The 72089-nt window shown below is 41.0% G+C and overlaps 1 protein-coding gene across 2 annotated transcripts; it reads left to right on the plus strand.

Annotated features, from left to right (window-relative positions):
* The first annotated feature begins 6389 nt into the window (after positions 1-6389).
* On the plus strand, positions 6390-60074 carry LOC148014305 (FAD synthetase 1, chloroplastic-like). 2 transcript variants are annotated; one of them, XM_087666174.1, is made up of 5 exons: positions 6390-6533; positions 6686-6825; positions 7372-7507; positions 34655-34830; positions 59351-60065. In XM_087666174.1, exons 1-5 carry the CDS (start codon positions 6433-6435, stop codon positions 59887-59889), a joined length of 1092 nt encoding a protein of 363 aa, XP_087522300.1. In that variant the 5' UTR covers positions 6390-6432; the 3' UTR covers positions 59890-60065. The 2 variants fall into 2 exon arrangements, with proteins under 2 accessions (XP_087522300.1, XP_087522301.1); XM_087666175.1 differs by lacking the exon at positions 6390-6533 and having other exon boundaries at positions 6689-6825; positions 7353-7507; positions 59351-60074.
* Positions 60075-72089: the final 12015 nt, after the last annotated feature.

The following is a 72089-nucleotide window of genomic DNA, read 5'->3' on the forward strand; positions in this document are numbered from 1 at the left end:
TTTTTGCCACACACCAAAGAATGAGCTTCTCATTCACTTTTCAACTTTATATACAAAGCCCTAAATCCTTCTTCGGAGGTTATCCCCTTTTCCCTCTTTTACATGGCCGGCCGTAGCGTAGGCCCTTTTTCCCATTTCCCACCATTCTAATTTATCATATTCCCGGCTAATACGTACACTTTGCACAAGAGCGAGCCTGGCACTCTTTTACAAAGATTCGGGGGCGCTTCCGCATTTTAATTCTTTTGTTGCCTCGGGCCGACATCGAAGCTTTCTGAGGGTGGTGCCCGAACATTTGAATTTTTCAGGGACTGGCTACCGGTCAAGGCGCCTTTTTCTGCTTTTATCCTGCGCCTTTTTTGCTATTTCCATTTTTTCCATTTTCCTCTCCTCTGTGCTGCGGGAACACGGTAACAATCAACAAAAGTCATGAAGCATAGGTAGTTACCAAAAGACGCTGTTCACATTAGACTACAAACATTAATACATAGAAGTTGTAGTTTGCAATTAGCTCTTACTGAACCATCTATTGGAAAGGAAGTGTGCTACACTTTATCCAATATGTAGCCCTCACGAATGTGCTTAGCAAATACCTCAAGAGTAGGTAATGAAGATATCATATTAGATTTCTCTAAGCATGGCAAAGTAGTTAAATGACCAAAACTTGCATGCCTAAGTTTTACATTTGAGATGACTTGCAAATATGTAATTGTACATGCCACATCTTCCACATATTTCCCATAGTTATTGAGCTTGTATAGTCCAAAAATTATTGAACTGGATGCAATGATTATATGACCACATGAGAGATCATGAATAGTAAGTACATCTATCATCCAAAAAATTGACTATCAAGCTAATCTTAGCAAGTGCAAAAACTAATGACATGTTCTTTTTTATATTTGCATACAAAGCATCTGAAAGTGTGAAAATATTGCCATTAGCAATAGCCAAGGTAAATTTGCCAACTCCTTTAATACGATGAGAGGAGTTATTGACACTTGTGGTAGTAGTGCTCTTAGGATGGACTCAAGAGAAATGAACAAACTACATTGCAAAGTGCTATATGTAGTGCCATCATTGTCAAAGTACACACACATCTGAATCAATAACAAGTGTGCAAGAGTCATGTAGAAAAGGGCCATAACTATATTGGGTAATTTATAATGTCTACTTTGTATCTTGCACAAAATTTGCTAATTTTGAGCTAGAATGAGAAACATTTGCAACATCCATACTAATATATTTCTTCTTAGTCTTTTTCATATCCAATTTTGGGACAACCCTTAATGACATGATATTTTGCCTTATAATATATGCAATTACATTTACTACCATTTTAATTCTCATTCTTTTTAGCCATTTATGTTAATACAATATTTGTAGATTTCTACTTTCTCTTAGAAAAGATAGTCTTTCCACCAACCATAAAAGACAACTCGTATAAATTACTTGTTTTGTCGAGATTGTTCTTCTCCTAACAAAATAGAAACCAATGCATCAAATTAAAAAGCATTGGGATTTCTTTTCATTAGTCCCTTTATCTACCACATTGCCACTTTCCTCCGCATTTGGTAGTGTTGAAAGTAAATGCATCTATAATTTTGCTTTGAAAATAGAACTTGCCAAAAGATTTGTACAATGGCACGAGGCTCATGTGCAAGGGTTTTAGTAAATTTCGAGGTAGAGATAAAAATAGGTATTGATATTGGTACTAGATTGTTCATTCCAAGATCACATTCATTCCTAGTATATTACACTTATCCTTTTCTATGAGACAAAGTCAACTGCATATGAGAATAGCGTTTGTAATTACCATCATTAAGAAGGCACAAGGTTAAACCTTATCTTATTCAACTCTATATCTTAAAAGCCTAGTCATTACACATCGCCAATTGCATGTTTCTTTTTCACCGATGAAGTCATGAGATGGTCTAAAGTATTTGTTGTAGGATAAAGAAAGTCATACAAGTTGTATTACAATTATCATGTACATAGAGATATCATAAAAAATGTAATTAACTTCCCATTTTCTTCCATTATTTATTCTCCCAAATTGAGTTTTTCATGTTTATCATCCATGCTTTACTATTCTCTCTCTCTCTCTCTCTCTCTCTCTCTCTCTCTCTCTCTCTCTCTCTCTCTCTCTCTCTCTCTCTCTCTCTCTCTCTCTCTCTCTCTCTCTCTCTCTCTCTCTCTCTCTCTCTCTCTCGTGCATTGATGTTCTTTTGGTAGGTGGCTACTCCAAAGTTTGGTTACTATCATGCATCCAAGAAAGAGATTATAAGAAAAGTTTATGCCTTTGTCTTGTAAGCTCATATTGCGTGGGTCCCTTGCGTGCATTGCTAATCGACTTGAAATTGCACTATTTATTTGATTGTTCAAATGTGCATTAGTTTAAATTGTATACATGAGTGATATATATGATGTAATGTGGTCCCCCTAGTTTATGAGTATGTGGTGTCACATTCACATAGAAGGAAGATTCCTCCTCACTCATAGCAATGGAAGTGTCATGACCTATGCTGCTTGTGTTGTAATGGCTAAATATGGGCATGCTGTGAGAAAACATGGAACTTGAGCTATGGAGGTTGGAAAGTGGCGACTAGAATCATTGCAACATGGAAAAATGACACTAATTGTTACTTGAGTGAATTAGGTTCCAAGATTGAATGCTTGGACTCATAAACACAATCTCAAGTAGGACGTGACAATGACAGAGTGTAGTACAAAGTACGATAGCATTTTATTGAAAGGTGAACCAAGTACATGCTTTTATAGCTTTTCCAGCTTCTTCATTCTCCTCACTGTGCTTATGGGATTCATGGCATCTCTCCCTAGAGCTTCTAGAGCATACATATTTTCCCATATCTTCCATACAAAGCCTCTTATGGATAGCCTCTTTTAGGCATACATCTAGCCTCTACGGGCATACATACAAGCATCATTTGCTATTCTCAACACCCCCCTCAAATGATGAGTCTCTACCCTTGTCGGCTTTTGCCCCCCCTACATGATGACATGGCTCGGCGCTCTTTGGCAGCCTAGTCAAGTTAAGGCTTGAAACTTTACATTTTTGGTAGTTTTTTTACAACATCCACTATGGGAAACAAGATCCTCTAAGCGAGATCCACTATGGGAAAGATACAATGAAAAATTATTTAGAATAATCTCTTAAAGTTTTTAATGGTGGCGGAAGCATCATCTTCTTCTTCTCCTTCATTTGGCTTCTTTTGGTGATGTCCTTGATCTTCTTGGTCTTTGTTTTATGCTCTCCATATTATTTTTTTCATCATTATCTCGTACTCTAGTCTTCTTTGTGAGGTCCTTTTGATCTTCTTTCTCAGAGAGTTTGAGATGGATGCAAACAGGTACATTGATGTAGCTTGACATGACATAAACCTTGGGATACATAGATTTGGAGGTACATTGATGTAGCTTGACATGACATAAACCTTGGGATACATAGATTTGGAGCTTTGGATCAGTGGTGGCTATATATGATGATGTTCACTGAAATGGCTTGGCATTACACTGGCATTGGATTTTCTTGACATTTGTGCATAAAACATCTCCCTTTTAAAGGTACGGGAAGCTCTTACCATTGAGCAAATGCTCAAGGCAGTGTCTAGTCCCTTACAACGAGGGTTGCAAGGGGTTTTATCAATTTGACATTTCCACATTAAAATATTATAGAGAATGAACTTTAAATAGCTGAGATAATACCAAAAAGTGAGTTGCTCTTGAGTGTCCCAAGAACATAAGAAGCAGTGCCAAATAACACTATTGGAGTGCAATAGACACTTTCTTGAAGAGCCTGATGTTGATGCCTGATCTTCTTGTGCTAAGTTGGAGTATTCCAAATCTTCTTCTTGAGATTTGACTTGCTGGAAACTTTAGATCTGAGTGGCAATAGCCTTGTTCAGTGTGGCAAGAGTGAGAGAATGATGTGGAAAAATTAGCTTGAAGTGAATGGCTATGGATGGTTGGTCTCGTCTTAGATCTTTTTCTTGCTGACTTGAAGGGAAAATCTTGCTGGGAACTAAGTGCTTGGTCAGATCAAAGTAACAACCACTTGGTCTAAGTGGCAAGAGTGAGGACTTGAAGAAAAGATGAGCTTGATGTTGAAATGGCTATGGATTCTTGCACTAGGGTTTCCATAGGCGCCTGATAATTCTATTGTAGCAGCTCAATGTGTGGACCATTCAATGAGATATTTGATGAGAAGGTGGCCCATATAGTGAGCTTGAATTGCCCTAAACTTGCAGGCAAAATGGCGGATTGTGTAGGCGATGACATCACTACGACCAATATTGACATATGCATAGACAACGACTTGAAATTTTCCCAATGCTTGTTGACACTGTACCCAATGTGAAAAATTCTTGCTATGGGAAGTTGCGCCCAAACGTTAGAGAGATATCTCTAGGAGGAACCCTAAAGAGATACTGCTTAGGATGAGAGATTTGGAGGCTCCAATGCTGATGGGTGCAGGCTGGCTATGGCTACCAAACATGGAACTTGTGATTTGAGTGGAATATGAATTCATGTGCTTTAGATAGAGGTTATGAGAGACTAAGAGGGCAGTGAAAGGAGTTAGACCATGCCCACCATGGCTCTGATACCATGTGAGAAAGCATGGATCTTGAGCATGGCTGCAGCTATGGAGGTTGGAAAGTGGTGACTAGAATAATTGCGACATGGACAAATGACACTAACTATTACTTGAGTGAATTAGGTTCCAAGATTGAATGCTTGGACTCATAAACACAATCTCAAGTAGGATGTGACAATGACACAGAGTGTAGTACAAAGTACGATAGCATCTTATTGAAAGGTAAACCAAGTACATGCTTTTATAGCTTTTCTAGCTTCTCCACTCTCCTCATAGTGCTTATGGGATTCAAGGCATCTCTCCCTAGAGCTTCTAGAGCATACATCTTTTCTCATATCTTCCATACGAAGCCTCTTATGGGTAGCCTCTTTTAGGCATACATCTAGCCTCTATAGGCATACATACAAGCATCATTTGCTATTCTCAACACATGCATCCCATTATTCTTCGACACACCATTCCTCTTGTCCAAATAGTTATTTATGTTAATCGCACTACTTTTGTTCTTTGATTTATATTTTGAATTTCTTACATTTAAGAAAACATATGTCTATATAAAGTTTTGTTGTGGTGCTACATCACATAGAATACATGAGTGCTTTACTTTACAATATAGGTGTTTGATTGTTGTGATACATGTGACATATGCAAAGCATAGTAAGACCTCTATATAAGGGTGCAAAGTCTAATATTGCTACCTCGATTGTGCTTATGTTGCCAATGCACAAGGTGCTAAGGACACATGCCACTTTAAGAACGATGCTTGAAGGTTGAACAACAACTTACATGTATTGATTATTGATTGTAAATTCATTCAACCAAGTATGGTCTTTGACTTCTTCTTAGTACTAATTTCAACGTTCCACTAATCTCAAATGTACTTACTTTTATTCATATATTGTTCCTAAATACATGTCTACTCTTTATTGCACAAAAGTAAATGGCATTACTAACAAAATTGTAAGTGTCCATAGTTCCTATGATTATGTGAACTTATAATATACAATGGCTCTTAATATGCACTGTAACACTTGATTTGATGCAAATTCCTAGTTTTTTAAATGCATATGCTTTTGAGGGTACTAAAGATGTTCCATATGGAGAGGGCATATAAGCACAAGTGGGACTTGATGCTCCAATCGTAAGGGGTTGTCCAAGAGAGAAGAAAGATTTGCTTCACTTCTTTTGCTAAGGTTCCATCTTACATCTATTTGGATGAGCTCCCATGGTGGTAGAACCACTACCTTTTTGATTCCTATACAGCTTTAGGACCACTTTATTAGCTCCTTGTTCCAAAGTTATGGTTCCTTTGAAATAATTAGTTTGTACATTTGCTTCAAACAGCCAAGGTCCACCTAAGAGCGGTGGGTAAGAGGTACCATGCGAATTGGATTGGACTCCCAAGTAAGAGGTACCATGTGAATTGGATTTGACTCCTAGGTAAGAGGTACCATGTGAATTAGATTTGACTCCCAAGCGAGTGAGTAATCCTTTCTAGCCAAGGTGGTTATCATATAAGGGATAATACCCAAGTGTTTTAGTGTGCTCTCATCAACCCAACTGATAAGCCATTGTGTTGATTGCGTAAGTCGCAGGCTTGAAACCATGTACCTTCACTTATACACATAGTTGATAGCAAGCCTTGGACACGCTTGGTAGGCCCTTGCAATGACATGCCATGTTTACATGACATTATTTGAGAGCTCTTGGTTACATGAGAAACATGTATATATATACGCGCACCCACATATTTATTCTTTTTGATGCCCATCGATCTGTGGAAGTGGCAGGACAAATGTTGGGAATAGTAAAGAGGAATGGCTGTATTTTCCATCAAGACTGCTGTGCCTTGCACCCCAGTCCTCCTGCCCCAGTCCTACTCGTTGAACTACCTGCAAGTCATGGAGCTGGCACGAGGGTAAGCGATCACCCTCGGTCTCGTTTATTCTTTTCTGCCATCATGGCTGGCCACTGCTTCTCGCCGTACGGCCACGAATCAAATGCGGACGTCTGTACACGCATCGCCTTCAAATGTACATGGAAGGTTATCTGAACAGGCTTCTCTTGCAGGATGGTAGGGACATTATGCAGAGCAGACAAATGTCTTCATTTTCGAGCAACTCATGTGAGTAGTGGCAAACACAATACCAGCAATGAAGCCATGGGCGGGGACGACAAGCTGCGCATCGCACACGGATATGATGTTGCAGGTAGTGTCAAAATTTAAGAGAACCCTTCTTTGTCCAGTATATGACTGGACCTACAACATCCAGAGGACTTCTGTTGGATCTCTGATTTCTGTTCATCTAGACTCTTGTCTCAAATAGTGTTCATGAACTTTTTGTGGTAACAGATACAAAATCCTCTAACCCAAATTTTTGGAAGGATGTTTGAATCAAATTACGTGCATTTGCCATTTCCCTAGCTAGAAACTCTGTAAATTTCATGTTTTGTAAACCTATTCGGTTTGGGGAATTCGCAATTCATTTATTGGTAACAGATACAAAAACCTCGAACCTAAATTTTTGGAGGAATGCTTGAATCAAATTACATCTATTTACCTTTCACTAGCTAGAATTTTGTGAACTTCGTGTTTCTAAACCTATTTCTCAAATTTTGAACATTTGTTTTGGGAAATTTGCAATTAATTTTACTTTGAACCTCCTGAACACTGGACTTGACTGACCGCTTGCAAATATTTGTTGCATCTCATAACATTTTGATTGGGCCTTAACAGGATCCTGGCAACTTGGCAGGGGGTGTTGTTGCACTTGGAAAGTTTGATGCCTTACATGTTGGGCACCGTGCCCTTGCTGTTCAGGCATCCAAGATGGGTTCTCCATTCCTTCTTTCCTTTACAGGAATGGCTGAAGTGCTGCAATGGGAAAAGAGGTATTTCCACCTTTAGTGTTAGATCAGTTCTTTGCAAGTAAATCACATACCGCAGATTATTTCTGGAAAGTTAGCTAATTTGAAGCACAATAACTTGCTTGCACATAGCGGTTACATTGATAGGCACAGCTAGCTATCAGTCAAGGCTGTGAAACTGCAGAAATTAAATGTCATTTGAATGACTAAGATTTGAAAAGCAATAGCTCCCATGGTTTTGAAACTTTATTTTGCACCTAGCTCCTCAAAGTGTTCAATTATTCTCTCCTTTGTATGTAAACGACTTTGTGGAATTTTGGTGGAGAGATGTTACCCATGCATATGGCACACCTATAATGATGTATTTGACAAAGCCACTTCAAGGAAAATTATTTATCTCTAGAGAAGTACATAGACTACCGGCATGTGATTTGAAGAACAAATCAAACAATTTAATTATGTTTTATACTACACGAAGGTGGCTTCCGTTATTTACCTACCCATTATAAGATAGTGTATATCCATGCTATAGTTAAAGAATTGACCTGTTTATACTCTACCCTCAAGTTTGACTAATCAAGTGGAGTACCAACTAGAAGTACAAAAGCACTATTTGTTGAAGTAAATTTCAATAGCAGCTATAAGTTCCCATGATCCATTAGTCTTAGCACCAATGTGTATGTCTATGTAGCTAGTTCTTGACGTACCATGTGTCATACGAAGAAGTTTGTATGACACATGATGTTGACTCACTTGTATCATATTTGAAGTTTGAGTGGCAGCACATGTTTGTAAAGTGAGGTGGTATATGGTGTGTTACAACATATTAGTAGTTGAAGAACTAATGCATGTGTATGGCAAGTGTGCTCATGTGTGAGCTATTATAGTATGGGTGTATGAAGAGTTGGCCATGCTAATTATGTGATGAAGAGCTGACCAAAAGCATGGGATAACACTGACACGAGGACGTGAGATTTTTCAGATGCTTTAATCTTGCTAGTAACATTTGATTAATTTAATAATCAAATGTGTAAGATTGTAAGGCATGTGTGATGCGCATGGCTGTTATTTCATGGTTGATGGCCAAGGACCCTTGAGGAGTGAGTGGAAGTAAAAGGCAAAAGTTGTGACTAGTTATGCCAGCTGGGCTTTGGTTATTAGTGGGTGCCAGTTTTGACCTTAGGATAGTCATTTGATCATTAGGTGTTAATGGTGACACTAGGGACTAGGCATTAATTATTTAATTAATGCCAATGTAAGGGTCAACTATGGTTGGGGACTAGTCTAGCTTACAAATGGCCTAGCCAATTTAATTGCGGATGGGCAAATTTAATTTTGAGCAGGGTCAAAAGGTTGGAATTATTTTTTAGAATTAATTAATTTTGAAAATTGACAAAAATACCCATGTAATTAAGAAAAACGTTTTTGGAGTTGGTGGAGAGCCATTTAGTGCATTCAACTTGTGAATGAGAGGAAGGAGCAGTTGTTGGTGTGATTTGCAGCCATTGGAGGACCTTTGGGGGTAGCCAATAGCAGGAGGAGATAAATTTGGAGCAGGCGACAACAGTTCCAACCCTTCCAGAAGCATGCGATAGCAGCCAAGGGCTGATGACAACATTCAATGCCCTCCTTGGTAGCAGGCGATAACATCTAGGGCTGTTCCAATTAGACAATAGGTAGCATCTAGATTTCCACGAGTTGCGCTCTTAGGAGTACCTACATTCTCATCATCCTTTTTCCTCCTCTCCCACAATCACACTCATGTTTTGAGTCTTGGTGGCAAGTCAAGCATAACCTGAAAATGAAACTATTGGCGCATCCCAACCCATTATTTCATGAATGCTCTTGCTTGCACCAATGAATTCGGCGCTAGATATCTTAACCCTTTCAAGTGTGTGCATTGCATGAGTCTATATCTCTGCTTCATTACCAGCCATACCACTTCCAAGAGCTTTTTCAATTTGCAACCCAAAAGTGGCAACTTCCACTACTACATATACATTCATGGTAGCCATATCCTCAAGTAATTTCTACATCCCACCTTTCTTTATTGTATTTTTCCGTGTTGAAAATCAGGGAATTCTCTCTTGAGCATTCTCTTACCTTCTCTTAGAAGATCTCTGCATTTCTTAGCCATTTGGAGGAGATCCCAACTAGATTTTGTGGATAACAAGGTGAAATTTTGCTGTATCTCCTAAATTTTTGTAGAAATTATGGTTTAGCAGCTACCTTGGGACATGTGACATAAGTTAAGGGCATCATACACTAAAATCAACACTTGAAATTAGGGAAAATTCTGCTCTAAATCCTAAATTTTTGCAAAAATTATGGTTTAATAGCCACCTTGGGACTTGTGATATTAGTCAAAGGCATCGTACATTGAAATTAGCACTTGAAATTAGGGGAAAATTTTGTTGTAAACCCTAAATGCTAAAATTATAGTTTAGTAGTTACCTTGGGATCCGTGACATCAATCAAGGGTATCGTATAGTGAAATCAGCATTTGAAATTCAAGGAATTGTCAGGGATTTTAGATGCTAGCTAATCCATTGTAAATTGGGTCAATATTTGGCTAGCTAGTAGTTTAATTAGAGTAAGTCCTACATGAAAATCAAGGGGCCATTGGCCCAAATTACTTCTTGTAAAGAAATACAGAAAGAGGCGTCACTTTTGGGGCGATGTTCAAGATTGTTAAGGCAAAGTGTGCATGAAACCAGCCTTCCTTCTCGGATAGGTTGGTTTAACCTGATTAAGCACTTAATTACAGAGTTTACTGCTGTACACTGAAATCAGCACCGGAAATTCCACAAATCAGCACCAAATTCACAATAGATAGACCGGAAGTGCCACCCTGAAATTCTGTAATTATAGACTGGCATTGTACACTGAAATCAGCACCGGAAATTCGTGGAATTATGAGGATTTCAGATGCCAGTCTATCTATTGTGAATTTGGGGTAGCATTTCACTAGTTGGGGTTCCATTAGAGCAAGTCCTGGGTGAAAATCAAGGGGCAATTTGCTCGAATGCTTTGGTGATTATTGGAACATCAAGGGGCTTTTGAATCAACCAAGGAGATTGTGAAATCTTGGCTTGTAATTTATCCATCAGCAATTGAAATTAAAGAAATACCGAAAGGGGCGCCAGTTTTGGGGCCAACAGGGTGTCCACTGTCCAAGTTTATGAAGGTAAAGTGAGCATTTTAGTTTATGTTCATTTGCTAACTCTGCTACCAATGACTGAGAATTAATGAGAATGCTTGAGGATAGCCTGGAGGAGATGAGAGAATGCTGTAGAGAGAGAGAAAATCAGCTGAAATGTATCTTTTGATTCGTAGCTCTGATGACAAATCTGATGGCACCAACAGCTTCAAAGGGGGGGTAAAACACTAGCTCGGTTGGCGAGCCCTCCTCTCCTACCGCCGCCTCTCTTGAGGCAGAAGAGAGAACTTGCTGCCCCCTGTCCTGTCGCGGCGCGCAATCACTCGTTGTTGCCTCTCAGAGCCAAATCTGATCATCTCCTCTCCCTCCACCAAGCTCCGAATGGCTGCAATTCCACTTCCACCACCCTCCAACAGCCTTCTCCCTAGTTGTATGGGAAAGTTTTGCCAAGTGGCAGTCTTCCTAATGCATTTTCAGCCATTAAATTAATTTTTCAGAATTAATTAATTCTGAAAATTAATTTCAGTCCTTTTGACCCTGTCTAAAATTAAACATGCCCATCTGTAATGAAATTGGCTAGGCCATTTGCAACTTGGAGTGGTTCCCAACCTCTGTTGACCCTTAGAAATTAATTAATGCTAGTCCCTAGTGTCACCACTGACACTTAATGGCCAAACAATTATCCTAGGGTCCAACCTGGCACCAACTGACCACCAAAATCTAGTTGGCATAACTTAACACAACTTTTTCCTTTAACACCCATTGCATCCTCGGGGTCCTTGGCTCGTTTCCATGAAATAACTGCCATGTGCATCACATGTGCTAAACAACCTTGCACATTTGAATTTTGATTAATAACTTAATCAAATGTTACTAGCAAGATTAAAGCATCTCAAAATTTCACGTCCCCGTGATAGACCTCCCCCTTGAAGACCTTGCAATCGTCCTTGATTGCATTGCATTGGGCCAAAGCAAAAGTATATTGCACTGGAATTTCAATTTGGCATGACAGTCACCACAACATTGGCCACTATTGTCGAACCGTTGCATATGCGCAAAACTTATTGAAAATTTCCAGTCAGCAAGACATAATAGAAAACTGAAAAACAGTCCAAAACTGTTGCTAGAAACCATTGGATGCATCCATAACTCATGTTTCTCAACCGTTCTGACTTCAAAACCACAATAAAGCATATTCTTAGCATAAACCATGGCTGAAACTTTCAATGACATTCGTTTACATGCAACTGTCCATGGAATTAGCTGTAAACCATTAAAAACAGAGCATGACCTGATCATAAACTGATCATGAAGTGAGTGATGCGTTGCGGAGATGCAATGTCCGGCGATGAAATGTCAGGTATAGAGCAAAACACGTGAGCAACAGCACCGAGTGAGAGCGAGAGATGCAAGATGTTCTTGGGTACAATTGGAGTGTGTACCACTTTTGGTTTTTAGATAGATATATATATGAAAGTACAAGTGTGCTAAGGGTGTGTTCACACCTGTGCACATATAAAAGGCACGATGGCCCTTTATTCCCAACAACCTCCCACCTAAAGGCAATGTGCCTTAAGAGGAGAAAAGAATCAGCTAAGTCTAAGTATGTACAAAGCTGAAATACATATATCTATCCAACTCCCATCATCTGTCGGCAATGAGCAAACCGCTCTGCTGGAAGACCCTTCGTGAGAAGATCTGCAGGATTATCATCTGTATGCACTTTGACAAGCTCAATGCTCTTGCTGTCAAGTACATCTCTGATGAAGTGATACTTCACCTGTATGTGCTTCGTCTTTGCATGAAAGACGGGATTCCGTGCTAGCATGATAGCACTCTGACTATCACAATGAAGAACGGGTAACTCTGTAATGCCAAGATCTCCCACCAGACGTGAAAGCCATAAAGCCTCCTTGCATGCCTCAGTAGTAGCCACATACTCTGCCTCTGTAGTAGACAATGCAACACACTTCTGTAGCCTGGAGATCCAAGAGACTGCTCCTCCTGTGAAGGTAAACACATACCCAGAAGTGGACTTTCTACAGTCCGCATGACCAGCATAGTCTGCATCCGTAAAGCCAACGACAGATGCCTTCTGCTTTCCAAAGCAGATGCACAAATCACTTGTGCCTTTGAGGTATCTCATAATACCTTTCACTGCTTTCCAATGCTTTTTGCCAGGGTTTGTCATATATCTGCTAACCACTCCCACTGCAAAGGCAATGTCAGGACGTGTAGCAACCATAGCATACATCAAGCTGCCAATAGCTGAAGCATATGGAATCTTGGCCATTTCAGCCTTCTCATCATCAGATGTAGGGCTGTCCTCTGCACTGAGTTTCACATATGGAGGCAATGGAACACCAATTGGTTTCCCCCCCTCCATATTGAAACGCTGCAAAACCTTAGAGACATACTCTTGTTGAGATAGAAAGAGTAATCCTTTGGGCCTATCTCTGAGTATTCGCATGCCAAGAATGTGATTTGCATCACCAAGATCCTTCATGTCAAAGCTGCCATGAAGACTTTGCTTCAACGAATCCAAGGCATGAGTATCCCTGCCAGCAATCAGCATGTCATCAACATACAGAACCAAGATAATTAGGCTGCCATCTGCGGCCTTCTTGGTGTACAAGCAGTGATCCACTTGACTTCTTTGAAAACCTTGAGACTGCATAAATGTATCAAACTTATGATACCATTCTCTTGGTGCTTGCTTCAGCCCATACAAACTCCGTTTGAGCTTACATACCATCTTCTCTTTGCCTTTAGCCACAAACCCTTCAGGCTGCTGCATATATATGTCTTCATGCAGATCACCATGTAAAAATGCAGTCTTTACATCCATCTGTATGAGCTCCATATCTTCAGCTGCAACCAAGCCCAAAATGGTTCTCAATGTAGTCATTTTGACTACAGGAGAGAAGATCTCATCAAAATCAACTCCATGTTCCTGCTTGTACCCCTTAGCAACCAATCTGGCTTTGTACTTTGGCGAGGAACCAGAAGTGACCTTCATCTTATAAACCCATTTGCATGGAAGCGTTTTCTGCCCTTTAGGCAACTGCACCAAGTCCCAAGTGCCGTTTTTCTCAAGAGATTCCATCTCTGACAGCATGGCTTTATACCATTTCTTGCTGTCCTGTCTGTCCATTGCTTCCTTGAAGCATGACGGCTCACCACAGTCAGTGATCATGACATAATCAGCCACATTATTTGCACCAGCAACGAATCTGTCGGGCTGTCTAGTAGCCCTAGACGATCTCCTAACCCAATAATCATTGTTTGCTGGCTGTTCAGCCTGCATATTATCATTTACAGCTTGCTGTCCTGGCATTTCAGCCTGCAAATCAACATTAACAGCTTGCTGTCCTGGCTGTTCCTGCACATTTAGTGGCTCATCATTATGGGCAATGGCTGGCTGATCATTTCCAGCATCATTTTCTGCATTCGCAGGTTCATTTACAGCAGGTATTTGCTGCTGTACAGCGGGCACATTTTGCTGTCCAAAAGGTACTTCTTCCCGGAATACAACCCTACGAACCTCCTCAGTCTTTTCGGGCTGTTTATGCATGCGACCTTCCCGGAAGATAACATCATTGCTGCGCACTGTTTTCCTTTTCACGGGATCCCACAATCTATACCCCATTTCACCCTCGTCACCATATCCTAGGAATATGCATTTACAGGACTTTGGCTCAAGTTTGTTGCGGTCTTCCTTACGAATGTGCACAAAAGCCTCGCAGCCAAACACTCGTAAATGAGCATAAGAAGGTGGCTTGCCCGACCACGCTTCCTGAGGGACTCCCCCCCCCCCCCCCCCCAAAGACCTGTTTGGTGACCGATTGATCAAGTGAACGGCTGTCATAACAGCCTCTGCCCAAAAACCATGGGGTAATGCAGCATGAGACAGCATAGTACGGACTTTATCCTGTATAGTCCTGTTCATACGCTCTGCAACTCCATTCTGGGGTGGATTATGAGGGGCAGTGAGCTCCCTTTTTATCCCTTTGCTGTTACAAAATGCTTGAAAGGCCTTGGACACATATTCCCCACCATTGTCAGAGCGAAGACACTTAAGTGTCTTATCAGTCTGATTTTCAACCAATGCCAAGAAATTTTTAAACTTGTCAAGTACTTCATCCTTGCTACGAATGGGGTAAACCCATACCTTCCGTGTAGCATCATCGACAAAGGTGACAAAGTACTTCTTCCCCCCCAAAGACAATCCTGGCATTTGACATACATCTGAATGTATTAACTCTAGAGGTGAAGATTTCAAAGAAAGAGATTTCTTATGAGATGTCTGCGCATGCTTACCATAGACACAATGATCACAATGCTCAAAATCAGCATAACGGAGACAAGGCAAGTAACCCAAACGAGAAAGAACTTTCATTCCTGTTTGACTCATGTGTCCTAACCGGCCATGCCACAAAGAAACACTTGGCTGCTCGGTTACTGCGACAACATGGTCATGCACACTAGATACATGAAGAGGATACAGAGTATCACTCTTTGAACCCCTGGCAATGACTCTAGATCCTGTACTGATCTTCCATTTTCCATCGCCAAATGTGGTATGATAACCATCATCATCTAGCTGCCTAGTACTGATTAAGCTCTTCTTGAGCTCAGGTACATGACAAACATTCTGAAGAGTAAAGACAGAACCATACTGAAACTGAAGCTGCACACTGCCAATGCCTGCAATATCACATGCTGAGTTGTCCCCGAGATGGACAACACCATGTCGACCGCCTGTATAATCGGAAAACCAATCTCTGTAAGGGGTGACATGAAAGGAGGCACCCGAATCTAAAATCCAGGTATGCATGTCATCAGCCGAATCGGCAACCAATGCATGGGCATCAAAACATGAAGACACGAAGAGTACATCGTTCCCACTATCACTGTCCTGAGTGACTACATTCACCTCTTCGATCTTGACGCTGCTCTTCTTGGGCTGGCTCTCTTTCTTCTCTTCCTTGCTATCCTCTGTCTTCTTGCCTTTCCCTTTCTCTTTCTTCCACTTGTAACAGTCACGTTTGAAGTGACCCTTCTTGCCACAGTGGTGGCATTCCACATTCTTGCCGCGAGACATGCTGCGACCCTTGCCATCAGATTTTCCCTTCTGCTGTGATCTGCCCCTGGTATGCAAGGCACTAGACGACTTACTTGATGCATTATTTTGCCTATTCATCTCTTCCATAAGCAAAGAGCTTTCCACGTCAGAATACATAAGCATAGCATTCGAGTTACTCAAGGCAGTCCTGAATGTATCCCAACTCTCTGGTAGAGTGCAAAGCAGAAAGGTAGCTTTAAACTCGTCATCAATGACAAACTTCAAAGCAACCAGTTGGCTGAAAATTGAGTTGAATTCACTCAGATGATTTGACATAGTAGTTCCTTCTTTCATCCGCAAATCCATAAGCTTTTTTAGCCAATACACCTTACTAGCTGCACTCTTCTGAGCATACAATTCCTCCAGTCTAGTCCAAATGGCATAGGCAGTGTCCAAACCCTCTATGTTAAACAGCAGAGCATCAGAGACAGATAGCTCAATGGTCGAGCGTGCAAGCTCGTTCAACTCATCCCAGTCATCTTGTTCCACATCTGCGGGCTTTACCCCTTTGGTCTTGATCGGCTTAGCCTGCTTCTTCTGCAACAGGATATTGTAGCATTGCTTTTGCCACATTGCAAAATTATGTGCACCCTCAAGTTTCTTGATGTGCATAAGATGGCTGCTATCGCTGCTGCCAGCCATGATTTTCAGTCCAAAATATGACCACAAATTCAGGAAATGCAGGCCCAAACTGTCAAACAAGTGACCAAGGTACAAACAAGTACCAACCAGCAATAAGTACCAGTTAAAAGCAGAAATTTCAGATCTGCAAATCAATTTTTAGAAGCACCAAATGTTGTGCTACAGCACTCCACAACTGATGACAGCTGTTCCAAGGACAAATACATCACATTACATGAGAAGTCCCAAATTTTAGCTGCAATTTCTGCTGTACATGCACCCACGGGCATAAAATTTGACCCGCACGGTCAAAAGCCCCAAAGTTTTGTGCTCAAAATATCAACCATACATCTGCACTGTCTCTGACATGCATAGAGTAGACCAATTTTGCCAAAATAAAGCAATTTCAGCAAAACCCCCAAATTTTTCAAGTGTCGGGCGTCCAAATTGCATGAAATTAAACCCGCATGTACATAAAATGACCAATTTGCGCACAAATTTTGCTCAAACAGCAAAAGCCCCAAATTGCACGGGGTCCAATGTGCATCAATGTCAAGAAATTGGGTCAATTTTAGCCCAATTTTAACATGTACATGAAAAGCCCCAAATTTCGGAGGCAAAATGTCACAAATTCCTGCAATTTCTGAGACAGAATCTCACTGTGTGTCTTGCTCACGTCAAATCCGGACAAATCCCCAAATTTGTGGCTCAAATCTGCCCAAAACACAGAACTGTGCTTACACGCGCGAACTCCCGTCAGTGGGCAAAGGGGGCAGCTTGCAGTAAACCTTTGAAAATTAAAAAATTTTGCAAGAGAAATTTGACGAAAACTGTCCCGTAACGTGAGTCCAAGAACAGTGACGAGCTGACCAGAAAATGACTGACTGACCTGCGCGCAACCTGGGAAATGTCGCCTGGCTGAAAAACGTGACCTGTGGACTGCGAGAAGCACGAACACCTTAACCGAAGCTCTGCACGGACTGCGAGAAGCGCGAACACCTTAGCCGAAGCTCTGATACCAGTTTGAAGTGAGTGATGCGCTGCGGAGATGCAATGTCCGGCGATGAAATGTCAGGTAAAGAGCAAAACACGTGAGCAACAGCAGCGAGTGAGAGCGAGAGATGCAAGATGTTCTTGGGTACAATTGGAGTGTGTACCACTTTTGGTTTTTAGATAGATATATATATGAAAGTACAAGTGTGCTAAGGGTGCGTTCACACCCGTGCACATATAAAAGGCACGATGGCCCTTTATTCCCAACAGATCATGGACTGATATGAGAACTGATCACAAATGGCTGCAAAAGTGACTCCAAACTAACCACAAGTTGATGGTAAAAAAAAACTGATCAAAAACTGATGTAAAAGCTGATGCAAAATTGATCCCAAAGTGATCATAAACGGTTCTCAAACTGATAAAAAACTGAGCTGACACTAATCAGAAATTGATCTCAAAACTGAGGCAAAAACTCATGCCAAACTCGTCCAAAAACTCATGCCAAACTGATCCAAAAACTCATGCATAAGTATAGTCTCAGAGCCGTGGTGACAACCATACTCATATACATGTATATCATAGTGACTAGTACACCGAGTAGTGACCTCATGGCAGACATACTGACAGCACAGTACCTTGGATGCATGCTGAATACATTTGAGATCCACTACATACGAGAGTTGTCCAAAACCGGTGGAGTGGAAGTGCTACCTCCCCCTTGAGCATCAGGGAATGCTCCGGACGTCCGCTTTGCTGAACCTGAGTAAGCCCGATCCAAAGTCGGCTCTAATTGAAAGGCATCGAGATAAAGTTGCAACAATTGAGGATGGTTTGCCAAGTCATCCTCTTCCATCCATTTTGCATCCATTGGTGAATAATTTTGAAACTTTACCAAATATCTTCTGGAAACTTTACCTCCGACCTTCCTTTTCTTATGTGCCAAAATCTTCTCGGGTACCAAAATCTCATCTAGTTCCTTAACCTCTGGCTGAATTTCAGCAAATACATCTTCTGGCACATCACCACGAAAAGACTGTTGGTCATCCAAATGCTTCATTTGGGCTTGGTCATGATGTAAATACAGCAAATGCACTCTTTTTGCAGCAGCCAGTGTATGACAACTTGACTTTCAAAGGGGAAGCAAAAGACTATGATGAGGGTGGAAAAGCAGTGAAGTTTGAGTCCTTCAGTGGTGCACAAGATAGGCTGAAAGCTTTGACCTTCATTCAACAGTTTGATGCAGCCTATTCAGGGGAAAACTTCACCGAATCCTCTAAGATTCGAAAGGCAGCCACTTTCTTGAAGGGGAATGCATTGCAGTGGTGGTTCGCGCTCTTGATGCAAGGTAGAGCACCGTCAACATGGGTACAATTCAAGCAAATGTTTGCATCGAATTGGTTGACTAGTACCTTTGAGGTGGACATCATGATAGCTTGGAACAAGCTTGATGCAAAGGAATGCAAGAATTAAGAGCAATACAATAAGAAGTTTTGGGATGCATTGCTGCCCGTCACTTCTTATCGTGCCGTACCCCTTCATGAGCAAGTGGAAAAATATGTATGTGGGCTAGCCAAAGGAATCAGGGATTTTTGCATAAAATCCACCGTGTCTAGCATGTCTCAGCTCATAGAGACTGCTGCTATAGCTGATACTTTGCTGCGTGGAAAGGATTCGGGCTTCCAAGAGAGCGGGGAGAAGTCGAATAAAAAGTTGTTTAAGGCTGAGAAAAGGGACATATCTGAAAACCAACCTGAAAAGAGGCCAAAACAGCAAAGAAAGGGCTCGAAAACATTGGCACAACGTAGGGAATTGATGGCTGCAAATAAATGCTTTATTTGTGAACAGGAGGGTCATATTGCAAAGAACTGAACTGTCCCAATAGGCAGTAAGCTGCAAAATCAGAAAATCAGGGAGATCCTAAGGGTAAAAGGCCCAAAACATCAGTGGGATTGGTGCCCGATGTTGTTAGTGATCAGCCCAATGATGATGCTACTGAGTTGTGCAGAGCATGGGGCAAAATTAGGGATCAGCATGCATTGATCTTCTTTGATAATGGTGCACGAGTCAACTTCATCTCTACTGACATGGCAGCCCGTCTAGACATCAAAGAGGATGAGATGGGAGCCATGGGGGAAGTTGGAATGGCATGTAAGGGTTATGCAGAACCTGTCACACCACTCATTGGAAAGCTTCGGTTTCACATACAGGGATATGTGGATAGCGAAGAGTTTTACATTGCTCCACTTGAGGGTTGTGATGTGTTGCTTGGTATGCCATGGTGCCACCGTATGCATGCAGTGATTGATTCATATGCAAAAGAGATCACTATTCAACATAAGGGAAAGACACTCACACTTGATGTAAAGTTGAAAGGGGAATCTGTCTCTGCTGTATCTGCAGCTGCTATTTCTAAAGTAATGAAAAATCATCTTTCAGCGTATTTAATTTTTGCTAAGGATAAGGATAATAGTGAGAATGTTGGGAATATGTCTAAATTAGAGAAGGATTGTATTTCATTTCTGAAAATGTATGCTGATTGCTTCTCTTAGTCACTTTCAGAGCAACTACCACCTGAAAGACCCGAAGATCATGGCATAGACCTTATCCCTGGAAGTAGCCCTCCTAATAAGCCACCCTATAGAGTCAGTGCAGCCCAACAGGAGGAGATTGAGTCAGGTAAATGAGCTATTAGAAAAAGGGCTGATTCAGTCTAGCTCATCTCCTTTTTGTTCTCGAGTGCTTTTGGTGCAGAAAAAGGATGGTTTATGGCGTATGTGCATTGACTATCGTGCTTTGAACAAGATCACGATAAAGAACTGCTTTCCGATCCCTCGGATTGATGATGTTATGGATAGATTGCAGGGGGCAGCAATATTGAGCCGTATAGATTTGAAAAGTAGGTATCATCAGATACGCATTAGATTGGGGGATGTGCCTAAGATAGCTTTTGGGACATCTTTTGGGTTATATGAATTTCTTGTCATGCCTTTTGGACTTATGAATGCTCCTGCCACTTTTAATTGGATGATGGATCGTATCTTTCAGCCACATAGAGCATTTGTGGGTACTTTCTTTGATGACATGATTGCCTATTCAAAGAATGAGACGGAGCATAGAAAGCACTTGGACATTGTTTTCAATGAGCTACGTAAGCATAGACTAGTTATCAATGACAAGAAGAGTGAATTCTTTTTGCATGAAATCCACTTCTTGGGACATATTGTATCGGCTGATGGTATTCGTATGGACCTTGCTAAGGTTGAAGCAATACGTTCATGGCCAGCTTTGAAGAATGTTCATGAGATCTGTAACTTCTTGGGTTTATGTTCTTACTATAAAAAGTATGTACGTGGGTTTGCTGAAATTGCATCTCCATTGCATGGTTTGTAAAAGAAAGATGTGCCATTTAGATGCACAGCGTGGAAATTTCAGCATTTGAAAAGTTGAAGGAAAAGATGACTTCAGATCTTGTGCTTGTGTTGCCTGATCTAAGGAAGTCATTTGTGGTTCAGTGTGATGCTTGTGGTAACAGCATTGGGGCTGTCCTTATGCAAGATGGCTGAGTTGTGGCTTATAAGAGCTGAATTCTCCACGGTGCAGAGAGAAATTTACACGTTTATGAGAAAGAGCTCTTGGTTGTAATTCATGCACTGTCTACGTGGAAACATTATTTGTTGGGGGCTGATTTTACAGTGCAGACAGACCACCAGACTTTGAGGTACTTTCTGACGTAAACAAAGCTGTCAGAGAAGCATATGAGATGGGCAAATTTTCTCTCTATGTTTCATTTTCAGATAGTACATATTGATGGTAAAAAGAATGTTGTGGCTAATGCACTGTCAAGTAAGCCACAAATTTCAGCCGTCACTATGGTTTATCACACCGAGTTGGATGCCATGAAAGAGCAATATGCTACTGATTCGGACTTTGCTAATGTTTATGATCAGCTTTGCAATGGCCAAAGGCATGAGCATTTTATGCTAAGAGATGGATTTTTGTTGATGCATGGACGACTGTGTGTCACAAAGCAGTTGAGGCCTAGAGTGATCATTGAAAGTCATGCTCCTCCGTATGCAGGACACAGAGGTATTGATGCCACAGTCAAGGCAGTGGAGCATTTCTTTTATTGGCCAGCTTTGAGGCATGATGTAGAGTAGTATGTTAGGGCATGCATCATATGTTAGAAGGTAAAGCATGATAGGCAAAAGATGCCGGGCTTGTTGCAGCCCTTGCCTATTCCAGATAGGCCTTGGCAGAGCATTGCTATGGACTTTATCTTTGAGCTTCCTAGGACACCTACAGGGAATGATGGAATATGGACTATTATTTGCAGGTTTAGCAAACAAGCCCATTTCATTCCGGTGAGGAAGAAGATAAAGGCTGATCATATGGCACGATTATTTATGCAGCACATTTTCAAGCATCATGGTATACTTGAGTAGATCATCGGTGATGGAGACCCTCGGATGACCGGTTTATTCTGGAAGGGGTTGTTTGAGAATATGGGTACCACGTTGAAATTCTCATTATCCTTCCATCCGCAGACAGATAGTTAGTTTGAGGAAGCAAATTCCACAATGTTGGATCTTTTGAGGTGCTATGTTTCAGACCACAAGACACAGTGGGAGTAGTATTTGCCATTGGTTGAGTTTGCATACAATAATACGGTGCATAGTTCCACTGGCAAGGCTCCATTTGAGGTGGTTGAGGGTGGCAAGAAGGTTCCACCTATTTTACACGCTAAGAATAAGATCTTTGAGGTTGATCGCTTTGTGGAAAGCTTGGATGCAGCCTATGCAAAGATAAAGTATGCACTTCAGAGATCACAGGATAAGCATAAGCGGGCAGCTGATCGCCATAGAGTGCTTTACAGTTTGCAGAGGGCGATTATATATTGCTGCATTTCGAAAAGGCAAGGTTGAAAAAGATGAAGGGAAGAGAGAGGTTGTATCCGAAGTTAAGCATGAGATATTATGGGCCCTTTCAAGTGTTGGAAAAGGTCAGCGATGTTGCATATCGGTTGAAATTACGTCCACATTGGCGGATACACAATGCCTTTCTAATTTCTTGCTTTCAAAGCAACTGGTCGACCTTCTTGTAATAAGACCGCGCCTACTGCCCTATCACTGGCATCAGCTTCAACCACGAATGGTTTATTGGGATCCACAATTAATAGTACTGGGGCTGTAGCAATAGCTACCTTAAGTTTTTGAAAACTTTCATTTTGGTTTGTTCCCCAATTAAAGCTCTTCCCTTTCCCTTTAAGTTGGTCCGTCATTGGAACATCTATCTTGGCATAATCTCTAATGAATCTACGATCAAATCCAGATAAACCTAGGAAGATCTGCAGCTCTTCCAGGTTCTGGAGATGGCCATTCAATAATTGCCCTTACTTTTTCTGGATCCATCTTGATTCCCTCTTTCGAGATAATATGTCCCAAATATTTGACCTCTTGTGCGAAGAATTCACATTTAGTTTTCTTCGCATAAAGGGAATGTGTTCTTAACAATTGGAATACTAATCGTAAGTGTTTCAAATGTTCTTCTCTTGGTTTACTAAAGATGAAGATATCATCCAAGAAGACTACTACAAAGTGTCCTAGATAGGGCTGTAATGCACACTATTCATCAATTTCATAAAAGTAGTTGGTGCATTAGTGAGGCCAAAAGGCATCACAAAAAAATCATAATGCCCATATCTAGTACGAAATGCTGTCTTAGGAACATCCTGTGCCTTAATTCTTACTTGGTGATAGCCTGATCTTAAGTCAATATTTGTGAAGAATTTTGCCCCTTGTAATTGATAAAAAAGATCTTCCATTCTGGGCATAGGAAATTTATTCTTCACCATTATTTTATTAAGTGCTCTATAATCAACACAAAGTCGCATAGAACCATCTTTTTTCTTTACCAATAAAGTTGGCGAAGCTCAAGGTGAATTGCTGGGTTGTATAAACCCTTTATCAAGGTAATCCTTAATTTGTCTTGCGACTTCTTGGTGTTGTGTTTCACTTAGCTCATAAGGTGGTTTAGAAATAGGGTGTGTATCTCTATCTATGCCAATTGGGTGATTTACATTACCCCTATCTAGTGGAAGGCCACTTGGTAAATCAAAAGGAAACACATCTTAAAATTCATCTAACAAACCACTTAATTTATTACTTACATTCAACTCACAAACATAAGAAAATTGTTGCTTTATATTACAAAAAGTAAAAGTGTCTTGTACAGGAAGGGACCATAACATATATACCTCACAAGCTTTCTTCTTTATCAGCTTTTGAACTTCAATGGAACACATCAAAGGGTTATCAGATACTTCATGTTCACCTTGAATCACAAAAGTCTTACCATCCCTTTCAAATTCCAGTGTATTATGATGATAACTACGCTTTAAGGATGGTTTCAATCCCCATAGCCAGAGCCACTGAGTATAAATAGGCTGAAAAAGTGGGGAGCAATAATGCTGGTCGGACAGCATTAAAGCTGGCCGACTGGTGCATAAAATGCTCCACTGGCATAAAATGCCACACCAGAAAAATACCTAAAATACCTAATAAAAAATGCCCAGCCCAGATCAAGCTCAGACTCACACATGAGCTGACAAATACTCTGCTAACAGAGTCATCAATCATGACTCTAACCCTCTTTCTAGCTATCAATCCATGCACTTTAACTAAATCATGTGGCTCGAAAGTAGGCTGCCACATAGAAGTTGACATACAACATCTGTGTTGTACATCCTTGTGCAAGACCTCTAAAGATATATACTTTTCATGCCCCTTTAATTCCAGGGTCTGCACTACACGGATTTGTTTGTCTTTTCCCTTGCCATTGTCCTTATCCTTTCCTTTATCTTCCCCCTTTTTCCTTTGAGGGCAATTCCAGGTAACATGGCTAGGGGATAGGCAATTGAAACACAGCCTTTCTTTTTTAGCCTTATCAAAGTCATCTTGACTTAACTTCGGCCTTACATATTGTTTGTTTTCAAAGGGTTGTTTCTTACCCTTAAGGAATGGTTCTTCCTTTTAAAATTGCCTACAAATTTTGAGGCTTCAAATTCCTTAGCCTTGGGCTCCGTATCAGTGAGACTAGTGAGTGCACCTGGACGTGTATTATCTTCATTGATTAATGCAAATTTAATTACCTCTTTAAGCGTCTTAGGTGAACTCCTTTTCACTTTCTTTTTACAGGCCTTATCTAGTCTCTTTGTGAATCCTCTTGTCTTTTGAAATTCATCTATTCCCTCCAATTTTAGAATTATCTCATGATACTCCTCGAGATATGTTAGCAAAGGTCTTCCCTTTTGTCTGACAAAATCCCAATCTTCCCAATTTCTTTCCATTCCATTTTGAGGAAGGAATTATTTTAAAAAGACCGATTCAAATTGAGCCCAAGTTTCAGGTATTTTATTTGCCTCCTTTAAAGTTCTCCACCATTTATATGCCTTTGGCCCCAAGGTTAAACTAGTCTCCAGCGCCTGAAGATATGGTGGAGTATTCTTTAATTTATGCAAATCTTCCCATTTTTGGAGGAAATTAAAGATAGTATCTTTATTTCTATCCTTTTCCTCCCCATGAATCTGAGGAGGTTTCATATCTTTTAACACTGGGTTATCCCTCAGCTTTTGGTGGGGTTCCCTAGGGTCTCGCATAGCCACATCAAGATCTTTCAATGAAGATGGAATATCTGAGGTCTGTACCTTACCTTTATCCCTTTCTAGTAATAAGGCTAATTGAGATTTTTTTTTTGTGAGTGCTTGAGTTAGCAACTCCATTTGAACCCCCTGTGCTTGCACACGAGCAGTTAGATCATCAAATTGTTCTCGTGTAGCAAAAAATTCTTCCCATTGTTCTTCTTGAATTTCCATTCCATGGGGATGTACCATAGGATGGTCCCCGGAACTAGAGCCTTCGGTTACCCCCTCTTTTTCTTTCCCCTCCATTAATACACTGGAATTAGAAAGCAAATATAAGAAATTTGCGTATAAGATGAGGTACTTTCCTGATTATAGTAATAGGGCAGATGTTGATGGCCTTTACAACTTACTGATAGCAAAAGACGTGAGGAATAGTGCGACTTTCCTCCAATTTGTGCAGGTTGCGTGGGAATAAGGCCTGTTGGCAGGAACACAAGATGAGGATAGGATTAAACACCAAACCACAACCAACAAAACCACCCCCCCCGTGCTTGCACACGAGCAGTTAGATCATCAAATTGTTCTCGTGTAGCAAAAAATTCTTCCCATTGTTCTTCTTGAATTTCCATTCCATGGGGATGTACCATAGGATGGTCCCCGGAACTAGAGCCTTCGGTTACCCCCTCTTTTTCTTTCCCCTCCATTAATACACTGGAATTAGAAAGCAAATATAAGAAATTTGCGTATAAGATGAGGTACTTCCCTGATTATAGTAATAGGGCAGATGTTGATGGCCTTTACAACTTACTGATAGCAAAAGACGTGAGGAATAGTGCGACTTTCCTCCAATTTGTGCAGGTTGCGTGGGAATAAGGCCTGTCGGCAGGAACACAAGATGAGGATGGGATTAAACACCAAACCACAACCAACAACAACCCACCACCTCCCCCCCCCGGCGAGTTCTGTCATAAAGCACGAGAGACTGTTCTCTGTTTCTCCTCCTAGCCATGTGTAGGAAGTGCTGGCTAGACTTCTCACTCCTTGTGTCTCTCCCGCCAGCCGTCTCCTTAAAGTGAGTTATACTATTTTTGCACTCACTCACTTCCTAGGCTCCCCTTGAACCCATTCGGGTGCCCAAGGCCCCCGGACGGTGTTGGGAATAAAGGGCGATTGTGCCTTTAATATGTGCACGTGTGTGAACACACCCTTAGCACATTGTACTTTCATATATATATCTATTTGAAAACCTAAAGTGGTACACTTGTCATTGTACCTAAAACGTCCTCACACTAAATACTGCTTGCTCTCGCTCTCTCTTTGTCTCTCACTACGCATACGACAGTTTGCCTCGATCTCCATGCCTAATCGATTCCTACGAATTCGTATTAGAGCATAAGGTGCTGCAAACGATTGTCAGGCTGAGGCAGAAGACTAGCGTGTTGACGAGATAGCTCAAAGGTGAGCAGGAGAATCACAGTTGTGAGCTGTAGAAAGCGGACAGGCTGTGGAGAGTGTGACAAGGCCAAGCTCTAGCTGTGCGATAAGGCTCGTGGCAGGATGGCGAGTGGACAGGCTGCGGAGAGTGTGATAGGGCCAGGCTCTAGCTGTGCGATAAGGCTCGTGGCAGGACGGCAAGGGCCAGGTTCTAGCTGTGCGATAAGGCTCGTGGCAAGACAGCGAACGGACAGGCTGTGGAGAGTGTGATAGGGCCAGGCTCTAGTTGTGCGATAAGGCTTGTGGCAGGACGGCAAGCGGACAAGCTATGGAGAGTAACTGCCGCGTAACGGGCGACAGGGGGAGCAGTCGGTGCGTTGCACGGCGACCAAGCGACAGCTGACGAAGAACGAGGCAGCAGTCGCGCGACGGTGGTCCGTGGAGGTAGGTGCAGGCGATGTCCCATCGGCGACCTGCACGGGTCACGTTCCTATGTTTTCTTTTTAAAGAAAAAAAAATTCAGATTCTACCCCTTTCTTGACGGGGTTTCGCGCGCGCAAGCACACAATTCAGATTTGTGCATATTTTGGCCCGGAAATTTGGGGCTTTTCCTAGATTTGAGGATAGTGATGCAGAACAAGACAATTTGTCTCAGAAATTGCAGGAATTTGTGACATTCTGCCTCCGACAATTGGGGCTTTTAATGTATATGTGCAAATTGGGCTGAAATTTACCCAATTTCTTGACATTGATGCACATTGGACCCCGTGCAACTTGGGGCTTTTTCAGTTTGGGCAAAATTTGTGCAACATTTTGTCATTTTATGTACGTGCAGGTTGAATTCCATGCAATTTGGACATCAACACTTGGTAAAATTTGGGGGTTTTGCTGAAATTGCTTTATTTTGGCAAAATTGGACAGTCCTATGCATGATAGAGGAAATGCAGATGTGTGTTTGACGCTTTGAGCACAAAATTTTGGGGCTTTTAATTGTTCGTGTCAAATTTTATGCCCGTGGGTACATATACAACAGAAATTGCAGCTGAAATTTTGGGATTTCTCATGTAATGTGATGCACATGCCCTTGGAACAGCTGTAATCAGTTGGATAATGCTGTAGCACTTGGTTTGGTGCTTCTGAAAACTTAATTACAGATCTGAAATTTGTACTTCTGCGTGGTCATTTATTGCTGATTGGTACTTGTTTGTACCTTGGTCACTTGGGTGATAGTTTGGGCCTGCATTTGCTAGTTTTTTTCCTTTTTTGGTCACATTTGGGCGGAAAATGATGGCTGGCAGCAATGACAGCAGTAATTTGATGCACATAAAGAAGCTTGAAGGCGCACATAATTTTGCAGTGTGGCAAAAACAGTGCTACAATATCCTGTTACAAAAGAAGCAGGCAAAGCCGATCGAAATCAAAGGGGCAAAGCCTACGGACATGGATCAGGATGATTGGGATGAGTTGAATGAGCTTGCACGCTCAACCATAGAGCTATCGATTTCTGATGCCTTGCTCTTCAACATTGAAGGTTTGGATTCTACATATGCTATATGGACTAGACTGGAAGAACTGTATGCACAGAAGAGTGCTGCAAGCAAAGTGTATTGGCTGAAAAAGCTTATGGATTTGCGTATGAAAGAAGGTACAACAATGTCTACTCACTTGAGTGAGTTTAACTCCATTTTCAGCCAGCTGGTTGCCTTGAAGTTCATGATTGATGAGGAATTTAAGGCTACTTTCTTGCTTTGCACTCTACCAGAGAGTTGGGATACATTCAGGACTGCTATGAGCAATTCTAATGTGATCCTTTTGTATGCTGATGTAGAGAGTGCTCTACTTATGGAAGAGATGAATCGACAGAACAATGCATCCAGTAAGTCTTCCAGTGCTTTGCATACTAGAGGTAGATCACAGCAAAAGGGCAAATATGATGGCAAGGGACGCAGTAAATCACGTGGCAAAGATGTTGAATGCCATCATTGTGGCAAGAAGGGTCACTTTAAACGTGACTGCTACAAATGGAAAAAAGAAAAAGGAAAAGGCAAGAAGACAGATGATAGCAAGGAAGAGAAGTAGGACAATCAGTCTAAGAAGAGCAGTGTAAAAATTGAGGAGGTGAATGTAGTCACTCATGACAGTGACAGTGGGAGTGATGTACTCTTTGTCTCTTCACACTTTGGTGCACATGCTTTACTTGTAGATATAGATGATGACATGTATACCTGGATTCTTGATTCAGGTGCTTCCTTTCATGTCACCTCTCATCGTGAGTGGTTTTTCGCCTATATAGGGGGTCGACATGGTGTTGTCCATCTTGGGGACAACTATGCATGTGAGATTGCAGGTATTGGCAGTGTGCAGTTACAGTTTCAGCATGGCTCTGTCTTTACACTTCAGCATGTACGGCATGTACCTCAGCTCAAGAAGAGTTTGATTAGCACAGGGCAGCTAGATGATGATGGTTTTCATACCATCTTTGGTGATGGAAAATGGAAGATCTGTAAGGGACCTAGGGTTATTGCCAGAGGTTGCAAGAGTGACACTTTGTATCTACTTCATGTATCTAGTGTGCGTGACCATGTTGTTGTCGTGATCGAGCAGGCAAGCGTTTCTTTGTGGCATGGCCGGCTGGGACACATGAGTCAAACATGAATGAAAGTGCTTTCTCGTTTGGGTTACTTGCCTTGTCTTCGTTATGCTGATTTTGAGCATTGTGATCATTGCATTTATGACAAACATGCACAGACGTCTCACAAAAAGTTTCTTTCTTTAAAATCTTCTCCTCTAGAGTTAGTACATTCGGATGTATGTCAAATGCTAGGATTATCTTTAGGGGGAAAGAAATATTTTGTTACCTTTGTTGATGATGCTACACGGAAAGTATGGGTTTACCCTATTTGTAGCAAGGATGAAGTGCTTGATAAGTTTAAAAAATTCTTGATATTGATTGAAAATCAGACAGATAAGACACTTAAGTGTCTTCGCTCTGACAATGGTGGAGAATATGTGTCCAAGGCCTTTCAGGCATTTTGTGACAGTAAAGGGATAAAGAGAGAGCCCACTGCCCCTCATAATCCGCCCCAAAATGGAGTAGCAGAGCGTATGAATCGGACCATACAGGATAAGGTCCGAATGATGGTGTCTCATGCTGCATTACCCCATGGTTTTTGGGCAGAGGCTGTTATGACAGCCGTTCACTTAATAAATCGGTCACCAAACAGGTCTTTGGGGGGGAGGGGGGGGAGTTCCCCAAGAAGCGTGGTCGGGCAAGCCACCTTCATATGCTCATCTGAAAATGTTTGGCTGCAAGGCTTTTGTGCACATTCGTAAAGAAAAACGTAGCAAACTTGAGCCAAAGATTTGTAAATGCATTTTGGTGACGAGGGTGAAATGGGGTATAAATTGTGGGATCTCGAGAAAAGGAAAGTAGTACGCAGCAATGACGTTGTTTTCCGGGAAGATCGCATGCACAAAGAGCCCGAAAAGACTGAGGAGGTCCGTAGGGTTGTATTCCGGGAAGAAATACCTTTTGGACAGCAAAATGTGTCCGTTGTACAGTAGCAAATACCTGCTGTAAATGAACCTGTAAATGCAAGAAATGATGCTGGAAATGATCAGCTAGCTATTGCCCATGAAAATGAGCCATTACATGTGTAGGAACAACCAGGACAACAAGCTGTTAATGCTGATTTGCAGGCTGAAACGCCAGGACAATATGCTGAAAATGGAAATTTGCAGGAACAGCCAGCAAACAATGACCATTGGGTTAGGAGATCGTCTAAGGCTACTAGACAACCTGATAGATTTGTTCTTGGTGCAATTAATGTGGCTGAAAATGCCATGCTGATAGACTGTGGTGAATCGTCTTGCTTCAAGGAAGCAATGGACAGACATGACAACAATAAATGGTATAAAGCCATGCTGTCAGAGATGGAATCTCTTGAAAAAAATGGCACTTGGGACTTGGTGCAGTTGCCTAAAGGGCAGAAAATCCTTCCATGCAAATGGGTTTACAAGATGAAGGTCACTTCTGGTTCCTCACCAAAGTACAAAGCAAGATTGGTTGCAAAAGGGTACAAGCAGGAGCATGGAATTGACTTTGATGAGATCTTCTCTCTTGTAGTCAAGATGAAAACATTGAGAACCATTTTGGGCTTGGTTGCAGTTGAGGATACGGAGCTCATACAGATGGATGTAAAGACTGTGTTTTTACATGGTGATCTGCATGAAGACATATATATGCAGCAGCCTGAAGGGTTTGTTAAACAAGGGAAGGAAAAAATGGTATGTAATCTCAAAAGGAGTTTGTATGGGCTGAAACAAGCACCAAGAGAATGGTATCATAAGTTTGATACATTCATGCAGTCCTAAGGCTTCCATAGAAGTGAAGTGGATCACTGCTTGTACACCAAGAAGGCAGCAGATGGCAACCTGATTATCTTGGTTTTGTATGTTGATGACATGCTGATTGCTGGCAGGGATACTCATGCCTTGGACTCATTGAAGTAAAGTCCTCATAGCAGCTTTGATATGAAGGATCTTGGTGATGCAAATCACATTCTTGGCATGCGAATACTCAGAGAAAGATCGAAAGGCTTACTCTATCTATCTCAGCAGGAATATATCTCCAAAGTTTTGCAGCGATTCAATATGGAGGGGAGGAAAACAATTGGGGTTCCATTGCCTCCATATGTGAAACTTAGTGCAGAGGACAGCCCTACATCTGATGATGAGAAGGCTGAAATGGACAAAATACCATATGCTTCAGCTGTTGGCAGTTTGATATATGCTATGGTTGCTATACGTCCTGACATTGCCTTTGCAGTGGGAGTGGTGAGCAGATACATGGTAACCCCTGGCAAGAAGCATTGGGATGCAGTGAAAGGTATTATGAGATACCTCAAAGGCACAAAGGAGTTGTGCATTTGCTTTGGAAAACAGAAGACATCTGTTGTTGGTTTTACGGATGTAGACTATGCTGGTCATGCAGATTGCATAAAGTCCACTTCTGGGTATGTGTTAACTTTCACAGGAGGGGCAGTCTCTTGGATCTCCAGGCTACAAAAGTGTGTTGCATTGTCTACTACAGAGGCAGAGTATGAGGCTGCGAGTGAGGCATGCAAGGAGGCTTTATGGCTTTCACGTTTGGTGGGAGAGCTTGGCATCATAGATTTACCTGTTCTCCATTGGCTATCATGCTATCATGGAATCCTGTCTTTCGTGTAAAGACAAAGCACATACAGGTAAGTACCACTTCATTAGAGATGTACTTGACAGCAAGAGCATTGAGCTTGTCAAAGTGCATACAGATGATAATCCTGCAAATCTTCTCACGTAGGGTCTTCCAGCAGAGTGGTTTGCTCATTGCCAACAGATGATGGGAGTTGGATAGATATATTTATTTCAGCTTTGTACATACCTAGACTTAGCTGATTTTTTTTTTCTCCTCTTAAGGCACATTGCCTTTAGGTGGGAGGTTGTTGGGAATAAAGGGGAATCGTGTCTTTTATATGTGCACGGGTGTGAACACACCCTTAGCTCATTGTACTTTCATATATTTATCTATTTGAAAATTGAAAGTGGTACACTCTTGTCATTGTACCTAAAACGTGCTCACACTAAACATTGCTTGCTCTCGCTCGCTCTCTTTCTCTCTCTCTGTGTCTCTCACTGCGCATACGACAGTCTGCCTCGATCTGCGTGCCTAATCGATTCCTACAGACGGTCTTCTCTCGCACTTGTTCCCCAAAGTATTACACCATAAATGTAACAACTCATCTAGGGATTCTCTCACTCTCACTCTCAACACTGCTCCTACTCCATTTCTGTCTCGCATTGGGCACTCATCGCAACAGATGGGCAATCCTCTATAGATCTGCTGCAATTTCTTCAATTCACAGCAATTGTAGATGGGCAATTGTTTATAGGCCTGCTGCAAATTTTTCAATTGACAGCCAATATCTCGACGCTGAGATTTGTGGGCATGTTTCCCAAGTTCGATGGTAAACCCTATTTGCAGCAATAATCAGGTTTAAATTCATTGAAACAGTACATTCTTCAGTTTTGCTGAATAGAGAGAGATGAACAGCAGACAAGAGAGAAATGTTTGGTCTATCTTTATGAGGGGAAAAAAAGAAACGTTAGACGCCTCAGAAGGGAAAATTGAGGTTGACTGCTGATTGCTGTCACCTATCGCTGATCATCTCTAGAATGCTGTTGCCTACAACAAAGATCGCTGTGGCAGCCTTTAGCACACTTGGAACAGAAGTTGCCCAACTTGAATGCGCCTTCTCTGACTCTCAGCTGGCCTAGAAGGGCCCCCAAAGCTGTCCCAACCTTGCATGGCATGTTCTCTCTCCTTTTGCCAAGTGGCACACCTGCCCATGCATAACTCAGCCCCTTGAAACGAATTTCCAGCAATAATTAATTGTTGAAAATTAATAATTACTTGACCTTGTAAAGATATACTCAAACATAGAAGATAAAACACATGTATGACAAAACACAAAGTGATAACAGTAGAGTTCAAAGGTGAAGGGTAACTCAAAGAAAATGAAGAAGGAAGAAGGAATAATGAATAATACAATGCTCAATGCAGTAAACATGCTATGCAGAGTAAATACAAAATGTTTAACTCGTGTCTCTGAAAAGATCGGGGTAGAGATGAGTTGGAGAGTGTGCTATACTTTGAATGGATCCCGAATCATGGCAGGCAACCTCGACATGGTGACTAGCTGCTATAAATAGTATGAAGGTGGAAGCACCTAGACGGCAGTCGTGAGCTTCTGGCAGCATGAGGATGATTAGGGTAGCAGCAGCTACCAACAAATGCAAGGCTGGAAATGCCTGCTGACAGGTGCAATGATGACATGGCAGCTTTATGACAGCTCCAAAATGCAAAATGTAGCCTTGGCTGATGTCACTTGGCTGTAGGCTGGCCGGAAGTAGCTGAGCTGCAGCAAACATAGCAATGGAGAAGGCTGATGCAAGGTGCCTGGCTGATGAACAGCGGCATGAACTGAGGTATCTACTTGGAGAGGGGTGTAGATGGCAGAAGACAGGGTGCTGACAATCGGCAAGACAAGGTTAGAGCTAGTGGTGGGCAGTCTTATATTTATAGATGTGGATCCTCCCAAAATTGGGGTTTAGGTTTACGGGACACAAACTCTCTTTAGGAGAGTTTGGTAATTTAAAGTTTGGGGCTATTCGAAAGAGCTAATTGAATATTTTAAGTTTGTAATTCCTTTGTTAGCTCAACAGTCCCTGGCCACAAATTGGCCACTACCCATCCACAATATAGAATGCTAGGCCAAGTGGACTTGAAGGTGTTCATACTTCCATTAGCCTTAGTCCTTGGCATGAATGTTTAATTTTTCTAACTCCCATGACACCACAAGTCATTTCATTTAATGCTCAGAGCTAGGACTTGTCACTAGGCACGCCTTGGCACCTGTCCAGCACAACCTATCACAACTTTTGCCAATGCCCCTAATTGCCCAAGCTAGGGTTTGATTGTCATCATGCCCCAATTTACCTTGCACTTCACATTTGCATCTCACATGTTCACAACTTAATTATGCCAAAGCAATAAGTTAAAAATTCATGTCCCCATGACACTCACATCTTCATCTTTGGGTCCTATTCTCTCCCTTTCCAGTAACTTAGATTTAGGATCTTCCATCTTTTAGTCTACTCTCCTTTTCCTTCTCTTAGGTTAGCTTTGATTCCTCTTTTCTAGGTAGTAGGCCTTCTTTAGGCTTACCAATGTATGCTCAAGTAAGTGCCTCTACGTCATGGTGCTCCAATTGCTAGAAATGTCGTGTGCACCATGCACTTCCAATCTACTCACCAGTGAGCACACCTATCTATCTTAGCATGGCTGTGTTAGGTATTCTTAGTAGAAATTGTAACATAGGAAACACTAGTGAGATGGTAGTAATTTTAAAATAAGATTTTTCTCCATGCATGTGCTTGAGGCCCATGTAGATATGCAACATGGAACTCATATTTTATCTATGTGTGTATTGCCACTTTTCCTCTTATCTTTCTTTATTGAAATTTTGATGATTTATGTGAGAATAACTATGTTTTTTACTTGATTCATTATGTACTTCATCAAAATGAAGTGTCAGGGTTTTAGTCTTTAGAAAGATTCAACATTCACTTCATTTTGCTGTCACATTGTTTTTGTAGGTTACCCATTGTTGCTGCTTGTGATCGAAAGCGTATAATGAGTTTATGGGCAGAATTTTGTGGGGGCATTATACCAAGAGAAAGCTGTTTGGAGTTTTCAAAAGTCCGCACTCTTTCTCCTCATGAATTCGTTGAAAGAATGGCCAAAGACCTTTTTGTGAAAGGGGTGGTTGCTGGTGAGTGAAGTTCTTGTTTTTTCCACTAATTTTATTCTGCACCAGATTTTTAATTGCTGTATCTGCTATTTGCTAGTGTGGCATGTACAAGACGAATCAGATAGCTGGGTGAGAGAATCTGATTCTGGCACTTGAGATGCGTGCAAATATATTTGTAGTCTTGGTTCAATACTTGCAAACTATTGAAGCAACAAATCCAATCTCATAGACAATTCCAGTATATATTTACATTTTTGTTCAGTAAACTTTTCTAGCTTAAGACAATGACAATCTACATGAATTGTTGAAGCGACTCATTGCAGAGTTTTGGTTAAAATCTTCTAGCTAAAGAACAATTCTACATGAATTGTTGAAGTGCCTATTTATAGCAAACATGTAGTAATGGTCCTTTGAAACACATATAGTTATGAGCTGTTCATATGATCCACAAAATGAAAAATCTCATTGAAGCCAAAGAAAACATAATCTTGAATAGCTTTTACGAGAAGCTAAAGTAATATGATTGGATATTATACACTGTATCACGTGTATGAGGATGTAACCGTAGAGGGCATCTCAGTAGTATCTTTGCTGGGAATACTTTGGGAATGATTTTACCGATCAGGCAAAAGCTACTTGACAGGTATAACTTTGTAGCATGTAGATTGGAAGCTACTTTAATTTAGTGGTAACATCTGTCTTAAAATATAGTCTCATGCTACCATCAGAGCCATCAGAAATCTATGTGGATTCACTGCAATAAGTTACGACATGGGGGTTCATGGATATGAAACCCCATGTATCCAAGTTTTGATATTGTAACATATCTAGTGCTGTTCCATCTTGTTGACTCAAATCTAGGCTGTGACTTTATACCACTAAGGTTTGTGATACATTTTCAAAGCCGACCTTCCAAGTGTAAGAGTGATCCCCTTCTTGTCTAATTTGGTAACACAATATATTTTGAAACCTAGGTGGACAAAAGTAAGCTTCTTATGCTCTTTTGCAGCTAATGTGGATGGAAGGATGATGTTTTGATGGATACTTTAATTTTTTGATTGAAAATTATTTACTTCTTGAGATTCAACATAACTTGCAGGTATTTTAACAACCTTCAAATAGTATATGTGCAATTAACATGTTTTCTGTTGCAACTTCCACAAGAATCTCTCAATCAATCAAGTGCCATTACATAGAGTGTGAGCAAATGCCAGCAAGAGGCCTAATAGATTGCAAAAGATGTGTAAACAACACATTTTGTGATCTTTAATGAACAAGCAACTCAAGGAACAGAGAAGCTCACTGCAATGTATCTGGAGCAGAAGCAAAGGATTGAAGTAGAGATGGAAGAAATAAAATGCTGAGAAGAATGCAATGAGATAAATCATCTTTAATGAACAAGCAGCTCAAGGAATGGAGAAGCTCATTGCAATGTGTCTGGAGCAGAAGGGAAGGCTTGAAGCATAGATGGAAGAAAGCCCTCATAACTTAGGGTGCAGCTGGTGTTGAAGAGTATTGGTGCGAGATAGAGGTAAGGGGATAAGGAGGGTTGGCTGAAGAATGGATGGATGGAGTGAGGGGGCAGGTTGCCTATAAATAGGCATATTGAGGCCACAATTGGTATATAAACTGGATGGGCCCAAAATGTGGGACTCTATAGTTATAGGAGGTGTAGACGTAGAGGTAGAGGAAGGCTCTAATGTAGCTCCTTCCTTCATTTTTGGATGAAGATGAGGGTATTTCTTGTAGCACTTCTCCTTGGGGTGTGAGGTCTTCCCATGGTGTGGATGCTTGGGATATCCTTTGTGCTTCCCCTTTGAATTTGTATCAAAGTCTGAAGACGACCCCAATTTCTTGGACTTATTTTGTCTTTTTTCTGGTTGGCATTTCCTTTACCCAAAGATGTTGCTGCAAGGGCATGGCTTTGTGTTTTGGCTTTGCTGGAATCTGTCTTCCTGCAATGGCATCCTACTCAAGCACCATCAAAACTAGCTTCTCCCAAGTGATAGTTGTTAGAGATTTGGTTATTTTGAGGACGGGCATAGTTATGATAGGGTAGTTTACGGTAGATTCATGGAGTATAGGAGAGGTTGGACAGCGTTTTGCAGCTGCTAGCATATTTTGGTTAGTTTCAGGTAGGCCGGAATTTTGGTGAGAATCAGCATTAAGTTGCTGTAAATTGTATTTTTGTGGGCATGCATTTCGAGGCAAGCATGGTACAACAATGCATGCTGTTATTTGCAAGCTAAGTGCTGATTTGGGTGACATTGGGCACACTATGGCATTTTTCTGATAGTTTGGTACTTGTATCTTAATCCCATGGGGATTTTTGGTACTCCGAGGAGTACACTCTACACTTTAGCTCTGAAGAATTTGGCAGTATGGCATGTTAGGGACAAGCAACATCCTTGGTGTCTGATTTGTAGCAACCAGGAGGTCTTGCACCTCGGACACCTCAGTGTAAGACTCAAGGATAGGTTGATGGTGATGTTGCCCTTTCTCCTTCTCCTAAGGAGGATCAGAGGAAATGGGACTCAAAGGATGCACATGCACTTTCTTTGATTGCCTTATTAGTTAAAAGGGCCATCATTCAGCACATTCGGTCTTGTAGGATCTTAAAATCAGCACGGGATGTACTTGACCGTATGCTTGTAGCACGCAATGAGGTGAGGATATCCTATCTCTGTAGAGAGTTGGCTAATGTGAACATGGATGAGGGTGATAGCATGATAGATCACCTTACTCACATACGGGATTTGGGCAAACAATTGCTCAATGTTGATGAGGTCATTCAGGGTGTTGAATTGATAAATATCACATTGAACTCTCTTCTTGAGTCATATCTTGGTTTCCACACCTCTGTGATATTATCTTTTTTTTGGTTTGGGGGGGGGGGGGGGGGGGCGCTGGGGGCAACAGCCCCTTACATTTGTGGAGTTGGAAGGCCTCTTGTTGTAAGAGGAACAAACTCGGAAGATGGTAGCATTGTGTTCAAGTGATGTGGCTATGCTTTCTAAGTTTAATGGCAAGGGAAAAGCTAGGTAAAACACAAAAAATCAGTGAAAGGGTGATGCTGGACAGCCATCAAATAAGGCTGTCCAAGACATAGAAAAGTCTAAAAAGAAGGGAAAATGTCATCATTGCAAAAAGCCCAGCCATTATATTGATGAATGTATGAAAAGATTGGCCAAAGAGGAGGACTCCGGTTTGGTTGTCCAAGAGACACAAGCCAGCAAATCTTTAGATGGTGATGCTCTAGCTAACTTTCGGAGGAGGACTATACATTTCTCACATGTAGTTATGATTCTTCAATAGCTGATTTAGCATTTAATGTTGTTGAAATGTAGTAAGCATGGTATTTTGATAGTGGGGCGTCAAAGCACATCACTTGTAGGAAGCGTCTGTTTACCTCTTTGCATTCAACCCTTGCTAGGAAGTGTATTACATGTGCGAACAAGGGCAATATGATGTATGTAACATTGGTATAGTCACTATTACTGTTGCAGATGGTTCTGATTTTATACTTCTAGATGCCTTGTTTGTGCTTGGCATTACAAAGAACTTGCTATCTATCTTTGCTTTTAATAAGCATGGCTTTCAGGTTATCGTTGAGGATGACAAATGCATTGACAGAGACAGAGAGATGGATTATGCACTTTGGCTGTTCGGCACCCTGTATAAGGGTCTATTTTTTGTTGGATACCTATGACGGACAATCTCATGATTCTTTGGTAGTCTCTACTCTTTTGTTGTAGAATGTAGAGCTAGGGCATGCATGCTATGGACATATGAGTTTTAGGAGTTTGATGATCCTTCAAAGGTGTCATATGGTAGATGCATTGCCTCCAGTGGAGACTCTACCTCCTCATGCATATGAGGGATGTATTTTGGGCAAAATGCACAGGTTTGCTTTAAAAAAGGATGGTGTAGTGCGTGTTGTCCAAACAATGCAGCTTATTCACTCTGATGTTTGTGGTCCCACGAGGACAGGTGCACTTGGGGGTCATATTTACTTTGTTACATTTATTGATGACTACTCTTGGTATACATGGGTGTATGGGCTGAACGCAAATCTAATGTATTTGTGCATTTTAAATTTCGTATTGCAAAGCTCGAGGCTGAAATTGGCTTGAAAGTGTATACACTTCGCTCAGATAGAGGAGGGGAGTACATGTCTCATGCTTTTGAGACATATTTATGTGATCATGACATTACACATCAAGCCCCTTAGCAAAATGGTATTGGCACTTATGGAGATGACTCGTTGTATGCTGAAAAGCAAGGGGTTGCCTCGTAAAGTTTGGCTAGAAGACCTTCAATGTGCAAATCATGTGTTAAATCGTGCACCCACTAAGGCATTGAAGACGATCATACCGCTCGAAGCTTGGCATGGCAAGAAACCCAAAGTTGATTACTTTCGGATGTTTGGTTGCATAGCCTATGCACACGTTCCGAAAGAGCTTTGTGGGAAGCTTGATGACAAGGCTGTAAAATGCATATTTATTGGCTATAGTTCAGAGAGCAAGGGCTATCGCTTGTATGACCCATGCACGAAAAAAGTTTTTGTAAGTAGGGATGTCATATTTGCTGAAAATGCTACATTTTCACATGATTTGTTTCAAATGCCAATCACCCTTGAGGGTCCTTTGCCCCTTTCTTTGGAGTTCGTGCTTGTTGTAAATGGTAGGACAGACTCATTACATGAAGTTGTTGTTGCATCATATGCTCTCGAACAATAGGATATTGATGATGGTTTGTTACGTGTAGTGGAAGATGCAATATAGCATGAAAGGATTGCTGTAAATGCAACCAAAACAGTCCCGAGATGGTTGTTACATACTCTCCAGGAGAGTAAAATGGATGTTCCTTTACCTCAACGCATTAGGAGGGCTGCTAGACATGCAACACATGATGTAGGGGAGGCACATTTGGCTGATTTTACGGAAGTAGACGATTGTGATGAGCATGTATTTATGAGCTCACTGTTGGATGATGATAAATCTACTTACTTGGACGAAGTTTAGCAAGATGTATATTGGATGTAGGTCATGCATGACGAGTTAGACTCTATTGCCACTAAACTCTACATGGGATCTTGTGGATTTACCACTTGGTAAGAAGGCCATTGACACAAAATGGATTTTTAAACTTAAAGGCAAGGCTGATGGTACTGTTGATAGGTACAAAGCATGATGAGTAGCAAAAGGCTATGCATAGAAGAAGGGCATAGATTATGAGAAAACTTTTGCTTCTATATCTTGTATGAGTATTGTGAGATGTGTTATTGCTATGGCGGCAAATTATGGTTGGAAAGTACATCGGTTGGACATTAAGACATCATTTTTGAATGGGGATTTGCACGAGGATGTTTATGTGTCATAGCCTCTAGGGTTTGTGGTCAAGGGGAAAGAGCACATGGTATGCAAGTTGCGTAAAGCTCTTTATGGTGTCAAACAGACTTCTTGTGTATGGTATTCTAAAACTGATGCTTATTTGGCTAGCAAAGGGTTAAAAAATAGTCCAACTGCTCTCACTCTATACATTAAGAATGAAGGGGACTTGTTGATCAGTATTCTTTATGTTGATGATATGCTACTCATTGGACCTATAGAGGAAAAAATTATAGATTTTAAGGTTGAATTAAAACATGCATTTGCTATGTTAGATCTGGGCTGCCTACACTATTATTTGGGCATTCAGCTTACCCAAAATCAATATGGTATCATCATGTCACAGTCATAGTATGTGGATGAGTTGTTACATCAGTTTAATATGCAAGATTGCAAATCTATGTACATTCCTATGGAGCGAGGCTATCTATGCATGATGGTGAAGAGATGTCTGATGTTGCAATTTACAGGCAAGCTATTGGTGGTTTTATTTACCTTTGCAACATGCACTGTGACATTTAGTATGTAGTATCTTAGGTGAGGAGATATATGCAGAGCTCACGGACCGTACATTGGTAATCTGTTAAGCGGATCTTCAAATATTTGCAAGGTACTCTTGATGGCAATCTACTGGTGGACATTGTTTCTTTTTGGCCCACTCATGCATTAATTGGTTAATCAAGAAATAGTATACAGTGGCTACCTCATCTTGTGAGGCTGAATGTAGGGTAGCCTTCATGACAATGGGGGAATGTGTATGGTACGTTGTTGGTTGATCTACTTTTACCATTGGAGGGTTCTACACCTATTCTTTTTGACAGTCAAAGTGATATTGTTGTGGTATGAAATCTTGTGTTTTTTGCTTGCACGAAACACATTGAGATGCATTACCATTATGTCAGAGAGAGATGCCATGCAAGAGAGATCAACTTGATGTATGTACCCACCTAGGAAAATGTTGCAGACATTTTCACCAAGGCACTACCATGTGAGAAGTTTGAGGCTTTTCGAAAGTCTTTAAACTTATTACCCTTTGGTGATTGATCATCCTTGTAGTTCATCACATTGGGATTGCAAGGGGGTGTTAGGATTTGTCAATTTTGGGCAGTGCCCATGTAATTTATGTGGTGTGGATACTTTAGTGTCACTTTAGTGTGTGTGTACATAGTGTTGTCACATTTAAAAGTATTGACAATAGGGATTAGAGTAAGTTAGCTCAACTCTAGTTAGTTGGTGGAGGGTTGGTTAGGTCAACCTTGACCTAACTCATTGTCATTGTCTCGTTTCTCTCTCCTTCATAACCGATTTTGATTTCTCACAATTGCTTCACATTGGATATAATTGCTATCTCTTGGAGTAGTAAGAAGCAGCACACAATTGCCTTATCATCTATAGAGGCAGAGTATAAAGCGGTGTCTTCTACCTCATTTGGCTGTGTGGCTTCAAAGGTTGTTAGGAGAGCTTGGCTATTCTTAGATAGGTCCTACTACATTGCATTGTGAGAATGATGGTTGCATTGCTTTGGCACGGAATCCCGTATTTTATGCTATGTCAAAGCACATTGAGATACAATACCATTTCATTTGGGATAAGATCTTGGATGAGACCATTGATGTGGTGTATTGCAAGACAGAGGATAACTTGGTAGATTTGTTTACGAAGGTCCTTTCTCAGGCCCTTCTTCGATAGCACTCTAGATCCTTGAGCCTCATGCCCTGCCCATGATTTGAGAGGAGGTATCCGAGATTTATTCGTCCCTTGGATAGGCATTGGCAATTTATGGTTATATAGTTAGCACTCTCAGTCATAGTTATGCATTTCCTAGATATAGGTCGAACAGTTTTTTGCAGCCATTTTGTGATTTCCAGCATTGTTGGGTGGTTAGGCTGGCCTTGCAAGCTATGTAGATGCCATGTGGCATGGGCAGTACAATGTAGTATTTTTGATTCATAATTTATTGCTGCTACTCATTATTTGCAGTAGTTGGCTAGTTTAAACTAGCCGACCTGATCATTTTTATGATTTTTTATGCCTATTTATTAGCTTGCCAGCCTATGAAAACATTCACTTGGTTTTTTCAGGTGGGAGAGCGATCGTCTAGTAGAGATACACTGCACAACCCGTTGTACATATCTACCTTCTTCATTTGAGTGTTCATTCGCTATAGATTTTTGCATTCTATTGTCTCTTTTCTCTCTCCCTCTTCTCTCTACGTTCATTTTATTTCAATCTGATCATATGCTTCCGCATTCGTTGCACTTTGACATGACCATCCATTATCAGCCCAAGTTCTTTCCAAAGTTTATTGTTTGGAGAATGTGGGGTTGGTAAAGGTACAGACAAATAGGGATAAATTGAATGCTTGCATTTGTTCTTTCCTATTTATCTCATCCACACTGGTCGTGATAGCCTACATTGAGCATCTAACTAATGCTCGAGAGATATGGTTGGCATTGGATCTCAACTTTATGATTAGATGACCGCAGTGAAGGAGGTGTCTCTAGAGGTGTAGATATAGAAGTTGAAAATGAACAAGTTTGTTTCCATGTGGAAGGATGTCAACAAACTGTGGCAATTGCAAATGCAAGTACAAAATGTCATGAGGATGATCACTTTTGAAGACATGGCGATAACTCTCTTGTCATTGTTAGTGTCTTGAGTTAGTGCTTTCTACTTTGCCTTGATTGGATTAAGGCGGATAGAGACCCTCAAGTGGTAGGAGTTGCCTTGATTGCATTAAGGTGGATAGAGACCCTCAAGTGGGAGGAGTTGGTTTCGATGGTCTTGGGTTAGGAGGAGCAGCTCAAAGGTTAGAACGCTCCAAAGACAAGGGCTATGACAGTCCAAGGTTTCCAAAAGATGGGGAAGGACAACAAGGAGGAGGAGGAGGAGAAACCCAAGATAGAAGAAGAGTCTACTTGCTGCAAGGTTAGAACGCCCCAAAGACAAGGGCTTTGACATATCAAGCTTTCCAAAAGATGGGGAAGGACAAGAAGAAGGAGGAGGAGAAACCCAAGATAGAAGAAGAGTCTACTTACTACATCGGTGGTAAGACAAGTCATTGGAAGAAGGATTGCCTTGATAAGAACAAGAAGGACAACAAGCAAGAGACATTTATGGAGGACTCAGGAGTAGTGACTGCTTCTTTATCAGCAACTTTTCTTTATTTGGAGGTGATTGAGGATTCTATATCAGCGGCTTCTATGCAACGATGATGGCCCCACAATCTTGTGAGTGGATCGTGGATAGTGGTGCTTCTCGTCACATGACTCCTTCCTGTGATGGCATTGCTTATATGTGACCTTCGTATGGGCAAATTCTGATATAGTTGTTAGTTCCTATGAAAGACAAGGGTAATTTGCAACTAATTTCGGATGGGCATGGCGGTGCCTACACATTGGAGGTTCTCTGTGTGTCAAGCTTGGGCTATCATTTACTTTTAGTGAGCAAGATTTGTGCACTTGAGCTCATGGTCGAGTTTTATAAGGACTCCTTTCGAGTTCTTGATGGTACGATCCAATAAGTTCTTTGTACAAGATATGAGGAGAATGGAGTCTACAAGTTCTTTGGCCTTTACTTCTCTTCTTCTCTCTTCTCAGACATAAATCAAGTTGTGGCATGCTCCATTTGGCTACCTCAACTATGAATATCTTCAGAAGGCTAGTTGTGGTTGATTTATTCGTGGATTGCTGAATGTGGAGGTGAGCTATCTACCATGTGTGTCTTGAATTTGAGCCAAGCAACATAGAGATGCGATTCCCAACAAGGCTTCATGGAGAGTGAAGGAGCCCTTTGAGCTTGTTTCAATAGACTTCCATGGATTGATGAGGATGGAGTCTCTTAAGGGGAGTTTGTGTTTTATGCTAATTGTTGAGGATTTTAGCAGGATGACATGGGCATACTTTTTGGCTCTCAAATCAAAAGCATTCTTGCATTTCAAGGATTGGTTCATCTTTGAGGAGAACCGGTTTGGTCGGAAACTATAGACCTTGCAATTTGACAAACGTGGAGAGGTTATCTCCAATGAGTTTCCGGAATTCTGTGTGGATTGTGGCATGCATCAGAAGTTTGTCAACACAAACACGCCTTAGGAGAATAGCACATTGGAGTGGAAGAACCGGAGCATGATCGAGATGGTGTGGATAACGATGGAGCATTAGTAGACACTTTAGTGTCTCTGGGTTGAAGTAGTGGCTACCATTGTCCATATCCTAAATTAGTCATGTATCTTGGCCATGGATGGTATGGCATCTTTTGAGGCTTATTATGGTCTAAAACGGAATGTGTCTTATTTTAGGGTGTTCGTGTGTGATGCTTATGTTCACATCCTGAAGAAACAACGAGATAAGTTTGAGACGGCTTTCAAGAGACAGGTATTCATGGGATGTAGCTCTTAAGTCACAGGGATACAATGGGATGTCTACACGAGTTGAGATGTGTTCCTTGAGTTTCCAGCTGTAGAGGGGGGTGAGGAGCATCCCATTCTTGGAGATTTGGGTGACCATTGGGCACTGAGCTAGTGTCTTTGGAGCCTTTGCTTGTTGAGGTTTCACCTCTAGTGGAGGAGATTGGTTCATCATCAAATTCGTCTTCAAGTCGGCATTAGTGGATGTTTCATAGTCTTTAGCTAAGGCAAATCAAGAAGGGGGGGGTGGGGGTGTTGGGATAAAGGCCCGGTTTAACCCCTCATGTATAGTACACACACATTGTACATGTGAATGCACCCTTACGTGCCCTAAGTATAAATACATTTTACTCTTTGTGTACCAATACATTTGTTGGTACACTCTAGTTGAATCGTACTTAACTCTGCTCTCTAACTCTCTCTCTTCAGCCATCACACTCTCACGCTCACTTCTCGAACTTCTGTCACCCTTAGTTGATAACCCCAACAACTAGTATCAGAGCGTCAGGTTCTGTGTGCTTCTCGAGATCTGACGGGATCAGCTGACAGTGCTGACGACCAGTAGACAGCTGGAGTTCTTGGCGACTTGTGTGTGGGGCATCTGCAAGGAATAGTTCAGGCGATTGGTGGCGTGATGACGAACCGGGCAGACAGAAGCAAGCGTGTGGCGTGACTGGGCTGCAGAAGGCGACGACTGCTAGATTTGCGTCAACTAGTAGTTGTGACGTGACTAGGAAAGCCGGGTAAAACAGGCGATGTCTGTCCGAGCGCAGGTGGGCAGTCAGGTGTAGGCGACGTGACGCCTGATGGGTCAACGGACCCACGTCAGGTCACGTAAAGCTTTTTTTTTTTCTTTGTTAGAAATCAAATCTTCCCCTTAATCTTTTCAGCCATCACTTACTCTTGGTGGGGGTTGACGTGTGAAAGCACAGTTGCCAATTCTGTGCAAAATTGAGCCAGAAATTTGGGGCTTTTCCCAGAATTGACTCTGCTTATGCACGTCAGTGATTTTGAAGTTAGGAATTGCAGACATTGCGTGTTGTGACCTCAATTAATTTGGGGATTTTGTCAAATTAGTCAGAATTTTACTCCTTTGAGCAAAATTTCTTGACATTGGATCCTAGAAATTTGGGGCTTTTCATGTATTGGCAAAGTTTTGCTTAGCTGGGTCAGATTGGCTGACATTTATGCAATTTTGGACTTGAAATTTTGGGGATTTGCATAGAATTTGATAAATTTCTGCATTTTTGCCCGTGTGGTGGGTGGTTCATGTACAAACAACAGAGACTTATTCTTGGTTGAGAAAGAAAAACAATGTATTTTGCTGGTTCAGCTTGTGCTTCTGCAGTTTAGTGCATTTACTCTTGTGTTTGTGATAAAATGGCTGCAACTTCTTCCAGTTCAGACGTCAAGAGTTTGATGGAGATCAAACGGTTTGATGGCCATGGCTTTGACCTTTGGAAAGACCGTATGCAAGGCATTTTGTTTCTAAAGGATTGTGAGGATGCTTTGCTGGAAGATAAAACCCGCACTAATGTCTGATGCAGATTGGGCCAGAGCAAATAAAAAGGCCATGGCTTACATAAAGATGGGTGTCACCGATGACATCTTGACAGACATTAAGGGTTTAGATACAGGTTATGCAAAATGGGAGAAGCTGAAAACTACCTATGAGATCACCACACCTGTTAATCAAGTGCATTTAATGTGCAAGTTGGTGAATATGTGATTGGATGAGTCATAGCCTGCAACTGAGCACTTGAGTGCATTTACAGGTATTGTAAATCAGCTCAAAGATGCAAATTTGGACTTTGATGATAAGTTGAGGGCGATCTTTTTGATCATGACACTGCTTGACTCTTGGGAGACCTTGGTGGTTTCACTCAGCAATAACTACAATCTCTCATATGATGGGGTGAGGGGTTCTATCTTGAATGAAGAAATTAGACGTATGCCTAGTGGAGAAGATAGCAACTCAGCTTATAATGTAAGAGGGAGAGCTGGAAAGAAAAATGCAAATGCAGGACAGAGAAACAGGAGCAAGAGCAAGGGAAAGGAAAAGAGTGATATTACTTGCTATTACTGTGGTCGAAAGGGCTACAAGAAACCTGATTGCAGGTATTACAAGAAGGAACAAGAGAGAAAGAAGAATGCAGGAGATAGAAAGAAGAAGGAAGATAAGACAGATGCATCTGAGGCAACCAAAGGCAAAGAAAAGGCCAACGAGGCCTCTAGTGTGGTCATAGAGGAGTTTTCAGATACAGAGGTTGATGTATTATGTGTAGTTGATTATGATGCCCTTGTATGTCACATGCAGGATATGCAGATTACCAAGGCTGATGTGATTGATGCACTTTTGTCAATGGATGATGGTGTCACTCAAACTTGGATTGTAGACTCTGGTGTCTCTTTCCATGTAACTCCTTGGTTGGAGTGTTTTGCTATCTTCAATGCATGCAGTTCTGGAAAGGTGTATCTTGGAAATAACCATGCTTGCAGCATTGATGGGATTGGCACTGTACACTTGTCTTTAGACAATGGTCAAGAGATTGTGTTGAAAGATATCAGATATGTGCTTGGCATAAAAAAGAGTTTACTATCTGTTGGTTAGCTTGACTTGTATGGCTACTTCACACTGTTTGGTGGTGGTTTGTGGAAAGTGAAAAAGGGTTCGATGCTGATTGCAAAAGGAACCAAGAAGGGTACTTTGTATTGTTTGCACTGTAAAGCCTTGAATGGCAAGTTCTTGCAATTGCTGAAATTTGCAGCCACTTGGAGTTATGGCATAAGAGATTAGGCCATATGAACCGAAAAGGACTTGATGTCCTTACCTCTCTGAAGAGGGTTGATGGAAAAGGCTCTAAACTTGACTTTTGTAACGAGTGTTAGTTTGGAAAGCAAATAAAAAATTCCTTTTACTTTGGTGTCTCTCGTAAGTCCAATGTCTTGGACTTAGTGCATTCTGATGTATGTAGTATGCTTGTGAAATCATTGGGTGGTGCTGCATATTTGATCTCCTTTATTGATGACTGGTCCAAGAAGATTTGGGTATACTTGCTGAAAAAGGAAAGTGAAGTGTTTGCCGTTTTTAAAACTTTTCATGCATTTGTGACCACTCAGACATGTAGAAAGCTGATATGCTTGAGAACTGATAATGGGAATGAGTTCACATCGACTGAATTCAAGTAATTTTGTGACTTGCATGGTATTAAGAGGGAGCTTATAGCCCATTACAACCCTTCTTCAAATGGGATGGTTGAAAGATATAATAGGACTTTATGTGAAAGAGTGCGGTGTATGCTGTCCATGCTAATCTTCCTCATGAATTTTGGGGAGAGGCACTCAAAACCGCGGTTTACATTTGCAACTGCTCTCCAAACATGTCCTTAAATAATGGCATCCCTGAGGAGGTTTGGTCTTGCAAATCGGCCTCATATGACCATTTATGCATATTTGGCTGTGATGCTTTTGTGCATGTTAGGGATGCGCTGAGGAACAAACTTGACCCAAAATCCACCAAAGGTATTTTCGTGGGCTATGGTGATGAGGGTGAATTTGGCTATAGAGTGTGGTTACCTCAGTCCAAGAAAATTATTTGCAGCCGTAATGTTGTGTTTAATGAGGCAAAATTGCTGAAAGGTAGTTTAGCCTCTAATGAAGATATGAAAAAGGTGAAATTTCAGAGTTTACAGCCACCTATTACTTAAGAAAAGGAGCCTCATGGTGTTGTACCACAGGCTGAAATTGATGATCAGCTGGTTATTTTTGAGCCAGATGATGATGGACAGCAAATAGCACAAGGAGGTCACGGATAGCAAGATAGACTTGCTGATTATGAAAATGCAGGTGCTGGTAATGGAAATGAAGGTGCTGTACAGCATGAACAACATGCTGAAAATGGCTTACAGTAGCCAATAAATGCTGAAAATAATATATCTCCAGATGTAGACTCAATTCCTAAAAATGTTGATCATTGGGTACGTAGGTCTCATGCGTAAGAAGACAACCACATAGGTTTGACCCCTCCTTGCATTATGTGATGCTTACAGATGAGAGTGAGCCTCTTACATACAAAGAGGCCAAGTCATGTGAATTTAGTAGTAAGTGGGAGCTAGTTATGCAGGAAGAGATTAAATCTCTATATGCAAATGATACTTGGGATCTTGTGTCATTCCCCAAGGGAAGGAAGCCACTTCTAAACAAATGGGTGAACAAAGTAAAGACAGTTGATGGGAAACCCAAGTGCAAAGCAAGGCTGGTTGCCAAAGGGTATGCATAAAAGAAAGGCATTGACTTTCAAGAGGTCTTTTCACCTGTTGTGAAGATGACCACTCTATGTGTGCCTTTTGCTCTCACTGCTATTTTAGATTTGTTGAGCTCAGTGGCGCTAGGATCGAGACACGCAGTGCTTGCTAGCAACAAACACACAGAGAGAGAGAGAGAGAGAGAGAGAGAGAGAGAGAGAGAGAGTGCAGAGTAGAGAGTAGAGTGAGCACGACTTGTGGGTACAATGATGACTCATGAGTGTACCTCTTTAGGTATTTAGATAGATATATATATATATATATATATGAAAGTACAAGTGTACTAAGGGTATGTTCACACCCAAGCACATATAAAAGGCACGAGGGCCCTTTATTCCCAACAACCTTCCATCTGAAGGCAATGTGCCTTAAGAGGAGAAAAGAATCATCAGCTAAGTCTAGATATGTACAAAGCTGAAATACATATATCTATCCAACCTCCATCATCTGTCGGCAATGAGCAAACCGCTCTGTTGAAAGACTCTTCGTGAGAAGGTTTGCAGGATTATCATTTGTATGCACTTTGACAAGCTCAATGCTCTTGCTGTCAAGTACATCTCTAATGAAGTGGTACTTCACCTGTATGTGCTTTGTCTTTGCATGAAGACGGGATTCCGTGCTAGCATGATAGTACTCTGACTATCACAATGGAGAATAGGTAACTCTGTAATTCCAAGCTCTCCACCAAAGCCATAGTCTCCTTGCATGCCTCAGTGGTAGCCACATACTTTGCCTCTGTAGTAGACAATGCAATACACTTTTGTAGCTTGGAGATCCAAGAGATTGCTCCTCCTGTAAAGGTAAACACATACCTAGAAGTGGACTTTCTGCAATCCGTATGACCAGCATAGTCAGTATCCGTAAAGCCAACGATAGATGCCTTTTGCTTTCCAAAACATATGCACAAATCCTTTGTGCCTTTGAGGTATCTCATAATACCTTTCACTGCTTCCCAATGCTTTTTACCAGGGTTTGCCATGTATCTACTAACCACTTCCACTGCAAAGGCAATGTCAAGACGTGTAACAACCATAGCATACATCAAGCTGCCAATAGGTGAAGCATATGGTATCTTGGCTATTTCAGTCTTCTCATCATCAAATGTAGGGTTGTCCTCTGCACTGAGTTTCACATATGGAGGCAATGGAACCCCAATTGTTTCTCCCCCTCCATATTGAAACATTGCAAAACCTTGGAGATATACTCTTGCTGAGATAGATAGAGTAATCCTTTTGATCTATCTTTGAGTATTTGCATGCCAAGAATGTGATTTGCATCACCAAGATCCTTCATGTCAAAGCTGCCATGAAGACTTTGCTTTAGTGAGTCCAAGGCATAAGTATCCCTGCCAGCAATCAACATGTCATCAACGTATAGAACCAAGATAATCAAGTTGCCATCTGCGGCCTTCTTGGTGTACAAGCAGTGATCCACTTGACTTCTATGAAAACCTTGAGATTGCATAAATGTATCAAACTTATGATACCATTCTCTTGGTGCTTGTTCTAGCCCATATAAACTCCTTTTGAGTTTACATACCATCTTCTCTTTCCCTTTCGCCACAAGCCCTTCAGACTACTGCATATATATGTCTTCATGTAGATCACCATGTAAAAATGCAGTCTCTACATCCATCTGTATGAGCTCCATATTTTCAGCTACAACCAAGTCCAAAATGGTTCTCAATGTAGTCATCTTGACTAGAGGAGAGAATATCTTATCGAAGTTAACTCCATGTTTCTGCTTGTATCCCTTTGCAACCAATCTCGCTTTGTACTTTAGCGAGGAACCAGAAGTGACCTTCATCTTGTAAACCCATTTGCATGGAAGGGTTTTCTGCCCTTTAGGCAACTGCACCAAGTCCCAAGTGCCATTTTTCTCAAGAGATTCCATCTTTGACAACATGGCTTTATACCATTTCTTGCTGTCCTGTCTCCCCATTGCTTCCTTGAAGCAAAACGGTTTAGCACAGCCTGTCAGCATGACATAATCAGCCACATTGTTTGCACCAGGAACAAATCTATCAGGTTGTCTAGTAGCCCTAGATGATCTCCTAACCCAATGATCATTGTTTGCTGGTTGTTGAGCATTATCAGCTTGCTGTCTTGGCATTTCAGCCTGCAAATCAGCATTAATAGCTTGTTGTCCTGGTTGTTCCTGCACATCTAGTGGCTCATAATTATCGGCAATAGCTGGCCGATCATTTTCAGCATAATTTTCTACATGTGTAGGTTCATTTACAGCAGGTATTTGTTGCTGTATAGCGGGCATATTTTGCTGTCCAAAAGGAATTTCTTCTTGGAATACAACCCTATGGACCTCCTCAGTCTTTTCGGGCTGTTTAGACATATGATCTTCCCAGAAGATAATATCATTGTTGCGTACTACTTTCCTTTTCTCGGGATCCCATAATCTATACTCCATTTTACCCTCATCACCATATCCTAGGAAAATGCATTTATAGGACTTTGGCTCAAGTTTGTTGCGTTTTTCTTTACGAATGTGCACAAATGCTTTGCAGCCAAATACTTTCAAGTGTGCATATAAAGGTGGCATTCCCGACCACGCTTCTTGGGAAACTCCCCTCCCAAAGACCTGTTTGGTGACTGATTAATCAAGTGTACAGTTGTCATAACAATCTTTGCCCAAAAACCATGGGGTCATGCAGCATGAGACAGCATTGTACGGACCTTATCTTGTACGGTCCGATTCATATGCTTTGCAACTCCATTTTGGGGTGGATTATGAGGGGCAATGAACTCCCTTTTTATCCCTTTGTTGTCATAAAATGCCTGAAAGGCCTTGGACACATATTCCCCACCATTGTCAGAGCAAAGATACTTAAGTGTCTTATCAGTTTGATTTTCAACCAATGCCAATAATTTTTAAAGCTTGTTAAGCACTTCATCCTTGCTATGAATAGGATAAATCCATACCTTCCGTGTAGCATCATTGACAAAGGTGGCAAAATATTTCTTTCCCCCTAAACATAACCCTGGCATTTGACATGCATGGGAATGTACTAACTCTAGAGAAGAAGATTTCAGCGAAAGAGACTTCTTATGAGACATCTAGGCATGTTTACCATAAACACAATGATCACAATGCTCAAAATCAACATAACAAAGACAAGGCAAGTAACCCAAACGAGAGAGCACTTTTATTCCAGTTTGACTTATGTGTCCCAACCGGCCAAGCCACAAAGAAACACTTGGCTGCTCGATCACAGCAACAACATGATCACTCACACTAGATATATGGAGAGGATACAAGGTATCACTTTTACAACCTTTGGCAATCACTCTAGATCCCTTATAAATCTTCCATTTCCCATCACCAAAGGTCGTATGAAATCCATCGTCATCTAGCTGCCCTGTGCTAATCATGCTCTTCTTGAGCTGAGGTACATGCCGTACATCCTAAAGTGTGAAGACAGAGCCATGCTGAAACTGCAACTGCACATTGTCAATACCTGCAATGTCACATGCATAGTTGTCCCCAAGATGGACAACACCATGTCGACCCCCTGTATAGTCAGAGAACCACTCTCGAGAAAAGCCCCAAATTTTCAGAAGCAAATGTGTACAGATTTGTATTCTGTGCTTATACACGCGAATGTCCGGTAGGGAAACGAAAGGAAACCTCCTTTTTTCTTTTCTTTTAGATTTCAAAAAAAGAAAAAAAAAACGTTGACGACGACCCGCCTGGTCGCGCCCTTATGTCTGACCTGTCGGACAAGTCACGGCCTTCCCGTCGGAGCACCCGCTGAAGCCCGTCCGTCACTGTGCGTCAGCTGCCTGACCCGTCCACCTGGCACCGCGTCAGTTACCTGACCCACCTGTCGACCTGTAGCATGCCCTGCGACACCTGCAACTCCTCCTCGCCTGCGACACCTGCAACTCCTAGCCTGTGACACTTCCTGCTCGCTTGTGACACCTGCAACTTCCTCCTCGCCTGCGACACTTCTTGCTCTGATACGAGTTTGTTATGACAGAGAGCGCGAGGATCGAGACACGCAATGCTTTCTCACAACAAAGAGTAGAGAGCAGTAGAAAGGAGAGTGAGCACGACACAATGGGTATTCGGTACAATGATGAGTGTACCTCTTTAGGTTTTTGGATAGATATATATAAAAGTACAAATGTGCTAAGGGTTTGTTCACACCCGTGCACGTATAAAAGGCACGATGGCTCTTTATTCCCAACAATGAATACCAAGATCGGGGTTTCCCCTTAGAAATTGCAAAATATCCTCAAGCCTTCTAGTTGGGATCTATAGGAGTGGAAATAGCCTTGCAGCCCTCCATCTCAAACATAGTCAAAAGCTTTTGCACAGACCGCTATAGGGAGATTGAAACCCCCCTCGGAGTTTACTAAATCTCATGACCTAAAACAAAATGGAGAAGGTCCATATCTGTCATCTCAAATATGTCGTATAGTGCCTCCTTTGTCTGCTTGACCTTTTTGGGAATGGTCACCCGAGATCATCCACATAAAGCACGAGCAACGCATGCCGTCTAGGTGAGGTGTGGACATACAATTGGGAATTGGAAGTGGAATGCTGATATCCTAACTTCCCCTCGAGGAACGAGTCGATCTTCTCATTCCAAGCACGTGGAGCTTATTTGAGGCCATAAATGGCCTTCTTCAACCTGTACATCTGTCCATTGGATGAAGAAAACTAGGAGGTTGCTCAATATAGATCTCCTCGTTTAAATCTCTGTAAAGGAAGGAAGGCTTCCCATCAAGCTACTAAACTGGCCATCTTTTATGGTTGGCTAAGGCAAGAACGGCCCTTATGGTAGCCATTCGAGTTGTACGTATAAAGGTGTCATGGAAATCCACCCCTAGCCACTATGCAAAGCCCTTTGCAATGAGTTGTGCCTTGTGCTTATCTAGAGTACTATCACTATGGTACTTGGTCTTAAAGACCCATTTGGCTTTAGTCACCTTCTTATGAATGGGCCAAGCCACAAGATCCTAAGTGCCATTCCACTCAATTGCATTCAACTCTTGCTACATAGCCTTCTTCCAATGATGTGATTGTAAAGCCTCGTTCATGGAGCTGAGCTCCCTATCTTGCATGGCACGAGTCATCAAACAATAGTTAGTGCAAACAAGCTCGATGGAATGTTCCAGGTTCCTTGAAGAATGCTACAAGCCATCCTGTGGATGCCACTCCTTAGAGACTCCCTCAATCCCTGAATCAAGGAGTGTATCATGGTCCCCATGAGGAGGTGGCTGATACTCCCCTCACAACTTTGTCTTTGCCAAAGTCTCTGGAATATCCATTGGGGCTGGCTCAACGGGTGAGCAGAAATCTGCAGTCAATGAATGCTGAAATGGAGGTGGCAAAGATACAAACAGGTTGTTGAAGTATCTCCTCGATCCAATCTCTCTCACCACCACTTGAAAAACAAGAAAAGTGGGCAGGCTGACTGCTGGCTACAAATAGCATGAAAAATAGCCATAAAATGATCAGGGCAGCCAGCCAAAACTGGCAGACTACCCATAAACAAAATAGCAATTTGCTGTGGAACTGCCATGTGGCAGTGCTGCCTGTCCCAAAACTGTTCAACCTGCTTGGTAAAAGGTGCCCGCCCTTGTTGGTGGCTGAAAATGCCCAAAACTGACAAGAAATGCGTAACTGTGCCCGAGAGAACTAATTGTACCAAGTGTAGCTTGACAATGCTAGACCAGGGGATGACTAAATCTCTAACAAAAACCATGACAGCAAACTCAAATTAAGGATAAAGCCAAATTGGCCTCTTCTTTTGACTCTCAAATGCAAAGAATGAGGGTAACAAAATGCTTATGGTCATTTTGTCGCATAGGCTCTTGTTGCTATTGCGTATAATGAAGAGCCCATATCTTTAGATGATACTTCTTAGAGTGAGCATTGAATGATGTCAATGCAATTAGAGTTGGATTCTATATATAAAAATAGCACATGAGAGCTATGTGACTTGCCTCCTGGCAAGTGTGCTATAGGCACAAAGTGGGTTTATAAATTAAAACGCAGATGTGATGGTAGCATTGAGCACGCCTTATTACCAAAGGGTATGCCAAATAGCACGAGATTGTCTAGGATAAGACGTTTGCCCTCACTTCATGAAAATACATGCACACTTGATTGCTCTTGTTTCAATAATTCATACATTGATAGCATGCTATATGTTTGCAAGAATGGGGATGATCTCTTGATTCACATTCTTCTGTGGATTATATACTATTAATTGGAAACCATGAGATGCATACTACAGCCTTGAGGGCTGAATTGTAGCATGCATTTGATATTATAGATCTTGGCCATTTGCACTATTGTCTTGGTATTCAATTCACTGCAATTGAGGAGAGCATTGTTTTGTGATAATCTACATACATTAGGTAGCTCCTTGGGCATTTTCAAACATGTGATCGCAAGCTTATCTCTACACTGGTTGAGACAGGCCACATGTTTATATTTGGGGATGCAAGAGATCCATTTGATGCTTCTCCCTATCAATAGGTTGTGGGATGCTTATTGTACTTGTGTAATATACGACTGGATATTTAGTAGGGGTTTCTCAGTTGGCATGCTTCATGCACATCCTTGGCACTAAGCATGGGCAAGTAGTAAAACTTTTCTTTTGTTATCTTAAAGACACTCAGTTGTTGGGCCTCTTCTATCCCAGAGGCACTTCTCTTTGCGTGCATGCATTCTCAGATAGTGATATTGATTGGTTGTTTGAACTAGTGATAATTGTTTCATGCTTGGTGATTCATGCATCTCTTGGCTAAGCAACTGGTCTACAGTGACCACGTCTAGCTATGAAGTTGCATATAGGGCAGCATTTACAGCTACATTGGATTGCATATGGCTCATATGCCTTTAGGTTGATCTCAGTGTGGGACAATGGCTATCCACTTTTATCTATACTGACATTTAGAGTGCCATATCAATTGTGAGGAACCCAATGTTTCATGCTTGCACTAAGCACATTGAGGTGTATTATCATTATGTCAGAGAGAGGTTCCATGCAGGGGAGAGTGACTTGGTTTATGTCCCTACATTTTGGATAACTTGGTAGATTTAGCTCTTTCGAGAGAAACCTTTGAAGCCTTCCGCAAGGCTTTAGGGTTATTACATAGTGACTTGGAATGGCCATTTTCTAGTTTGCAATCCCAGTTCCAGCCTATTCTCAAACCGTTCCAATCTCGTCCCCTTGTTAGAGCCTCCTCTGATGGTGACAAGGAATGTCAATTCTAGTCCCCATCCACGTTCCTATTCCCAAAACCCGTCCCATGTCACTAGGGGTTATTTACCATTTGGAGATTGATCTGCCATTCCCTGCATGCGCTTGCATCTCTCACTGTTGGGGGGCTTTGTTACACTTATTGTGTTGCTATATTGTTCTGGTGTGAATGGTTCCTTATACACGAGCACATTTTTTCCCTTGTGTAAACACCTGTTTTTGAATGTGGTATTTAATACCTTAGGGATTGTCCTTTCATTCTATTCTCACATCAGTGGATGTGGCATTCCAATACCCTATTCTTTCTTGTTGTTCATAGTTCATTGTGAATGTGTATGTGTGTGCAGGCTGAGCATTGACCTAACAATTTTGAGTACTGATATTGAAAGTTTTTGAACCGCATATATTGTGATTTTACAATCTTTGGTAGTGTCATGTATGCTCATTAAATCTCTTCTTATTTTACACATATACTGAGTTCAGGTGTTTTTGGTATAGAGGTTCAAGTTACAGATGTATTATGCCTTCATATATGTCTAATATAAAAATATTCCTAAAAAGATATGAAATTTGTCTCCACGATTTGCACTTTGGCTTTAGGCTGAAATTCTGTTTTGCGGTTCTAAAATGTGTTTATGTTTCCCCGTTTCCCCCTTTCTGAGACTCTTGGCAACTATGCGGAGTTGAAGATCGGGGTGGCTGAGGGTGACAATAGGTGACATTGAAGGTGATGATGATTTGCATCACAAGTGGTAGCCTAGATGAACAGTTGGTGCATGTTGGAGTTATTGGAGAGATGTGTTATAGTGTGAGAGAGGGGGAGACAGGTCACAGCAGCTGCATGTATCTTTGTATTCTTATACCATTGTTCGATATTCAAGTGTGAGAGTAAGGAACAATAGTTATGGCTGATGGAACTCCGAAAGAGAGAGAGGGAGAGCGAGAGCGAGAGCTGATATAATATAACATAACAACTCACTACGAAAAAAAAAAGAGAGCAAGCTGATGATTATGTTGGTTGGACTTTTTTTACAAGAACTAATGGTTGCTATGGGGGTTTTGGCTGTCTGAGGACTAATGTCATACATACTATCAGTCAAGGTGGGATTGCACTATACTGATGTCATACGTGCTATCCCATGTTGAGTTTACTGGATAAGATTGTGTCAGATATAGACATTGTGGATCTCACCCTTCCTAGTAGTGCGAAGTTTGTCGGTCAATCGTTGGCTGATGACTCTTTCATGTTTCTAAGGGATGAGGAAAATAATGCAACTAAAGCTGCGGCTGCTTTTGGTCTTTGTTTGCACTACCATAAAGATCACATATTAATATTCAAAAATCAATTCTCATCAACTGTATGGAAAGAGATTTGATTGACTCGGGATTCTAAGGCAGGATTACTCCCTTGGACTAATAAATCTTAGGATGAATTGGTGCAATCAATTTGATTTATGCTCTGGAAGAAACAAGGAAATTGTTTACGTCAGACATGGGTGTCTTGGGACCATCTCACTACTCCAAAGCTTATGGGTGGGGCTGCTCTTTTGGATGTCAAGAAACACACGCTGGCTTTTGGATTAGGTCCTTTATAGGGCATTTGTTTGGAGCAGTGCATATTGCGAGACCTTTTATTGAGAAGGTGGGATTTGTCATAGCAATACACATATTCATGCCTCTTAACGGTATGTTTTAGATTCTACTTAGAGAATAAAATGTCCTATGTCAGTTTTGTTATCACACTTGATCTCTTCTTGGCAAGAGCTGTTGTCTTTTACTTGTTTGCACCCATCTGAGTCTGGACAAAATGCCAATTCCTTATGAGCTGAAGTGTTGGCTATTTCTAGGTTGCTGCACTGGCCAGATAAATCATCGTTTAGAAAGAAGCTGAATAGAATGGTATGTTTAAGTCTTCGGACAGTGGGAGATTTTGCTATTCCTCACCAGACAACTTTGTTCACACATGGAGGTGTTAAATAACTAACATCGATTAAGCAGAATCTGATGTAGAGCAGCAGTAGCAGCAGAATGCTTGGTGGTGTCATCATCATCATCATCATCCATCGCCCCCTGTTCACACACAGAGGTGTTAAATAACTGAGATCAATGAAGCAGAATCTGATGCAAAGCAGCAGTAGCAGCAAAACTCAGAATTGCAGGTGGAGAACACCAGCAAACTAGAGCAGTAGGGAGTCAAAGAGCAGCAGCTGGACAGATTATGATGGTTGTAGCAGACTTAGAAGACTTCCAAGCAGTAGCAGCTGAAATGATCAGGATGAGCTGGCAGCAGAATGCAGATGGAGCCACGTGCAGGCTGGTATCAGCTGATGGAGGGCTGTGGAAAGGCTGGGCACAGCTTCATGAACAGGTGGTGATGGCTGGTAGCCTGGCAGCAAGGGCACCTCCTGATAGTGTAGATGAGGGTAGAATAATGATTGTGGCGATTGTGGGCGGAAGGGATAAAGAGTGGTGTGCAAATTGAGTCCCTTTTAGAGAACATGTTGGAGCCAGAAAGTCTAGAGTGCCATAAAAACTGTCTAAAGTGTTGTATGAAAATGGCCAAAATGCCTTTTTGTGGCTGTTTTAATGAGCCGAACTCTACAAAATATGTTAATTAGGAGGCAAGTTTGATAGCTCACACTTTGCTGGTAGTCCTTTTTCAGAAAAGGCTCTTGGTGTTGCTTGCCTTTTGCAACTGAGACAAGGTGCTTGTGCACCCCAAATTTTGGTAGGTCCTCAAACTGAAGGAACATGGCTGGTTTGGTGCAAGGTAGGTGTCCATAGAGGGCATGCCATAAAAGACCCATCTCAGAGGATGATCTCCTTGCTGCTAGGTCTGAGCTGATACAGTCCAGATTCCACTACTTATCCAAATTCTGATTTTGTGAATGGAGCCATGCTTGCTAGAGCTGCAGAGCTCTTTGTGCACAAACCCAAGACACCCAAAGGAATGAGGAATTCTGCTAATAACCACAGCAGTCAAAAGAGACCAATGTATAGAAGATGAAACTACTTTATGTATGTGAACAGTTACTATATTTTTTAGCGCTTTATGACACATCTATTTTCTTTTCAGCAACCGCATGCATTTCCTAAAATGTCTTTGTTGCGCTTGCTTAAGCTTTTTGGTCAACACTATTTGTTATATTCTCAGTAGATGCATGCTACCTGGAGTCTTTTAACTTTGGTCAGTCTACTATTTTTCTAGGTGTAAATTACAGGTTCGGGTATAAGGCTGCAGGTGATGCATCTGATCTTGTACAGCTATGTCGCAAGTTTGATCTTGAAGTCTTCATCATGGACCCTGTCATGGACGAAGTGGATAAATCAGGTCAGCTATTCAGGGGGCTTGAAGACCAGAGCACCCGGGAAAAGGGGCAAGTATCCTCCACTCGTGTTAGAAGAGCACTCAGTATTGGTGATATGGAGCGTGTTGCAAATCTCCTTGGTCGAGAGCATCGTGTGCTTCTAGCCCTAGACAGTTGCAGTGTTGTCTCCAGTACTCTGTGTGTTCCAATCTCCAATACATTGAATCAGTTGCCTGGACAAGGGTTATATAAGGCAAGGCTATCCTTGCAACCGACTGAAAAGGAAGAGACAAGTAAGGAATGGGGTGAGTCAGGGGAGGTAAAGATTGGGGAAGGCCGTGTGCTGTTGAGAGGATTGCAAAGTACGGACTTTAATGTAAATGGACAGAAGTACGTTGCTGTGGATTTTCAGCATAAACTTTCTGATTGTATAACTTGATCGATTTAAGCACACTTTGCTTTGTTGCAAAAGGTATAAGCCCTAAAATTCCATCAAAGTGAATTCATATTCTTTGCTGAAATAATATTCTTAAGGCATACATCCATGAAATTGAGAAGTTTGATACAATTTGTAGGCACACAGATGAGCCTCCATGAAATTGAGAAGTTTGATACGATTTGTAGGCACACAGATGAGCCTACCTTTATGCATATGCATACATGTATTGGGCTTGCGTATTGGTAAACTGTATTTGCAGGAAATTTCTCTTAAGTAGTTAAAGGGGATGATTTACCAGTTAGAAAAGCAATGAGTTATTGAGTGTAACTTTTTCCAATCCTTGCATAAGAGTTGAGAAACTTAGTAGACAAGTTAAGCCTTGAGAAACTAAGTAGCTAAAACCAACTTTCCTTCTCCTCGGGGAGGGTGGTAATAACTTGTAATTGTTGGCTTCAAAACTCGCACTCCTTGCAGTATCTCTTTAGTTTTAATTGCAAACAGATGGATTATAATTGAGATTCTTTAATCTCCTTTGCTAGTCGAAGTGCTTGTTGGTGTATAATAAGCTTACAAACCAATTTGTCTCTTGGTTTTCTTGGGGATTGGCATTCGTCTCGCTCCTTGAGACAAATTGAGTCCCATTGAGTCTCAAATTCAATATTGATTGGTTGGTCACTTGAATCTCCATGAAATTCCTTACTTCCATCTGTTGGAATTGAAGTCCTAGGTCTTTCAATTTGAGTACACTTCTCGAGGTAGTTGTTAAACTCTAATTTCTTTTGTAAAATAAGATTTACAATAGAGATTAATCAAAATCTCCATCTTCGATAATTCAAATAATTGGATTTTATTGAGATAACTTGAGAAATGACTATAGAATAAGGTAGAATATTGTAGAGAGAACTTTAGAGTTTCATTGTGAATTGTGCCTCAAGTGTTGTCATCTATAGGTTGGGGTTAATTTTGATTGTTGATAGCTCTTTGTCTAGAGTAGTCTCTTGTTGTTTGGACTCCTTTAACATATGTTGTTTGTACTTGGAGGGCTCATAATTGTTGTCGCTTGTTGTAGGAGATGTCTTTGATGATTGTAGATTACTTGAATAGTCTCTCCTCTCATTGCGTTCTTTTGACTCAAAATGGTTGGAATAGTTTTTTAACCACCCTTTAACAACATTTTTTACTTACATAGACGAGTTTTACTAAGTGGGAATTTTGTAATCTTATTTTTCAACATTATCTAGCTTAATAAATTACTTTTTAGAATTTTTAATTTTAAAATTTGATTTTATAATTTTTATGTACTTAAAAATAATTTCATAAGTCAATATTTAAATTGGTTAGGTTATTTGGTTTTCCAAGTATCATTGAGTAGTTATTAGCCTTGAGATTAAGATTAATTGATTAATTGATGCTTATTTTTTAATATTGCTAACGATATTAATGACCAATAAATTAGACTTGGTCAAAATTTGACACTAGATATCACTTAGTACATGCTAGACAACTTATTCCAAAATTTACCCTTAGTATCAATTGATATCTTGGGGTCTTAGGTTTCACATTGTGAAATAACTAACATGTATCTCACATGTTGATTAAAGAGTCAATTCTAAGAGGTTGAGAAAACATGTAGTTTACAAGACTACGTTCATTTGAGACCTCTTAACTAGATATTTTTGAATATCTAATGGGGGTTAATTATCAGTGCTAGTCTCTTGGTTCATGTTGGTCTCAACAAAACTTGTAATTTAAGGGATTTCTCATTATGAGACTTCATAACAACTATATCTTAACTCCTTCTCTTGTACTTTTGTGTCCCTCCTTTTCTTTGATTGGTTCCATGCTTTGGTAACTTAGATACAAATTTCTACAATGTAAATATTCTCCATCGATCCCATTTTGGTTCTCTTGGGTCCATATATTACGTGTAGTTAAAATTTTGGTGAATATATTGGTACTCCTTAATATTATTAGTTGCCAAGAAACAAGGTGGTCTTAACATATAAAAAAATTCATGTAAAATACTTTGATTTTTGGTGATGACAACTTATTTGAAATATGGCTGCTTCCAAATTATTTGGTCTTTAGATCGAATGGGGCAAATGAGTTGGCAAGTGCCTTAGTCGTTGATGTATCATATGGTTGTTTACTATGTACATTGAAGAAACATCTTTGCAGGCAAGAAAAACGCAATATGTGAGCATCTAAAAACTTTAAAGATGTCTCCTTTTAGGAAACAAGGTTCTCACAACATAATGATGATATTTACTTTGTGAAAAAATGGTTCCATGAATTATGTTGATAGATTGATAGTCAAAAAAGTGCCACAAATAACATTGGTAGCATTGCTCTCTATTTGTGACTTGTTGAACTCTATGTAAGTTACTTTATCTATAGTAGGTGAAGGTACCAATCTTTAAAAAATGATGATACAATTAGTAAATTGTGTGTATGGCCCATCAAGTGTTGTCTTGGATATTAATAAGTGCTTCTTTCTCTATGGTCACATTATAATCGATTCTACAAAGAAGATTACAAGGGCAAGTTATATGAACATACATATGAAATGTATTTTGGATTCCATTTTAGGCCCTTTGAGATGTGCGAACTCAACTTCGAGAGGAAGAATCCACGAGTCCTAGGAAATAAGAAAGAATTTCATCTTCTTTGCTTTCCATTTGTTTATACTAAAAGAAGTTTTCCTCTTCATAGAGTGTCAACACATCTTAAAGCCATTCATACAATGTTCAAGGAGGGAGGTACCTTATTGGCCAATAATAATCTTAGGTTGTAGATCTTATGTCAAGTTGGCACTGAAAGACGGCTTTTAGCAAGGTTGGAGTTCAGATGAGGATTGAAAAAACCCATGTATTCTCGTTTTCATCTTCATTTTGCAATGTTGGTGGTGGTATAAGTTAGATTGATAAGTGAAGCAACATCCTTTAGCTCTCAACATCACTCACGTTGGATTGTGCAGACTAAGGATGTCTAACCTTGAAGCACCTTGCTTATCCATATCCATCCCATCCACCCCATAGGAATCTTGAGGACCCAAGCATCATATACATGATATACTAGGGATGAAGCTACTATTATTGATCTATAACACATACAATGATATGAGTTTTTGGATTAGCCTAATCTAGCTAGTTCAATTACCATGATCTCTCTCTTTTACAAAATAGTGAATTCTTTAAAGCTTCTCATATTAGTGCTTTGAACGATCTTTGTGGTGGTGGACCATTTTATATATTGATGATTATCATTACAATTCTTTTTATCATTGGGTCTTCATTGCTTGCAGAAATAAATGATGGGGCATTGTGGTTACACAATTTGCAAATTGCATAGATTTGCGAAATGTAGAGTTGCTGGCAACACATCATATTGTGGGGGTTGCATTATTGAAATAATTTTTGTTAGAGTTGCATTGCTTAACATTGGCACAATTTAGAATATTAAACTTTTACCATGACAATGTATTATCTTTATCTTGTAGAGGTGAAGCATTCTCAAGTATGAATGCTCTTTAAGTGAGTGTAGAGTGAGCACATATCTATTTGTAGGTTATTCGTTCAATCTCATTAGCATATGCATGCTCTATGTAAGATTCATATAGAGACCTGGGGGTGGGTATCTTTCTTGCAAAGCTACCACAAAGGTAGCCCCACCTTTACTTTTAGTGAGCCATCTTCTCCCTCAATACAACTATGATTATGTAAGAAGAGAAGCCTCCTTTCTCTTGTCTTGTATCCTTCTTGTCATTAACATTAGGATGCATACATATCCAAACCACAACACAAGTACTGTTGGGGTAAAGGCCAATAGCCAATAGCAAGCATTCTCGAGTATGAATGCTCTTTAAGTGAGTGTAGAGTGAGCACATATCTATTTGTAGCTTATTCGTTCAATCTCATTAGCATATGCATGCTCTATGTAAGATTCATATAGAGACCTGGGGGTGGGTATCTTTCTTGCAAAGCTACCACAAAGGTAGCCCCACCTTTACTTTTAGTGAGCCATCTTCTCCCTCAATACAACTATGATTATGTAAGAAGAGAAGCCTCCTTTGTCTTGTCTTGTATCCTTCTTGTCATTAACATTAGGATGCATACATATCCAAACCACAACACAAGTACTGTTGGGGTAAAGGCCAATAGCCAATAGCTATGCAAGCACCCCTTGTATAAGTACACACTCTATAGTGACATGTAAGTGAAGATAACAAATAGTAATGGTACCATTCATTATACCCAAAAAACTCTCTCATTGGCTTCTCTCTCTCAACCCTCTTTCACTCTCTAGCTTCTTGTCGTATCCCACCATTGCTTTCCTTTCAACTAGTATCAGAGCAATATTCTTGGGAACTCATATTGAGGAGCATGAGGAGTGAAGCTTCATCGTGTAGATTGAGGACTTGACATTTTTCTTTGAAATTGATACTTGTTGTTCGTATATTGATAGAGGCTCCAGCTTGCTCCAATTTGAGGAGCCATTGAGGCTTGATTTGGAGGTTTCTATAGCTTGATTTGGTTACATTTGAATAGTGATTGGAATTATTCTCATCACGAAGCTCTACATCTAGGTCAAACATGTGTTCCATCTTGAGGAGCCATTGAGGCTTGATTTGGGGTTTCTATAGCTTGATTTGGTTGCACTTGAATAGTGGCTGGAATTGGGGGTTTCTATAGCTTGATTTGGTTTCACTTGAATAGTGGCTGAAATTAAAGTAGAACAGCTTGGTCTTGGATGCTTGAGAATAGGTTTTGGTATATGCCTTTGATGTATGCAAGAATAGGGTGTGCTTAAGTAGGGGGCACCTTGCCATTTGAAAGAAGGGGTCTACTTGCCAAAAGTATAGGATTAAGTAGGGGTTTCAGAAAGGCCCTTAAGCATGAGGTTTGCTACGGTCTGTATTAATAGAGAGATATAAAAAGAGAGAGACTTGATGGTTTGTTGAGATAGTGATGTCTATGGGTTACACTGCTTATCATTTGAATACCTTAGGAGGTTGTTTATGATGAAAAGATCTATGTTGATGCATTTTGGTGATTCATGTTGCTCACACAATTTTCCTATAGTTTTCCATGTTTTAGAAGCTATATAGCATCTATTTTATAATAGAAACACTTTTTTATAACCTTTGGATTAAGATCGATTGAGTTAGAACTGCTTTCATACTAAAAAAACAAGACACATGTGCTTTTATAGGTATTTTCTAGCTGTTCGGGTAAAGGCGCTTGTGCCTACATTGTTCATGTATTCACTACACTGATAGTATCCGCACACCTGTACAATGTAGGTGGTGGGCGCCCATCACTGCTACTTCATTCTTTATTCTTTCAATGATACCTATACATTGTGACTATTGGAGTTCTCAGATCATGAGTCTATGCCTCTCTTTCTCTCCTACTTCTTTTACTATAGCTCTTGCTTCCGCTCATATGCTTCAATGTAGGGCTCAACCCCCTTCAATTGGTATCAGAGCCATCATTGAGGAGCTTCACTTGTCATTGCTTCAGCCTATGACAATACCTGTAGTTGGTTGTTTCAAGACAGCCATGGTTTCCCCTTCTCAAGGTATGCTATGATCTTAACTTGCTCTATGGTGGTTTGATCCTACTTTAGGACATTCTAAGGGTTACTTTTAGCATTGGTTAAGCTCCATTTGAGCTTAGCATAACCAACACACACTCTAGTTGATCAGGTGCAGTGTATGCATTTTTCCAGCACCCTATCATGGACTTCGAGGTACACACTCTCTTGTGTAGCCTTTAGCACTTAGATAATACACCTTGGCATTGGACAAAGGCTCTTGGCATTGCAAACTTGGATTTGAGAACCACATTGAAGTAATATACTTTAGCCATTCCCTATATGAATAGGGCAACATGTTGTCACAAACCAATGACATCCATATCTCTACTTGTTGGTGCTCAACATTGATGTTGATGCTACTACAACTTATGTACTGACGTTGGATCATTGGAGTATGGTTGGATGATGTCTTGAGGTACTCTTGGCTTGAATTCGAGCCTGCATTGGATCCATTTAACAATCATTTTCATTGTTTTACATAGTTTTTCACAACATACTTTGAAGGTGAAAGCTTTATGCCTATCATGTATTGATGTCATTCGGCAATGCTACTTGCTTACAATGATGCTTAGCATTGAGCTACATGCCTGGATGCGATTATGGTTTGCTTTGGTATTTGGATTTGAGCTAGGCTACATGTCTTTTGAGCATTGAGCTACATGCTCTAGTTTGGCTTTAGTGATTACGGACTTGAGGATTGGCTATACGTATTCCTCCTAGATGTATAGTCTTGATGCATATTAGCTTCTTGATGCTTATGTACTTCATGTATTGAGCTTGAATCCTTGTCTATCATTTGGTTTTGCTGCAATGGGAGCTACCTAAAACTTGGATGTTTACATAGAGCTTTGGATTTATGCAGTTAAGCTTAAGCTTACTTCATTGAGACAGTGGGACTTTCATCTAATCTATATGCTCTCTGGATGCTACTTGCATTGAGCTTCTTTACACTTGCTCAATCAATTGTGTATCTAGTAGTTCTCTTTCGTTATCTTTGAGACCTACTATATGCATGATAGTTATGCCCACTAGATGTATCTCTCTCTGACACATTGTGTTTTATAGTTCTTGGTACTAGTTGCATGCTCAGTCTCCCTACTAGTTGTAGGATATACTTGTCAATTGAACTTTGGATTTTCTCAGTTGATTGCTTAAATTTGCCTTTAGATTCATTGATGCCATTATTTTCAGTGTGCTATAATTGTAGGTTTATGTATCATCCATGAGGCCAGATGATTTGACTCAACCATCATTTACTAGCAGTTAGTAGAGATCACAACTCATTGCTAATTTCATCTATTTAGACATTGTCTTAGTCTCGATTTTGGCATGTTTTGTTATCATTTACAACAACCTATTTGTCTTGGATAGTGCTTTCATTTATTGCATTATGGATGGTGGATCAAAGGACACTACTATTTATTATTGACAAACTGGATGGTACTTATTGTAGTTATTTGAAGGTACAAGTATGGCAAGTTTTGGTGTAAAAATTAAAAATTAATCCATTGAGACATGATGGTGTCAAGCGCAAACACTTTGATGCAGAGGATTGGGCCGAATTAGATGAGTTATGTAAATCTACAATCATTTTGTCACTCTCTAAGTAGGTTTTCTATAATGTTGTCTCCAAATTGATTGCTTGATATTTATGAGACAAGATTTGTAATGTCTATAACAAGCAGAGCCCTACCTCTGAAATGTATTGGCTCAAGCAACTCATGAACCTTTATATGAAGGAGGGGCCTTCCATGCCCACCCACTCAAATGAGTTTCATTCTATTTTCAACCACTCGTCTTCGGTTGTAAGGGATTGACTTTAAGGATAATCTTCCTCCCTTGTTCTTGTTGGTTACATTGCCTGAAATCTTGGGACACTTTTTGTACTGTTATGTGTGTAAATATGCATGTTGATGGGCTGAAGCTGCAAGATGTAGAGGGTACATTATTAAATGAAGAAACTAATAAAAAGAATGCTAATGCTTCTTTTAGCTCTCATGCTTTTACAGTTAGAGGCAATAATGCTAAGATTAGTAATGACCGCCGTGGAAGAGACTCTCAAAAGTGGATAGTCTCACAGTAAGTTCTGTGGCTGTAAGTCTGCATTGACTTGTCATTATTGTAGGAAGTATGATTATATTCGGCTATAGTGCCATAAAATGTGTGATGACAAGCGCAAGGAAAAGGGAAAGGGTAAAGTGCAGGAAAATAATGCTGATCACATTGTTGTCCCTAGCAAGTCCAATGTTAAGATTGAAGAGATTAATGTTGTACAGAATGATTTTGATAATTATTACATACTTGCAGCTTCTTCTCTTGATGTTTTATAGTTGACTGATGCCTTGTCTACCAATGCTCAATATTGGCTGCTCGATTCAAGGGCTTTATTTTATTGTTGGAGTTAAAGGCACCTCCGCCTCGCCGCCCGTGTATTACTACACTAATAGTACCCGCCACTGCATACTAATAGTTGACTGATGCCTTGTCTACCAATGCTCAATATTGGCTGCTCGATTCAAGGGCTTTATTTTATTGTTGGAGTTAAAGGCACCTCCGCCTCGCCGCCCGTGTATTACTACACTAATAGTACCCGCCACTGCACACTGCAGGGCAGGCGTCCGCCAAAGTCACTTATTCTTTATTCTTTTAGTGACAATTTGAATAAAGGAAGGCCCGCCCACACATTGTGGTTGTTGGAGTTCCCACTTTTGAGTCTCTCTCTCTCTCTTGGCTCTTGCTTTCCATCCGCCATAGCTCTTACCGCCAAGTTTCTTCCTCCTGGGTTCCAGTTCCCTTTCAACTGGTATTGGGGCTTGCCCAGCATTCTCTTCAGCTCGGATTTGAAGAGCTTCAACCCGAGCTTCAATGGCAGCCATGGCACCTTCATTTGCAGGTATGTTTTGATCTCCCGCCTCCTCCCCGTGCTTCGAGACCTTTATCAGCTTCTTCTCGGGCTGCATTGGAGCCCCCTCGACATTGGTGTATGCATTGGTTCATGGATATAGGGTGCTTATTACTGGAGATTTGAATGATCATATCGATGTATTTGGAGGTTGTCAAATGCTTCTTCTTGGTTTCAGAATGCTTTTGAGCCTGGATTAGGCTCCGACTTGGTCGTTCTTCACTGGCATTTGGTTTCGGTTGGCATGCTTTGGACCGGTTTATGCCTATTGTCACTGCTTGAAATTTAGGCTTCTTGAATATGTGCTTTGGTCAGATATGGATGCCACTTGGTTTGCCCATGCTTGATAGTTACTTGGAGCTTCGTCTTTGGATGTATTTGAGCATTTTGGATCTACTGGACATTACATTTGGTTGTTAGTTACATGCTCTTTGAATGCTTTCAGGCTTATGCTTTACGGGTCTGAGATAGCTTGGGATTTATGCTCCGTATGTACCCTACTGGGATTTGGCATGTCTGATGCTATGTATTCGATGTATTAGAGTGGTTCTTGCTCTCTTTGCATTTGACTTTACTTCTAGTGGGAGCCTCTTGGTATATTCGGATGTACACAGAGTCTTATTTACACTTGAGCTTGAGCTTATGGGACAGTTACATACATTTGCTCTCTTGAGAGCTTTATGTCTGCAGTTAGTCTGTAGTGGGCTGATTTGATACGCCCACTGGAGCAGGCACCTATCTCTGTCACAGGTTTGTCAGTTTTGTATGCATCTTGGATGGTTTTATGTATTGAGCTTCTTGCTCTATCAGTTGTGCTTGTGCTTGGTCTCTTATCTTACCCCGAGACCCATTATATGCATGACTTCTAGACCTATGAAATGTCTCTTGCTTGACAGGTGATTGGTTTGACAGTTCTTGGTACCTTCTTACCCCTGGACACTCACTGTTGGATGTATCTTGCTACCTGGCAATTGCAGTGATATATGTATAAGTGATTGCTTCATTTCGGGACAATTTCACATACTGTTGTCCTTTATTACAACAAGCTGAAATATGCAAAATTTGAGCACTTCTATGAGGGTAATGCTTACTATTTGATGTTATCTTGGTCATATTTGGTGGACATGTGCTTCTCTTGGTGAAATCCACTCTTTCAGCTAGTTTTAGCAGTGGTTTTAGTGCATTTTCTGCTAATTACAGCAACCTGCAATTTTACTTTTTTGCTGTGATTTGGGACAGTATGACTGGTCATCTAAAAGATACAGCTCTCTTTAACATTGCCAAGTTGGATGGTACCAACTATGGGTATTGGAAGTCCCAAATATGTAGGTTTTGGTGCAGAAATTGCAGATTAAACCCTTGCGTTTCAAGGATGTTACACAGAGGGAGTGTATTCATAAAGTCCTTGAGTGCTTTTGCATGCAGGATGTTAAACTTAATGGCTGTCCATTACCTTCTCATGTGAAGGTTTCACAAGCCGATTGTCCACAGACAGATGAGCAGAGGGCCAAGATGGCCAAGATTCCCTATGCATCAGCCGTGGGTAGCCTTATGTATGCCATGATAGCCACTCGTCCAGATATTGCTTTTGCAGTTGGGGTTGTGGCACGTTATATGGATACACCTGGCAAGAAACATTGGGATGCCGTGAAGGGTATCATGAGGTACCTGAAGGGCACAACAGATATGTGCCTTTGTTATGGCAGCCAGGATACAGCAATGGTGGGGTACACTGACTCTGATTATGCAGGACATGCAGATAGTAGGAAGTCCACTTCTGGCTATGTGTTCACTTATGCTAGAGGGGCTATCTCTTGGATGTCTAGGGTGCAAAAGCCCTTTCTACTATAGAGGCCGAGTATATTGCAGCCAGATAGGCTTTCAAGGAGGCTATCTGGTTAGGCCGTTTGATTGCTAACCTTGGTATGACACATGCTATGCCTATACTGCATTCGGATTCCATGAGTGCCATTCAGTTTGGTGTTCCATGTGAAGACAAAACAAATTGAGGTGAGGTATCACTTCATTCATGAGGTCATTGAGGATAGGTCTATTGACCTTGTTAAAATTCCGATTGAGCAGAATCCTGTAGACTTGCTCATGAAGAGCCTCACTACCGAGCGCTTTGCCTTCCTTAGGAGATTGATGGGCATTGGATGAGATGACTTATTTTTCCTCATCCTGTTGTACATGTGTACATGTTGTACTGTCTTTTCTTTTTTCTCTCACTAGGGTAGATTAGCTTTTAAGTGGGAGGTTGTTGGGGGTAAAGGCGCCTCCGCCTAGCCGCCCGTGTATTACTACACTAACAGTACCCGCCACTGCACACTGCAGGTGGCGGGCGCCCGTCACAATCACTTATTCTTTATTCTTTTAGTGACAGTTTGAATAAAGGAAGGCCCGGCTACACATTATGGTTGTTGGAGTTCCCACTTTTGAGTCTCTCTCTCTCTCTTGGCTCTTGCTCTCCATCCGTCATAGCTCTCACCGCCAAGCTTCTCTTTCTCCTAGGTTCCTCTTCCCTTTCATTTATATTAATCCTCATCAAGTGTGGTCTCACTCCTATCATAGTATGATGTGATTTGTTAGATTGGGCAATGACTTGGTATTAGATATTATTAGTATTGAAGATGTCTAGTTGCAGTTTGCTTTAGGTAGTGTCTTTACTTTACATGATGTACACCATGTTCCGAATTTGAGTAAAAGCCTACTTTCTATTGGACAGTTAGATGATCCATGTCATGTTGTATCCTTTGGGGATTCCTCATGGAAGATTAGTTGTGGGAATCTTGTCCTAGCACGATGTGCCAAGTTTAGCACTCTTTATTCCTTACTTGTATTAGGGTTGATCGACCATGTTTGTCTAGTGGCTACAATATCACATGTATCATTATGGCATCATCGCCTTGGACAGATGCCATTAAAAGGAATAAGAATACTTACGTGTTTATAGTATCTTTAGTCCCTTGACTATAAATATTTTGATTCTTGTGACCATTGTATGTATGGTAGGCAGACTTATGGTTCGCATAAGAAGTTTGATATTATGTGTATGGGTGATCCTCTAGCTCTTGTTTATTCTAATATTTTTGAACATATGCCTTGTAAGTCATTAGGTGGTGTGAAGTATTTCATTACTTTCATTGATGATTACTCACATAAGGTTTGGGCATATTCCATAAAGCAAAAATCAAAAGTCTTGGCTGTGTTTCAATGTTGGCTTGCTTTTGTTGAGAACTAGTTTGTTGAAATGCTTATACGATTTGACAATGGAAGAGAGTATGTATCTAAAGACTTTGAGTACTTCTGTGATGAGAGGGACATTAAGTGTGAGAGGACCACCTCGTACATCCCACCCGTGCACTACTCTTGATTATTAGGTTGCAAAGGATGTATGGTTTGGAAAGATTCCATCATATGCTCATTTACATGTCTATTTGGCTGTGAGGCTTTCTGCCATGTTCCCAAGGACAAGTGCAATAAGCTAGATTTTAAGTCTGTGAAATATATATTTCTTGGTTATGGAGATGCAAGTGAGATGGGCTATCGCCTATGGGATCCATGCTTGGAAGGTAATCCATAGCCATGATGTTGTTTTCCATGAGAATAAAATATATAAAAGCAGCTTGAGTAGGTCTTTGAGATATGCAACATGATAGTTTAGGAGGAGTCTCCTGCTACTGTATAATGAACTAGATAG

The sequence above is a fragment of the Lygodium microphyllum genome, chromosome 25 (assembly GCF_053477565.2).
Source record: "Lygodium microphyllum isolate KBCC chromosome 25, Lygodium_microphyllum_v1.1.10, whole genome shotgun sequence".
NCBI classification, from domain to species: domain Eukaryota; kingdom Viridiplantae; phylum Streptophyta; class Polypodiopsida; order Schizaeales; family Lygodiaceae; genus Lygodium; species Lygodium microphyllum.

Coding starts and splice junctions, on each gene's coding strand:
- LOC148014305 (XM_087666174.1), top strand. CDS start 6,433: ATGGCTGTATTTTCCATCAAGACTGCTGTGCCTTGCACCCCAGTCCTC. Junction 6,534..6,685: donor GTCATGGAGCTGGCACGAGG/GTAAGCGATCAC, acceptor CTTCTCTTGCAG/GATGGTAGGGACATTATGCA. Junction 7,508..34,654: donor GTGCTGCAATGGGAAAAGAG/GTATTTCCACCT, acceptor TTGTTTTTGTAG/GTTACCCATTGTTGCTGCTT.